The sequence below is a fragment of the Manacus candei genome, unplaced genomic scaffold, assembly GCF_025592945.1.
Source record: "Manacus candei isolate 608988 ecotype Guabito, Panama unplaced genomic scaffold, ASM2559294v1 h1tg000028l, whole genome shotgun sequence".
Classification (NCBI taxonomy): Eukaryota; Metazoa; Chordata; class Aves; order Passeriformes; family Pipridae; genus Manacus; species Manacus candei.
The window spans coordinates 26,068,476-26,128,919 of NW_026138076.1; the positions used below are offsets into that span (position 1 = coordinate 26,068,476).

At 37.8% G+C, this 60,444-nt stretch overlaps 1 protein-coding gene across 2 annotated transcripts; it reads right to left on the reverse strand.

The window, feature by feature from the left end:
- Positions 1–11,104: 11,104 nt before the first annotated feature.
- Positions 11,105–54,384, reverse strand: GUCY1B1 (guanylate cyclase 1 soluble subunit beta 1). 2 transcript variants are annotated; one of them, XR_007904999.1, is made up of 14 exons: positions 54,291–54,384; positions 53,927–54,000; positions 38,119–38,219; positions 36,993–37,111; positions 32,346–32,543; positions 23,964–24,194; positions 22,424–22,540; positions 21,467–21,600; positions 20,484–20,681; positions 18,512–18,749; positions 17,525–17,665; positions 16,210–16,364; positions 13,522–15,894; positions 11,105–13,476 (listed from the first exon to the last, which is right to left on the reverse strand). XR_007904999.1 is itself a non-coding variant. In XM_051790620.1 (14 exons), exons 1-14 carry the CDS (start codon positions 54,291–54,293, stop codon positions 12,398–12,400), a joined length of 1,860 nt encoding a protein of 619 aa, XP_051646580.1. In that variant the 5' UTR covers positions 54,294–54,384; the 3' UTR covers positions 11,105–12,397. The 2 variants fall into 2 exon arrangements, 1 of the variants encoding a protein (XP_051646580.1); XM_051790620.1 differs by having other exon boundaries at positions 11,105–12,421; positions 15,768–15,894.
- Between the last annotated feature and the right edge of the window lie 6,060 nt (positions 54,385–60,444).

Sequence of the window (60,444 nt, forward strand, 5' to 3'; positions counted from 1 at the left end):
TGTCCTGAAGAGTAATTTGCTGGTTGCTCTTTATTTTCCAGTATCCCAGTTCAGACAAGGACTCACCTGTGTGGAGTACCTCACAAAACACAGACCCTGTTCCAAAGGTCTTTCAGCTTTAGAAAACTGCAAGGCATCTGTCTCCTTCCTCAATTCAAAGCACCTAAGTGCTTGGGAGGATGCTTTACTTCATCAGATAAGAAAGTGTGGTTAGGTAGGCAACAGCTGTTACCTTTTCTCTCATTCTTACTGCTTGCTCAGAAACATTAGATGCCTTAACATAAAACAAATGGCCTAAATAGGGAGCAGACAACAGCAACAGCACTGTCATAGGAATGGACCTGACCCTTCCTGAGTCTCCCTTCATGTTATGCACCTGAAGAAGAGGTGAGCAGCAATGGTTTCAAATTAGGTTGAACATCCAAGCTTTCTGCCACCCAGTTGTTTTGATGACATCTTTGAGTCTGCTCCAGCAAATACTCATCCACATAAGCTCTGCTGGTGACACTAGCAAATACTGCATTATGAGGTTTACATTTAAATTTGGAGACAATCTATTCATTCTTTATTGCTGATACACAACCGAATTCTCACTAGTTGGCATTGCCAGATTCTCAGATACCGTGGGAGGCTTTCAGTACAGTACGCCAATAAGAAACTTCTGGCAGAAAACTCTGTCTGGAAATCAAGAACACTATAAGCAAATTAGTATTATTCAGTTACAAAGATACATCCAAGAGGGGAAACAACCTCTTTATGGAAGAGGAAGGGGTAGTTTCCAACTGAAGAAGGGAGTATTTGGTACAGTTCATACCTCTGAGGAAAATCAGAAGGACTGAGAATCCAAACAGCTCCAAACAGGGAAATGCTAGACTTTTTCTTTCTTCTTTCTTCTTTTTTGCCTCTGTGTCTTTTATAACACCAAACTTCTTCTAAAGGCAGAAACTCCTACTGAGTTTTCATCCAGCAATGGAATTCAGCTCCATTAATTAACACTTACATGAAACACTCATTACATTCTCACAGTGTGAAGTCAACCATTATGGTTCAGAATTCAATTGTACAATTCTGTCGTTTTTCCCTTAATAAAGAATATAAACAAGTCCACAAACTGATCAGTAATTTACATGATTTCAAGACCAGATCCAGGATGCCATGCAAGGAAAATATGCAATGGCTGCTTATCAATATGAATGTCATTAACAACAAAATCCCATGCAATAGTGGTTAAAGCTAGCAAAATCAAGGACAAAATTTGACTAATTTTTATTTCAGTCTCTCTGTCTTGATTTATAAATACTACATTATCCAAACACTTTCTACCTTCAAATAACCAGCTGAAAGAGGTTGAGGGTTAGTTTTTGAGATTGCCCAGCAATCCGCTGAACAGAATGGCTCTCCTGCTGAGAAAGCTTTGAGTGGAATGGATTTATATAATGTATTCTGAATGCATGCATTTGGCTACGTATTACTAACAACAGATTAATTAAATAAAGCATATACAGGATTTGATAATTAAAATAAATGTATAGTTCACATGCATCAGTAGATTAATATTTGCCCTAAGGAGTTTAAGGACAGCAAAACAGAAAACAGATGCCGGGCATCTCTCAGATCCATAAACCAAAACAATTCCTTTGGCCATGCTTACAGAATTGTTAGTGCCCAACTTCTGTCCCTCTTTTTCCTGCTAAAAGTGAAAAAGCAGCAACATTGCTTTGTACTGTTTCTTTGGGTGCTGACAGAAGAAAGTCCTCAGCAGGGACCAGAGCTTCCAGCACCTTGCAAGCCAGTCTCCCTTGCCCAAGCCCCCTGCACCCACAGAGCCACACTGCCTCTGCTACAGGGTAAGGCAGGTGCATCCCAAATGCTGCTGCTTGTGCAAGTGTCCAAACAATGAGAGGAGTCCAAACGAGGCCTGGTGCTCAGGAAGGAACAAGTCTGTTTTCTGCAGCCTCCTGATTATCTGTTCCACCTGCCCCTGCAGGGAGGAAACAGGCATCATTGAAAAAGTCACAGCAGTGCTTAAAGGTATTGCCTGATTGAGCTGTGTATTGGTGTGTGGGAACTATTCCTTTCATAGCCTAATTTCCTGTTCAGAATTCTATTCCCCTGATTGCTACTACATTTTTTTGCACCAAGCTGTGCACTGATAGAATTCACCCACTTGCTTATCAGCCATGAGAAAGCTGCTTTTGTTTTTCCATGGGCAGAGAGCCTTCCAGCATATGAGGAGAAGATGTTCCAACCTGACCTAGTGACTGTGGTTAGTAACTCCAATGACCTATGGATATTTTCAAGTACAGTGAGCAAGTAAAATGGTCCTGATAAATACAACCCAAAGTGGAAATCCACATTACTGAGATGCACAGAAGGGAAAGGCAATTGTTACAGAAATAGATGAGGGAAAGAAGCAAGGACTCTTTAACATCAGTCCCTCCAGTTCATCCACATTCTCACAATTAAAGATTGTGCAGTAGCTTGAAGACTCTAGAACTGCAGAACAGAACAGAAGCATCAGATCCAGGGACTTTAGGTATACAGCAGGTATGAGCAGTCTGTAAACAGTCCGGAAAAAAATATATTAGTTTTTTCTTTTTTGCAAGTATTTTCCATTCCAGTATTCAATTCAGCGACACTTTCAGCAACATTTGTCTTACTAGAACTTTTCTTTTTGTATATTTACCAGAGGGCTATATTAGAAATGAACATAAGGTACAGAAATAGATGTGTAAAATGGACTACATTGCATTGGGAGTGATAGTGTTGATCAGTCGAAACTGGAACTCCTAGCAGAGAACTAAGCACTCTATAACAGAAGCCACTCCTAAAGTGCTGAGATGTCTTTCAAACAACTATTTCCACTAACAGACTAGATAAATGCATCATGGTAATGCCCTAATATAACATTGTCTTGCAGCAATGTTACAGTTGCCACAAGTCTCCAGGTTCATGGGGACAATAAAATTGGCTGCTATGCAAGAGGAAACGACCCAAAAATCCTTGTATGAGAAACTGTCCATGAATTATGAATTTAAATATTTAGAAAGATATGTTTTGTAATTCTTAAATAATTAAAACAATTATCTCAAATAGGATTTACATTGTAACAAATTTTGGTTACTTTAGAATGCTTTTCCTCTAAGAGCTTCCTCTAAAGGTAGCTACAGGAATACTGTGTGCTGCTTGGGTAGAGTTTAACTCATTACCTTGAATTGAAGTAACAACACCATTGTTTTAACTCATTACCTTGAATTGAAGTTACAACACCATTGTTACATAGTCATTACCAAAATGTTACCAAAGATCTATGGCACTGTATCAATTTCTTATGTAGATATTGGAATGTTTGATCTTCATTTAAAATGGGAGCTTATGTTACATCCGTTTACACAACAGGTGTTACAATACAAAGTATTGACACATTCATCAGAGGCAAAACATCTGTTTGTTTTCTGTTGTATTCCTGAATTAAAATGTAATGATGCATGGTTTTTAAATAACATCAATATCACCAGTATTAGATAAAACAGCCACAGACATTACACTGATGTCTGAAGTCCAAAGCAGAATTAGAAGAAGTCAAGAAGGGAAAGGCTTGTGATTTTCTTCAGGGTGCCAGGGGCAGTCAAGGGCAAGGTGAGAATTCAACACTTAGTGAAAACAAAACCAGTGAACCAAAAGGATGGACAGTGTCCCTTGAGAGGTATGCAGCATGGTTTATAAAATTAGGTTCAAGTGAAAATTGAGGTTGAGCCTCTCACAGAGGTAGAGATCTGGTCATTAAACCAGCACTTTTGTCCAGATAGCCTCTCTTTTCAGCCTTATAAAATGAACAGTGGAAGTAAACAATTGCTTTCAAAACTAAATACTTACCTGTATAAATAGAATTGACCTTCCTTTTATTCCAGTGACCAAAGCAAAGCAGCAGTTTACTTCCATGGTCTTCCTTAGGAGGAGAATAGAGTACCTCAGGAAAGCAAGTTCTTCCAACAGCTGCTGACTTAGATTTTGCAGTCTGTGCCACTCTTGCTACTCTATGCAAGAGTGTGCAGTGCACAAACATGTGCACAGTTCAAGATGCCTGTTTGGTCAGAGATTAATTTCTCATCTTTTAAACAGGAGTGCTGCAGGCACAGCAGAGAGTGAACTGCCTGCTAGTCAGGAGAAAGCCAGCAACAACTAGCAAGGTGACCCTGTATTCCTTCCCTTGCAAATACGTCAAGATCCTGCTGCCTTCAACCAAAAGCAAGCCTCCAGCACTCAAGGTAAGCCCATTTGCCTCCAGGCTGATGGCCAGCTGCTTCTCTGTACCCTTTTGCCAGGATGGTGACAGCAGGGGTAGTTGACAAGACTCTGGAGGTGCATAGTCCTGCAGCCACAGCGACCTCTCTGCCCGTTCCCTATCTGGCAGCAGACTCAGCCTTGGGATTGAAGACCAGACTTATCATAGAATATCCTGAGCTGGAAGGGAGCCACAAGGATCATCAAAGTCCAACTCCTGGCCCAGCACAGCCCCAAGAATCCCACTCTGCACCTGAGAGCATTGTCCAAACCCTCCTCTAAATGCTCCTTGAACTCTGATTCTATGATTCCTCCTCATTCCTGCAAAACATCTGCAGTCTTACGAATTTCCTTCAGCCATAGTCCATGTCTTTGTTTAATCCAGAATTTACTATCTGCCTCTACTGAGTTTTGCCTGGGTATTAGTTGTAAACTCTTCACCCTGCAATAACATGGCTGATGGGATGGCAGTCTCTGCTCTCTGCAGAGGTGACAGGCCAGTGAAAAGCAAGTCAGCCAGAAGGGCACAGAAAGACAACCTTCACTCTGCAGGAACACCATGCAAAGTGTTTGTGTTCATGTTGCAGCCTAACAAACATAAAGTAACTCAGTGCCAACCACACAAGTTCCTTTTCTCCAGGGAAAGTTTTATCTTCTACTTGTATATAAACAGATAATAAACATTAAAACACAGTAAGGTAAAACTATCCAGTTCACGGTACCTTCTCCTACAGACTTCAGTTTAAAAATCCCAAACAAAACAGACACATTTCTTTTTCAGGCAGCTCCTGTTCCACCCCTGGGTGACCTGTTGGATTCTATTAAAGTCTTTTTTGCTGGGGTCAGGACAAAACAAGGCCCTACTGTTACTTTTTGCCATTTTTTTATAGCCTGGGATACTTTAACCAGTTTTGAGTTGCTGCTCAAGAAAAATTACTCTTCCTGCTAAAAACTAATAAACAACAAAAGAGAAGCCAAATCTAGTTAAGCAAATGTCTTATCAGTATGTTTCTGACAATGCTGTGGAGCTTCAGTGGGGCCAGGTTGAAGTGCATCCAGCAAAGCCACCACAGGTCCAGAGCAGCTGTAGTCCCAGCCTTAGGACCACAAGCCTCATACCTTTTGCAAGACTAATACAAATTCAGCAACCCATCCCATTGCCTCCCTTTACATTCAAACTAAGAAAAGGTAGGATTTCCTTTTCTAAAGAGTGTTCCTCCATCTTGTTATGATTTTACAAAGTGATTGAAATCCATTTTTTTGGATGTAGAGTATTTAACCCAGGTGGTATTGCAGTGGGACATGAAGGTTTTGGATTTTTTCTTTTTGCAGGGCCCTGTTTTGTTATATGGAAAAAAGTATTCCTATTAATTATGGAAGGCAGAGAAGTAAGTTTTTGCTGTCACAATGGAGGACACAAACAAGGAATGTCCAAACTCTTGCACTGAAATGCTCTAACAGAGCACCTCTGACAATTTCACTGCCTTTTCCTCAGGATGGCACTCAAACTTAGGTCTGAGAGCTACAGGCAGGATTATACACCAAGCAACCATTATGGCTTTATCCTGTCAGCCTTGCAGAGCTTTCAAAGCCTGACACAATAGTCTAACCCTTTGTTAAGGAAACTTCCCTGTCCAACCGTCCAGCAGCCACTCTGGCCATACCTGAGTTGGGACTGAGGCCCCTTCACAGCTTCACACATCACACTTACCCAGTCAGACCAGGTTTCCTACCAGCTCGGTCACAGGTTTCCCATAGCAGAGCCTCAGATGTTCAGATCCTTCAAATAATTTAATCTTGCTGCCATAACTAAATAAAATAACAGCGTGAGCTGATGCCTCTGAGGAGGGACCCCAAACAAAGGAACGCCTGGGCTTTTATACCCTCAGTCTGAGCGCACCAAAGTCTGGGGGCCACTGGCTTCTGCCATGTCTCCGGGTGTTTGGTCATCTGGTTGGGTTTCAGGTTCTTGTGCCCTTTGTTGTGCAAAGGGTTGGCACCAGGTCACAGCCTCTTGCCTGGGGCTCTTGCAACCCAGGGTTCAACCTGCAGCTCTCACTGCAGATGCACGTGGAGCTACCTGCACTGAATGTATTCCTCAACACCTTTTTGTTTCCTGTTGCAACATTCCATACAGATTGCCTGGTATTACTGTAGCAACAGGGGGAAAAATATTAGCACACAGCAACACACAGCATTTAATTAGAAAACATGACATCATCTGACACAGAACAGGCTAGGCTCTTCCACTAGACAAGAAAAAACACAAAAACTGTGGACTGGTAGCTGTGCCAGTGAAGGGCTAGTAGTCGAAATGCGACATACCTGGGAATGCAAGAGACAAAAGAGATTGTCTCCAGCTGTAGTGCTGTGTTTTCCAAATGAAAATACAAGTCAACATTTACCTACAGATACCACAACAGAAAAATTAATCATGAACAATAATGAATAAGCAAAAAACCTATTCTAAGACAGGTATTTCATAACTAAAGGTTGAATTTTTCTTGACATCTCCATGATGAAAAATTTCATTATAACTTGAGAAAATACTGACATCTCCAGTTTAACAATGTATGTATACCAAACCTTAAACTCACACAGTATAAGTTGGAGATGAGAAAACAATGCTTGCTTGCAATCTGAGACACTTTTGGATCATTTTAGTTGGAACTCAAGTGTTTCCCTGCTGTCCCTATCTGTACCCTTCCCTGCCAATAACTGCACTCCCAAGATTGCTCATATGTTCCACATTAAACAGAAAGAAGGACTCTAGAGACAAGGACTAGAAGTAACTACCCAGACCCCACACAGTGCCTTCATCAATATTACTACAGTATTACTGCACATTTTGTATAGGCCTCATGAGTATCCTCTTTTCTCCTGGACACAGGTCCAAGCAGCAAGGAAAGAAAAGTGGCCTACCCAGAAGTTAAATGTGAGATATATGTATGCATCTGCACATGTGTGTGTGCGTGTGCGTGTGTGTGTGTGTGTGTATACATGCATTTATAAAACCTGAAGGGTAGGATGATGTGGGAAAGAAAGGCAGTGGGAGAAGGCATGTATCCTTATTTTGTGGGCAAGTTTCTTATCCTCTACATCATTATAAAATTTCCCACAAACACACCTACAATGTGACAGAAAGCAAGGCTTTGATTTCTTGTACAGGCAGTTGAAGCTCTGAATGATTCACTATGCCCTCTGTGGAAAAAGGATACTTACTCTTCAACCTCATTATACAGGTTTTTTTGCAAATCAGATTGTATTTGAAGACTGAATAGGTAAAACTGACATTAATTAAGTTGACTTGCACAAAATATCTGAAAATAACAGGACATAATTGGTTGTCTTTTCTTTCCAGGAATCTTAAAAAGAGTGTGTAGGACTTGTGAGAAATAGATGTGCATTTCTTCACACTTACTACATGGCATACTTCAGTGTGATTTATGAAGATGGTTTCTTTTTCACACAGTTCATTACAGCACTATGCTCATATTGACATAGGGGCTGAAGGCAGCATTACTGAACTCAGAGTTTTATTTCTTATCTGAAAACTATGGCTATGTAGTTTTTCTCGGTCTTTGTTTGTTTGTTTTTATTTTTAAACAAAGGCTCAAGGACTATTGGCGTAATTGGTCTCCAGTTCAGGATTATGTTCAACATCAACTAAGAACACTTTCAGCCTTTTGCCTGCACTCAGCTAAGTTCTGTCATTTTAAACACAAGTCAGTTGATTGACGACTAGACAAGACACCACACTTACCAAAATGTAAAATCAATTCTGAAAGACTAGAATGACCTTGAGAACCTGAAATATAAAACCCCATACAGGTTTCCTACCAGATATGTCTAACATATGAACAGATAGATCCCCATAATGCAGAATTGCTTCTCTTGAAAGTAGAGTTGTTCTGTAGCACTGAATCTGTACTAGGTGCATAATCATCTCTGAAAAAAAAAAACCAGTAGTAAAGTCAATGCCCATCTGATTGCTGGATATGGGGAATAGTCTGGAACAAAACCTTTATAAAGGAGATCACACAACTTCACCCCAGAATACTAATCACAAAATTGTTCTTACATTCCAAAGTAGTCATTATCTCCAAAACAACTGCATTGGCAAAAAGACCCGTTGATTACAATAAAAAAGAACATTAGCCTTTTCCTGCTAATAATAAAAAATGAATCAGTGGAGACAGTGTGTATTGTTGTAGTTTTTCCACAACTGTCAGCCAGAAGTCTAAAGAACAGTAATAAAAAAATAGTGCCTAGTATGTGCAGCTATAGATTGTGTAATGAAACCTCTTCCTTTTTTTTTTTTTTACAGTTACATTAACACAGCTCTGTTTACTGTCTTATTACTTGCCCCCCCTCATGGTCAGGTAGGTGTATGAAATGCCAACAGTTTCAAACTCTCTCCCCCAGGAAAGAAAGGATCTTGTTATAACAAAAAGTAAAATCCTGTTAAAATAAAACAGGACTGTAAGCCCAGTAACTTCCCTTTACTTGGAGACAATAAGCCAACACCATGACTGACAGAATTAATTTCCAATTGCCCATAAATTCCCATCTGTACCACTATGCTGACTGTCTGATGACTGTCTGGAGAACATGAATGCCAAATTCTCTTCAAGTTTTCATACTGATAGAACATGATGACCGAATTTTTTTCTCTCCCTTTTAATATATGATGGCTCTGGAAATGCACTGGATAACATTTTACAGTTCGTGACAATATATGTAAGTGTTGACCTGTCTACATGGTGAATGAAAAACACATTTTAGGATACCGATGCCTCAGGCCTTGCCCTGCCTCCATGGAGACAGATGTTATTGACAAGGCTATCAGAATTTCAGAGTACAAGAGTGTACATTACAGTGCACAGCTTGACTGCAGCACACTCAGATGTTTATTAGCTTTGGATTTTACCAGAGTTTTACTCAAAGAAAAGGTTCTGGGGCATACAGCTCCACCCAGTTTTTATTCATATCAAATGCCAGCATATCCTACTTCCTTCTTGTGCATATGATTGTCTTTCAAATGTGAGTTTGGAACTAGTCAGCTATGATTGGTACTAACAGCTACATTATACACTGTAACCAGGTCATAGAAAAAATCTCACATAACCTTATTGGCTTTGTCTTCATCTGTCCTTCCTGAAGGATGTCCTTTACATAGAATCACTGAGATTGGAAAAGACTTCTAAGACCATTGAGTCCAACCATTAACTTAGCACTGCTTTGTTCATTGCTAAACCATATTCCCAAATGCCACATCTACATGTCTTTTGAACACTTCCAGGGATGCTGATTCCACCACTTCCCTGGGCAGTCTGTTCCTAAGCCTGAATACCCTTTCAGTGAAGACATTTTTGTGATAATTCTGTAAGTAGATATCCAAATGAGCATTCCATCCATTCTTTATTGTTCTGTTAAAAAAAAAAAATCAAACATGAAGTTATGTTTCCAGAGATTGTTCCTACCAAGCACCAAATCAGCATTGTGGAAGCCAACTGCAGTACCAACTTTAAATTAGCACTAGAGTCCCAGAGTCCCCTGCATGGCCAGAGAACAAACACCATTGAAACCCAGTTTCTCCTGCCTATCCAAATTCAAAGGAAAGCATATGATCCAGAAGATTACAAACAGCCTAGCATTTCATACTTTGCAATTTCACGGCTGCTTTCCCCTTCTCCTTGCTTCAAGTTTTTTGGGGGTTTTTTTGTTGTTTGTTTGTGGGTTTGTTATTTTTTAAAAAAAATACTAAAATAAAATATGTGCATTTGTAAAGACCTTTGAAACAGACTTTGGTAATTACTCTGGCTCACGCTTCAGCTGGAGAGCTTCTATTGAAAAAGCAAATCACTGCAGTGCAATAAAAGAGGCCGTAGAGCACATATAAAAGAACTAAATACCTGCAGAAGTGTTTAACTGTTATCTGAGAACAATATTTAACCAAAGTATAATTTTAGTAGCTGAATGTGGCATTTAAGTGAAGATCAGTTTCAGTAATAGAAGTGGTTAAGTGCCTGCCTAAATCGTACTGAGATAAAAAGTTCTTATATGAACACAATACATGAGTTATCATTCTAGTGCTTTAAGAAACTGGTTATGTTACAGAGTAGCTTAAAAGGAGCTTTAATATTTTGAAGTTATTAAGAAGGTAGAATATAAAATCAGAGCATTATTTAAGTCTTCCGGCACTCCATCTTCCATCAGCTTGAAGTGTGATACAGAACTTCAGTTTCTTCAGAGCCATTTGCATGAATTATATCAATACACAACCACAGCTGTCAGAAATCCTGTGTCTTAAGGAGTCACCATTAAAGTTTTGGTAAGCTTGATCAACTTCAAGTCCAAATTGCTGCTGTGTATCTACTCGAGTGAGGGCAACCTCTGATGGTGTCCTGGGATGTACTGCTGTCCAATAATGAGATGATGGAGAAGAAAGTGCGTGGCTTCCTTTCTTCATTTCCCATTCCTAAAGCTTTGGTTGGTAATCTACATCCTGCTCAAAGTGGATGGCTAATAATTTTTGATTGTTAAATATTGTCCAAGAGTTTCAAAGGAAGGTATGCATTTTTGCAACCTTGTCTACTATTTTTGAAGCATTAATCCATTTCAAACATTACTTTAATCTGCGGATGTGATTCATTAGCCTGAATGTGTGAGACTTTTGGACATTTGCAAATATTGGAACAATGACTCAATGATTTATTTAAATTTGGACTGCAAATTATTCTATGGAGAAAATACTTGTTTTGCATCAAACAGTGAAATACCATTTTCTACCAAAAGAAAATCACAAGATTTCTATAGGTCAGTGGAAAAAATAATTTATTGCAATTTCTTTTGCACATTAACATGAAACATTTATACATATATATTCTGTGCTAATAAGGTATACTAGATATAGACAATTTTTGTACACAAAGTAATTGCACTATCCTATTTTATAATGCAAATATTCAGAAATTATCAGTCTGATAAGAACAGATATTATTCACATAAAAATGCACTGTATACTGAAGTTATGGAAGATCTATGCATCCGATACGTTGCCCACTTTTACTAACTGTATGAGCTGATAAAAGACACTATGACCCTTTCCAAGCTTTACATCCCTTAATTGTGCCATGATGCCTGGAATATTATCAGGTCCTCCCAAGAAATAAAGTAAGATCATTTCTGAAAATTTGAGAGACCAAATCAAAAGGCAACTATGGCAACCATGTCCCGAGAGCATGCCTTCAATTCCAGGGGCTCCATGAGACAAGAATCAATGCACTACAAGTGGTCTAAAATTGTCCAGTAATCTATAATTAATATGACAATTTAATTTACTTAATACAAATCAATGAGAAATACATTGCAAGTGAACAGCATTTCAGTAGAAGTATATTGGCACATGCTTCAAATGGCAGCATCAGAAAAACAACTGCCCCCTTTCAATACAGAAGATGTTTACAAAGCATCTACAAAGGGAAAATGCAGCATACTATCCAAAGAGAAACCTTTTTCTAACCAGGAATTTACAGTGCATCAAATGTTATTCACAAAATGAATGGGAAGCATGGTAATAGCAGAACTAAATCCGATAACAATATTTATACAATAATTTTCATAATGCTGCTTTAGGTATTGTTTTTAAAAATAGTTCTTTAGGTTCATTGTTCTGCCCATCAACTGAAACACCTATCTTTCCAGCAATGTCATCAATTCACATAACCACTGTACTTCAGAGATGAAGATGAAGATGTGAAGCATCAGATTGAAGTGGTTAGTTGTGGTGTGCATTCTACACAGATTCATTCAATATTATCCAGGGGTAGGAATGACTGACGTGCAAAAATGCATATCAAGAAAAGGAAAGCTTGAAATACATTCTCATAGCAGAGATATAACAATACCAAACAATAAGGACAAAAAATTAGCAAGCAAGCCTGGAGAAAAATGGTGAGTATGATTTCAGGAGGAGGGCGAAAGACAATGGCACTGCATGTGGCAATGGGATATAATGTGAAATAACATCCATAACTCAACCTTACTGCCAGGCACCCTATTTGGAGACAGTATTGCACCCTATCCAGCGTCCTCTTCCTCTTCCCTCAGTTCAGAAAGCGTCTTGCTTTGTTTCCTTGAATGCATGCAAGTAGAATTCAAGAAGTAAGGGATTTTCTTTGAAGCAACAACATGGTGGGTTAATGCAGTGACAAAATACGTTTTACAACTTGCAACCAATATCAGTAAATAAAAAGAAATAAAACAAAGCATAGGTAGGGCATGTATTTCTTTTGTATGTATTGTATGTAGGAATGTAACAATTCTTACATTCCCTGATGAACTACCAGCTATGAGATACTTTATTTTGTTCCCATCAGTAATGTGGGAACAGGGCAGAAGAGAAAGATATTTCAAAGCGGGGAGGGAGGAAACTTGCAGTCAGACATCTGAGGCTCTCTGCAAGATTTATTTTTTGCAACAAATCTGCTTCTCAAGAGAGAAGCTTCAGCTGAACCACTGTTAAAATAATAAAGATGGTAATAATTAATCTTAAAACATGCAAACAAGTAGATGCAAAATGAGTAATTGGTCACTGTTGCTTTTGTTCTACGTGTATTTTTGATGCAATTCTATTTTTTGCTGTATTGGTATCATGGAAGCGATATCTTAAATGGGAAAAAAGTAAAGGAACAGCACTCCAAACCACACTTTTTCTTGTAAATTAGGTCTTCCTCAGAAGTAACTGCTGCTCATGGCAACTGATATCAGAGCTGTCAAGTTAGGAACCAAGTTTGAGGCGTGCTGAACTGTTTCAACTCTATCATTTTCTACAGGCCTAGCAGAGCAAGAGCATATTTTAAGAACTGCTTTCACATCTCTACAGCAGCTGTAAGTATTTTGTCCTCTTTCCTTACCATGTATTTACTAGTGGTCTTCAGGGTAAAATATTATGCTGACAGATTTGCAAATGCTGAGCTAATAGCTCTCTAATGGATATAATGAAAAGGAAAATATATCACTAATGTGCATCTATCATAGATTAAAGATATTGGAGGTAGAAAACTTCAAAGTAAAAGCCTAATCATCAAAAATATCTTCTGGATGATTCAAGAATTATTTTCATGTTTACTTCTACAAGCCACTTCTTGCAATATTCTGGACCTTTCTGTACAGAAACTATATGGTAAACTACTTTCAGGAAGTTTACCATATAGTTTCTGAATATATGTTAACATGCTATATTTATTATTATGAACAGTCCCCCTGAAATTGGTGGCACCGCACACAATGATACATTTGCATTCTGAAAAATTTCTGAAAAGAAAACCAATACTACATCCTTGCATAAAGCAATGTGATTACTTTGAAGTAATCAAACATAAAAAGTTGGTTATCTAATTTCTGCTTTTGGATTACAACTATTATGTACAGCCTATAAAGTGACAGAAAAAAAAACATGAAGAGTACCTTCACAGGAGAAACTGAAAACAGTTCAGAAAATCTTAAAGGAGTAAAACTCAACATATCTTTTTGTGTATGGACAGATGAAATTATGCAGGGAGTGAAAAAGAATTAAAAGATTAGAGGAGTATATTCTTTCACTTTTCAAAATCACCTCTGACAAAATGATTATCAGTTCACATCACCACATCAAGGTATCTTTCTAATCTCTTATTCTCTGAAACTTAGTACAATTTAGAAGAGATACCTATGATGGGAGAAGTCCTTCTGACTGTAAGAATTACATCTATATCTTAATTTCAGAATTAACAAAAACTATCAAAATTAGAAAGACTTTTTGAATGTACTTAAACTGTGAGTCTTAAGTGCTCCTGAAAATCAGGCTCACAGTATGTTTCTGTCAGGTTTATTCCTGCCCCCAAGTCTCCCTCTATAAAGTTCAATTACTAGGTTAATAGTATTAACAAGTATCTCTCAGGACTGTTGTGAGGATTAACAAAACTACATGTCATACAAGATCTCTGAAAAGAAATTGCAACATTTAAAATCCTAAACTATCTGAACCTGATATTCATATTAAACAGGTGTGAGGCTGAAAACAAGGAAAATATCCACCTGACTCAGTACCTCCCTGAAATTTACATTTAGAATTACAATGTGTCCTGCTACAAATGATAGGACATTTATAATGCAGAAAAAAGAAGTGACAGGTGTTTAAAGTATATTTTAAATACAACTATAGATTTGAAATTGTGATAGCCATGTGAAATTATAGTTAATCTTGTCGTAGAATAAGAATAGAAAAGTATTCTCAAAAGTGGCACTCAGAATATAATTAAATAATACATAGTAAAATACAGAGTTAAAATGCAGAGTTAAAGTACAGGTTCTCCCCTGAAGTTTAATACCAGGGTTTAATATTGGGAGTTACCACTAAAAATTCATTATTCATATACTTGGGTACCAGTGGTAATAAATCTGGATTAGATCTCCTAAAGAGCCTTAACAGTTTAACAACCTAAATTTCATTTTCAGAAATACATGAGTATTCAGACATATCAATAATTTCCTGTGACTTACAAGAATTATTTCAGCCAAGATAATTCATGACTTTCATTATTTTCTTCAAGTGCATTTTTAAGATTAAATACATTAGTTTAAAACTCATTCTTTTTGTATTACTTTAGGGCAAAATTCAAGCTATGTAAATTACTTTTACCCATTTTTTTCCTCCGTGTTGACAATGGGTGGAATGTATGCACTTGCTCAGCTATGGCAAAGCAGCTGGCATACTGTAACTCATAAGTTTGTAGCACACTTACAAGTCTAAATTTCGTTGGCTTTTACCGAGATTTTGGATAATACATGCCCGGAATTCTGAAATTGAGGCATAAGCTAAAAGACCACTCAGTGCTTGAAGAGCTTTACCCTACATCATTTTCAGAGGAGGACTTAGGCTCATATGTCATTAAAAGAAATAGTTTTCACCCTATATGTTTCTAAAGCAAGAGCTCTACCATGCAACAGTCTCTGAACAACCCACCAGGGGTTAACAGATCACCATACTCATCAGCTGTGAACCTGCTTGCAAGTAGTTGCTGGACTGTTGCCTAAATATTTGAAGGCACATTTATTCACTTACTGCAAGAAAACAAATAGTGAATTTTGAAGTGCTGATAACCAGACATGCCAGCTAAACAGAAATGGACATGATATTGCAAAATCTAGTACAGTGGAGAAATCTGTAAGAGGGAGATATAAATACTGAAACACTTGGCATTCCCTCAAGGACTTTTTGAAATCAAAAGTACTCTTTCAGGAACTGCACAAACTGCAAAGACAAATAATCAAGGACTTTCAAGTGCTGTCAAGATAGTAAATAGTGTTGTACAAAACTCTTCATATTTTTTTAGGGAATATTTAGTTTTGCAAATGCAAATGGATTTCAGTGGTTTAGATTAAACTTGTAATGTTTATGCCTTGTTTGAAAAAAATAATTACATTCTAGTTACTCATACCTCTGTCTCTGTACTCTTTCTGGACAAAAACCAAACCTGCATTGGTTCTTTTTTGCCCTTCATAGAAACTGGACCCCTGTACTCCAGGTGGAACTGAGGATCTGAATTTTCTGGTGTCATAAGGCACCTGAAATTGAAAGAGAAAACATGTAAATATACGCACTAAATATATGCATGCACACCACACAGTATCTAAAATATTAAACATACTACAGATATGTGAGTAAAATATCAAATATTCAAATCTATCCCTAGATCATATTTGCATACTGATAACTGTGTATCATAATGCAGTCTGCCATACAGACTGCATGAGAACTCACATACTTAAATAATGGTTGCAGAGTCCTGTCACTTTCAACTCCCAAAACACTTTGATGTTATGTTGACAAAGTGATTTCTTTTAAGAGGTCAGTACCCATAAAAGTAATACATCACTCACCTGTAAGTATATTCGGAGACATTGATCTTTCCCTTTTCTCCAGTAGTTTCTGTTCTGCTTGTTAGATTGACAGTATTTCCAAAGAGACAGTACCGTGGCATCCTTTGACCTATGACACCTGTGACTACCTCACCAGTATGGATTCCTATTGTTATCTTTAGAGAGAAAAAATAAAGTTTGAATATTCAAAATTAATGTAATTAATCTGATGCTTCTGACTAAATGCAGGTAATATGCCATTTATTTCTACTAGTTTATTTTTCTCATATGTCACTCCTACTTCTTCAAAGCCTTGCATTTTGTGGATTTTTGTCACTTTTTTTTTTTTTACTTTAGTATAGTGTCATGCCTCTGCCTTCCACATGAAAATCAAACTCCATATTTTTCCAGCATGCACCATCCTGTTATTATGTATGGTGAAATTAAAAAAAAAGGTAGGAAGAGAGGCATACTCTGCAGGTCTGTGTTTATTGAGTGCTTAGAAGCTGCAGAAATGGATGGCACAGGTCAAGAAAAAAAGATGTTTCTCAGAGGAAATATCATGGTATGTTGTGCTTAAAAGCTCATGAGATGGGACAAGGGTTTGGATAAGCTCATTCTTATAGCATATTACAGTTACTGTAAAGCCCCAAATCAAACTCTCTCACCGCTTTGCCCAGTGACAGAGTGAAGTACACAGCTCTAAGCTAGATGTCAGAACAATAACATTAATGTAAATAGAAATACGCATCACGCTCATTAACCATTTTGCTCTCACAGCCTTCTCATGAGGACAGGTCAATGTAGCCTGCCCGGTTCTGTATCAATGCCACAACATCTTCATAAAGTCCCACAACGGCTGAACTTCCACTGATATACACTGGTGTCAGTAATCATTGCTGTAACAGTCTGTGGAACTGTACTTCTCTTTTTAATGCAATATTTTTTCATGCTGACATGAAGATGTGAGGCATGACCAAAAATATCAGTTAGGGAATATTACTGTTCTGTTCACTGAATTGCAGAAGAGTCAACAGATTGTACTGGATGCACAACAGGAATTTTTTGATTAGACTGAAATGATCAGAAAACAGACATAAATGAGGCGGACCCAACTCAGTCCTTTAAAAAGTAAAGCACAATTACTACATTTTTAGACCTGGGAACTGCATGTGTCACATCTACATGTGACTTTTCATATTATTTGCATATATCAGTCTCAAAATCAAACAAAAACAAAGCTTGCATGGACTGGGACTACAGTATTATCATATTTCAAAGCATTATCACCCTACCAAAGAATGGGTTTTTCATTCAAGCCCATATGTTTACTAACCTGTACAGGCTCACCATCTACTTGAACTTGGCCTGCTATTTCCATCATATCCAAAGCCAGGTGACAGATAGATCGTGCATGATGCATGCAAGGCTCTGGTAAACCACTCACTGTCATATACTTGTCCCCAACTGTTTCCACCTATCAAGACAGATATTTTTCAATTAATTTATTATCATGGCCCTTAGAGTACTAGAATGGATGTAGTGCTTCCTTCAAGATTGCTTGCCCTTTCAAATAGTTTCCCTTCCCTTTCATTCAAATCACCCTAATTCCTGTCATCTCTGCTCGTTATTGAAGAGAATTTATTGTAAACTCATAACGTAACAAATTACAATGACACTGTGACTGTGTAAACCTGAGTCTCTCTTCTGGTGTCTTCTGAATGAAACTGAGCTCTATGTTTTGACTCATACCCTTGATTCACATGTTAGAGGACACAAAATCAATTTCTAGTAAAAGGTAGGAATGAACTTTATAAATATAAACACACAAGCATACATATGTACACCTATATGGGAGATGTATATATATATATAAAAATACATATATATACCTACCTGCTACTAACCACACTTGTGACTACACCTCATTCCTAATGAAGGAGTGGAATTCACATTGAATAACTGAATAATAAGTTATAATTTAGAATTAGAAGACCGAGGTATATGGCTGAAAAACTTAAAGCACAGTGTCAGAAGAACCACAAACGGCTTCTATAAGTTCACTTTCACTAAATGTGGAAGTAGATTTATATATCCACCCAATGGCTGATTGTAGAAATCCTACTGAGAATTAGGCCTATGTTCCTTCACACATTACCAACATAATCTTCTTTAGCTACCTAATATCAGGTAATACAGTTCAATGAGTGAGAAAATAAATATTTTTTTAAAAAGCCTAAAATCCAAAGGATGGAAAATACTGACACAATAGTAAATTATTGAAAAGTAACAAATTAGATACTTCTAAAAATCTTATGCTTACCTTATAAACAAATGGATTCCTTCGTGAATCAGTCAGAATATCAAATCTTGTGTACAGATCATTTAAAAGATTGACAATCTTCATGGCTCCCTCTCCAGAGGCATGTTTACTACAAAAGGCATTGAATCCAACAATGCCACTGAAAAGAATGGTCACATTGTCGTACCGCTTAGCTGGAACAGGACGCTTGTGTCTCAGCTCATTTGCCACTGATGGTGGTAGAACAGAGTACAGTAATCTAAACATGTAAGAAAAGAAAGGTACAAGCAAAACAGAAAGAATGTGGAGAAAGGTCTTTACAGCAGCACCCTTCAAATACTAACTTCGTATGTCCCATAGAGTTTGTATCATACTCCCATCATCAACGAGCAATATAAAATATGTTTTTTGAAGAATATGTTATTTGGGAAACAGGAATGGATCTACATCAGCATACCTAAAACCATGACATTTCAAACACACACTAGTACACCTAAACTACCAACAAAATGAGACATACATTGCTAATTATTCTGACATGATCTGTTAATAGTGTCTTGGATCATTTTTACTCATTTCTGCCATTTCCTCAGCTCATATAATCTGATTTTTCCCACAGAACCATAAAAACTGCAAAAAAGACCATGAAGAGATCAAACAGTTTTCCACCTCTGACCAATTAATCAATTTCTAAACGCTTCCTCTTCTGTTGAGCATGCTGTTTTTAGGATTTATAGTATGCTTTTATAATTAATAGTCTATATGACTATTATATGAACACTTGTTCATATAATAAATTATGCAAATGAAATCCAAATCACACATACAGAGCTTCACCCTACCCTCTCCAACTTTCTATCTGCCATCTTAAGGTCTATTTCCTTCCTGACACAGCTAAGTGGACAAGCTGAAGATCTCCAACCATTTCTCAAATCTTGAACATCATTTTGTACACAGCCTCCTGCACAAACCCTCATTAGTTGCATTTTTGGCAAGCTCACTACTGCATGAGCTATAATTAGTGAATACCTTGGGCAGTGATATAGTAACTGACACTGTCTGTTCCAGCAGCTGCTAAGAAGGCTAGAATTCCTGAAGATAAAATGACTTTATAAAGCAAGCCAACAGGACTGAGCAGAGAAAATACTTTTTGGGTTTCTTTTATCTCTGATTCTTCTGTCCATCCCTTTCAAGTATTTTTAAAATAATTTCCATTACTCACTACAGAAAAAGAACGTATCTGTCAATGGAATTCATACAGAGATGGGGACTATGTTTTATAAACAAGAGTCAATCATCAATGCCAGGCTATTTTTCCCGCAAGCTTTTGTTTATCTGCCAGTCATCACTGAGCTGAGATGCCACAGACTAATGGTATGAATTTGACTTTGTAGCTATCTGTAGAAATGGATTTGGGCATATACTGTATATATACATGCACATATAATGCATATAGTGTATTATTGTTATGTACTTATATCTAGATAGCCCCAAATTTGTTTCTACAGGTAACTATAAAATCAAATTCATACCACTAGCCTATTGCAAAACTTCAGCTTTACACAGACGATTTTCAAGGTTTATAAGATACATTTTTCTGTTCTACTCACCTGTGAGTATGTCAGTCCAGAAAGACAAAGTTGGTTTACAGAACTCTGTCAAATAGCAGCATTTGGACATTCATCAAATTAACCTTGGCTACAAGGACTGCATATAGGAAAGTTTCCAAAACTATTTTAAGTAATTCACAAATCAAGAAGAATTGTCAGTTCACTTCTTATAACTTTCCTTATCAGAGAGGGAGCCATCAAAACACCTGTGCCTAGACTGTGGGTGACATCTGACAAATAAAATGTTCTTTCTTGACTCCAAAATTACCAGCCATGATTCTGTCTTATATTCCTTCCAAGTTTCTGTTATTTTTTGAAGAAGGTAGCTATGAATAATATATTGCTCTGAGTGTTTCAGCTCAAAATTGGGATTTGGTTCTTACGTGTCTGTCTTTTTCTTTTCATCTTCCAGCGCCCGCAGTGTGTGCTGCAGTCTGTCAGTGAGGATCTCAAGCTCTTGAGTCAGTTTATATTCCTCTCTGAACTGCTCTCCCAAAAGAACCAGATCACGGGTAGCATCATGCAATGGAATATCACTCAGATATAAACCTCTTCTGGTTAAATCATCCAAGTTCATCACACTGCAATGTGGAGAAATATATAAAAATATGGGTACAATTAAACTTGCCAAAGGGAGCATTTAAAACTCAAATGAAATCAGAGGCTGCTGAATAACAGAAAAAAAGACTACAGTTCTGAACCTGTGATGAGCTGTACAACATATCCTTTCTACAGAATACCTTATTTGTGATCATTCATGTCAACCCATGGCTCTTGATTTTCGCATTTAAAAACAGAATTCTCATTGATGAGTTCCATGAACATATCAAATGTACATCCTTCACTACACAGATAAAAGTGAGATTATGTTAAGGTAACCTCTTCCCTTTGTTGTCATCCACTCTCTCCCTTTTACAGAGGAGATTACCTGTGTAATCGAATGTGATAGTTTAACATGCTCTTAGCTAAATAATCCTTCCATTCAATCCCCCATTCCAACCACTTCTTTATCACTGCTCTATTACATTAAAACTACTGCAAAAATATATGAATCCACATAGGAAATAAAATCGTAATATTTCTTAGCACTCTCCGACTAAGAAACACAGGATAAAACTTGCAAAAAATGGAATCATGAGGAATTAACATTTGTACAAACTGGGCCAATATTTATATTGAGTTATTTAATAATCTGTCAAGTTTTAATTTTGAAATGCTCCTTCCTCTTCTAGTATAAACACATCAAACCCAGTTAAATCAATACTTGAACCAATTAATTTCTGTGGTACTACTCTCATAAGAATTCTTAAAATGAGCCATTGTAAATTGAAGATCAGTATTACAGAATTCTTTAAGTTTAAAGTACCTTGGTGAACAAAGAAATAGAATGCTGTCAGCTTCAGGCAAGTAGATCATTTGCCCTTTCAGGCGTAAGCAGCTGATTTCTGTGCCAGTCAGTTCATCTTCACACTCCAGCTTTTCCACATCCAACAGCCCCTCCTGGTGATGAAAGTCACAATTGTATAAGGGCAACAGTGTGTTATGCACTGGGCCAAGTGTGTAAGTGCATTCACTATGAAGGCAGTCAGAACATTTGGAATAGACTTTAAGCCTACATTAAAACTCATCTAATTTCTCACTGGAACACCATATACTATCTATACTTTAATACTGTGATTTGCTACCTCAAAGACACAAAGCATGGTATCTTTCTTATGTTATTTTCATAACTTCTTATTTTCTTCTACGTTGTTTCTTAGCAATAGTTTGACAAAAGTACTGCCTATTCCATGAAGTTCTATCTGTGCCTGGGAACATCTCCAAGAAATCTTGTTGGTTTCTCTCAGGCAGAGTTTTCTATAAATAAACAGGCTCCTTGATGTAGGAAGTGCTACTCTACATGATTCATTTGTTCAGATCACCTGCCTCATCTCCTGCCCTCTCTAGAGAAAAGGAAAAAAACTTGTGTGTGAATGTAGGGATCCAAGCAAGGACACATTTCATATTTGTCTCTTACATCATTATGAAGCAAAAGTAAATGTAATTAGCTTTCTACATTTTCTTTGGTACAATGACATATAATGGATTGGCCCCTTGCAAAGAAAGAATCAGACATGAAGTATATTTAATTCACCATTCCTATAAAGCATTCTATGTAACAACTGCACACATATTCATACCTGTGACTTTCTCTTGGCTCAAGACTAAAAAGGGTCTGAGCAGAGAGAATTTTCTCTGAAGACTTCTGAGTTTTTGGCACTTCTTCTTATCTCTTCAAAGCATACTTACTGAAAGAAAAGCCAGGAAAATATTCTCTAGTTACCTTAGTCCTCAGTACAAAGACTGTATTGATATGTGAGAGGATTCCATGGAAACTAATATCAATATGAGGCCGGACCAAGGAGAAAACTGACAACAAACTGCAATTTCCTGGCTGCAACTAGAATATTAAAAAAAAAAAAAAAAAGACAAAAAGGATTATTATGTTTTATAATAAAAATATACATGGAGTAATTATACTCAATTTGCTTAGATGACAAAACTGAACGGAACAGAATATACACTTTATGCATTTCTCCATTAAATCACAACATGTTTAAGTCATGGATTTTACACTGGAAATATCCTAACTTCAAAGTGCAATTCCAGTCTGCAAGATGACTTTGTAATATTGTGTTAAACTATTACACTTGTTATTCGTTAAACTTTTCCCATTCTACAGTAAAAACACTTTCCAGTGTTTTCATCCTAAGTGACCTCCCTCATACTCCCTTTTCAATGAGCCATGGTATGTAAAGCATCAGCTCTGATAATAAGGATTCTGACTGCCATCCTCAGTAGTCTGAATAGGTATAGCTGTTCAGTGAATGCCCTCGGGAAAAAGCTGGCAGAGCTACCTACAAAGCTCTTTTTTTCGAATCTTTCTGGAAAATTCTGAGAGAAATCACCAAAAAACAAATTCAGGAAAAAGCTAACAACGTAAAAATGCATTTTAAAACTACATCAATGATTCAGAAACAACACAGTATATGCAGCATTAGTCTTTACATCGTTGCAAAGAAAATCTGATGGTTTGTCATCTTCTCTTTTGCTTTTCTCCTTTTACTGCTTTTACCTGTTGCTTATTTTTAGAAGCACTGTCAGCTCTCAGAAGCCAGAACTGAGGTATCCACATACATACAGAATATAAAATATTAAATGAACCTCTGAGTACCCTTTTACTGTAAATAACTAGAGGAAATTGCAGCAGCTGCATTCAGTTCAGAACACACATACACATATCACAGACTTTGTTTGGCTCATCTTAGTTAATACTGATGCTTTTGACACACAAGCTAAGAAAGTATGACACAATTTCTGTTATTCTGCTCTTTAGTTATCGTGCATCTGATATCTTAAGTATTTGAAGGCATTACTGTCAAGTAATACATATAGAATCTGTACCTGCTGCTAAATTATATAGCAGAATGGGCACGACCATTATCCTGAACCCCAGGCCAAGTTACACCATCTCACATCAACTTTAAAGAGCTATCTGCCACTTTCATAGCATATGTAGCTTGGAGTGAGTTAAGAGAAAGAATCAGTTGAATTGTGGGGATGGTCAGATTTTCTCTGCTCAAGCTTATTCTCTTACTGCATATGGACACAATCATAAAGAACAGAGTTGTTGTAGAATCAGGGCTATTTTCACAGTCCTTTATCAAACAAGAGAAACACAATGCAGTAAATATTATATGCTTACATGGGAATTCTGTTCAGACAGAGAATTCTAAATCTATTTTATTAATCTTTATAATTAATCTGTGAAGCATCCAGCATTATGAATCTCTATGACTATCCATGCATGCGAATCATCTAACCTGTGGAAGGACTCTGTATATAGCATTGCCACACTGCGTGACCACCAGATCTCTGTCAAATATTATGTGGAAAGGAAAGGCCTTGCAGAAAGTATAGGGACTGATGCGAGACTCTTGGGTACCGTTCTCTTCAAATCTGTCAAGGTCTTCATAGTAGTCCTCTTCTTTAGACTCTTTCTCTTCAATTAAAAATTGAATGTGGTCACACTCCTCATTTCTCTGTTGAATAACCTGGAAAAATGAAATTTTTGATTTTAGAATCTTTATAATTCCAAGTGAATAAGTATGTCTTTGCTTAGCCACAGTTGCTCTCTGCAAGAACAAGATACTGAAGATCACCCAAATACAATGTATTAAGCCAGAGAGAAATGCACATTCTGAAATCAGGAGTCAAAGCTCAGGTTATGCTTGCTCTTGGCACTTGCCAGAAAACAGGATGCTCCCCTCCCCTTGACCCTGTGGTGAGTCTTGAATTACACAGATCACTTGAATTCTTATTTTGATCAAAGCTGTTTGCAAGGTTTGTAACACAACAGCAAACAGTGCTGACCAGAGGATGGGCATTTCACTGACAGCAAAAAGAAAGGTAGATAGAACAGATGTTTGAATATACAGTCCTTACATATTCCAGCACACAGTAAGTTCAAAGCCAAAACACAAAACTAAAAGCAAGCACAATCTTCTCTGGGATTTATTCCATATTAACTGAAATCATAGCAAAACTAGAGTCATCTACTTTGGTGGAATATTGAAAAGGTGTCTTCAATACAGCATTTCTCACTTCAGTAATTTTACTCAAAGTTAGTAAAAAATATGAAATTAATAGGGATTATTTTGTTTGGAGTGAGAGTCATGTATTGCAGTATAATTAAAGCTAATAACTAATAGAATAACATAATTTACCTTGAGAGGCCAAATTCACTTCTTTTCACGTTTAATTAGATTTAATGACTGGAACAGAACAATTCTATTTACACAGTATTGTTTAGCAGCAACTTTCTGGAACATGTTGCACTTGATTCTACTTTCAAGTAGAGTCTGATCTAAAGCCACTGAGGCAAAAAAAAAATTTCCTCAAAATCCCTAACGTATCCTGATTCTGCCCTTTAAATGTAGTCTTGACCAAAGAGATTAACAGTTATAATATGAAAACAGAATGGATATACAAAAACACTAAAATGTTTAGTTTATTAAATATTTCTCCTCCAAAAATGTCAGAAACACTAATTGATGGGTTGGGGAACCTTTATGTGGTCCTATACAAACAGAGGAGTGTAAACAACAAAATAATATTTTATTATGAAATTATGCCTAATTTAAGATGGAAGTCTTCTTTGTTCTCCTATTTGACTACTCATTTGAAGGAAAAAGATGCTTTTCCAGAGGACAGTTCAGAGCAGAGGCCTGATTTAGGTGCTCTATAGCCCTGTGCTGCATTAGTCTTCTCGTTCTATTGCACATGTAAGTAACTCAGAGAAAGATCAGCTACTAAATTTTCCGGGTCATCACAGAATCAAACAATCAGAGAATATACCAAGTTGGAAGGGACACACAAGGATCATCGAGTCCCTTAGCCCTGCACAGGACCATCTCCAAGAGTCACACCATGTGCCTGAGATTATCATCCAAATGTTTCTTGAACTCTGCCAGGCTTGGTGCTGTGACCACTTCCCTGAGGAGCCTGTTCCAGTGCCCAACCACCCTCTGGGTGAAGAAGCTTTTCCTAATATCCAACCTAAACCTTCCCTGACACAACTTCAGGCCATTCCCTCAGGTCCTGTCACTGGTCACCACAGAGAAGAGATCAGTGCCTGCCTGTCCTCTTCTACCTCATGAGGAAGTTGTAGACTGCAATGACATTTCCCCTCAGTCGCTTCTTCTCCAGGTTGAACACACCAAGTGACCTCAGCCACTTCTCATACAGCTTCCCCTCAAGGCCCTTCACCATCTTTGTTGCCCCCCTTTGAACGCTCTCCAATAGTTTAATATCTTTCTTACATTGTGATGCCCAAAACTGCACACAATATTCAAGGTGAGGCCGCCTCAGTGCAGAGCAGAGCAGGACAATCCCCTCCCTCAGCAGGCTGGTGATGCTTTGCCTGGTGCCCCCCAGGACACGGTTGGCCATCCTGGCTGCCAGAGCACAATGATTCATATTCAACTTGCCATCAAAGGGTCCAGGACCCCCATGTCCCTTTCCATGGCACTGCTTTCCAGCACCTCATTCCCCAGTCTGTACAAACATCCAGGGTTGCCCCATCCCAGGTGCAGAATCCAGCACTTCCCCTTGTTGAACTTCATATGATTGGTGATTGCAAAGAAGTCTGCTTTCTTTACTACTTCTTTTTTATCCTGTTTGTAGACAGGTGTTTTAAGTGCTTTGCTATTCTCCGGTTATGGCATGGTTTTCCATGTGTTCCTCTTCCTTTAAATCATTATCCTTGAAATTGTGAGAGACAATGGCCATACTGAGGATTAACAGAATGCAGTTAGAGTCTTAATTTTTACTTACTGTCACTCGTGCACAGTCCCACAGCTTTTATTTTAATACTACTGTTATTGTAGCCAGGGATGGCTGAGATCATACATAGAAACTTTTTTCAAATTGTGTAGAATTATCTCTAGAACTGATCTATGCTTCCAGGTAATTTCCAGTCCTGGATCTTACTTCAAAGTGTTGCTTTATGAACTATCTAATCTTCTATCTCGTGATTTCATCCACTTTGTCAGCAAATTTAAAATAAGCACTTCTGGCCTTTAACGTAATATGTTAAATTCTGTCTCTTCACCTTTGTACCTATAAACCCGACCTAACCGGTCAGATATTTGTCTGGCATAAAGATCTGCATTGGACACTCTGCTAAGCTTAACTAGAATAGAGCTTACCTATTGTTCCATTCTGCAAGCAAAGGTTGCAAGCCACAAAATTTCAGTATCATTTAAATACTGTTGAAGAAGCCTTTGATAAATGCTTGACAAATGAAAGTTCAGTGACAGAAGCAACAAAGCCAGCAATCAAGTCTAATTCTTCCTCCCCCGCAGACTTAGCTGGTGAAGTGACATCAGTTCACCACATCTAAGAGCTCAATCACCATAGTAACTGCAGTTAAAACTGAAGGGAGAAATCACTCCTGGTTTCAAAGAGAATATATAACATCAAACTGCTAACCTGCCTGTGCTTTCCAAAAGATGAATCTTCAGAGTTTGTCCTTGGTTAATCAAGTGAAAAGTCACACTGATATTTCAGGGAAGGGCAATACAAAGAAAAGTTATTTTAAAGTGACTGTCATTTAATGTATTTGGTGAGCTACACACAAGATATTAAATCTGCAGTATCACTGCGATACAGTATGTATAATGAACACATGCTATCTGTTAAACTGTCACTGATGTGTCTATAAGACAAGACTCAGTTCTGTGGATCTGAGTATAACCCCAGGACACACTCATATCTCATCATGGAAGGACAGAATGTCCTTCGACAGGGGTCTTTTTACATGAAATTGTGAAGATTAATACAAAATCAGGGAGGTTTTGCCATTTAAAGGTCAATATAGGACAAAATTCTTCATCTCTTCTTATCAAAATTGACTGTGCAATGCTACTTGACAAATTTCACTGCAGTTGTTTCAGAATGATCCTGAGGCAAAGTAGTTCACTGTGGAAATGGCACCACTCTTAGTTTTGCATATCCAGAGTTAAAACTGAGGATGTCTTCACATGGCAGCTGGTTTCAGTGCAGACTGTCTCACTGCACCAAACCCCCAAGTCTGGAGACAGTGGAGTTTCCAGCTGCACTTGTGTCAGAATTAGAGGCTGATCATGCTCCACGATTGACTTATTGTCATACACATATTTTAATGTGGATCAGTACTGCTTGTCCTCCATGACAAGTACCCAAGTAGTTGTGAGGTCAGTGCTCCAGCTGGTCACATCTTGGCTTTGTTTCTTACATTGCCATTACTAATAAGACAGTCTGAAATTACCATCTTGTCAAGACTTCCCCTGATCTTTTCTCATTTTATATTGTAAAATATCTTCCCTGTGTAAAAGAAAGATTTTAATAGTCTGCTCTCAGATAATAACAAAACTGCAGAAGTCTGTTTTCCCAACAGATATTCGGACTTTGTTGGATTACGTACAACGCTCTTTTCTGATCCATACCATTAGTAGCTTTGAGGAAATCTCTGTTCTAACTTCACCTCCACAGGTCACCCTCATTTACATACAAACAACCTCTCACAAGTGAAGCAAGAGAACGCATAGCCAGTAGGCTGCTAACAGAGATCTCATGACAAAGTTCGTCACCAGCATCATGATGATTTTTTAGTTATCATACCGAGACTAGCGGAACATGAATATTCTTAGTGTGTTCTCAAAGTCAACAATTCTTGAGACAATACCTGCTACAAAAATTATACAGTCTTATCTCTATTTGTCTAAAAATGGATTACCATATCAGGGAAGACAAGGTAAATTGGATTTGAATCAAATAATCAATTAATGTCAACTTGGGCTTTTCTGAACTATTCAACTGCAATTTTGAATGCAAGTTCAAACCAAATTGCTTTCTTTTCCATGCTAACAAAGTTTAACAGAGACAAACTGACACCTTTTTTTTCCTTGACTTCAGCACACATATACCCAAGGTGTTAAAAGGCACATTTCCTGGAAAAAGGAAGCCCTAATGTATTTTAGAAGAACACATACCTCTGTGTGTGTGTGTGTGCGTGTATGTATAAATATGTGTATATATATATATGTGTATATACAAAATTGTTCTGTGTGAAACTGAAGAAAGGTGATACATTTTCTATTTAGCTATTTCTCCACCTAAAAAAACAATTTGGGACAAAACAAAAACAAAACATTTTTCTCCATATTTATTTTTTCCTCTTGTGATCATTATGATTCCTTAAGTTTTCACTGCAGGTTGAGGTAGGTGATCCTCACACCTGGAGTGCTGTGTCCAATTGTGGGCTCCTCAGTGCAAAAGAGAAACGAAGGTACCACAGGGGGTCCACTCTCTCCAGCAAGGGCCACTAAGACAATCAAGGCACTGAAGCATCTCTCAGAAGAGGAAGGGCTGAAGAGCTGGTACTGTCCAGGCTGGAGAAGAGAAGGCTTGGGAGGAGCTCAGCCATGTGCACTAACACCTGAAGGGAGGGGACACAGAGGACTGAGCCAGGCTCTCTTCAGTGGTGCCCAGTGCCAGGACAAGAGGCAATGGGCCCAAACTGAAACAGAGGACGTGCTGTCTGAACACCAGGAAACACACTTCTACAGTGAGATGGACTGAGCGCTGGCACATGTTGTCCAAAGATATTGCAGAGTCTTCATGCCTAGAGATAGCTGAAAGCTGTCTGAACATGGCCCAGAACAAATGGCTCTAGGCAGCCGTGCTTGAGCAGATGGGATTGAACAAAATGACCTCCAGAGGTCCCTTCCAACCCCAGCCAGTCTGTGATTCTGTCTAACCCATGAAACAAAATCTAACCACTTAATGAAACAAAACCACTATTATTGGAAACAATTAAGGTCTTCTGCCACCTTCACAGAGCCTTGTAAATATATTAGACAAATTCAAACAACATTTCTTGAATATATAGACTTAAAAGCATGTATTCTCTCAAGGAGATTTATGTAAGCATTTGCTCTAAACAGACAGAGAAGAAAAGTGGATAATAAAGTATTAACTATCAAATTGCAGATATCAATTTCACACTAATATAAAGAGAACTGCAGAACTTATTGTGTTGATGTAAATGCTTTGGATAAAAAGATTTGGAAGGACAACTCAGGACTTAAAAGTCAGAAGATGACTTCCACAATAACATCAGAAACTTTGGGTTAGGCACTGAGTTTTTTATCATTTCAAAAAAAACCCCAATTCTTCCTTAGGCAAAATTCTAATTTAAGTCCAACACAAAAATTTTACAGAAGAGGCATTGATCGGTCCACAAAAACTGAGGGGATGAAAAGCAACTCCATTGTTTTCCTGTGCTGTGCTATTTCAAGCAATGGGTTACTAACAGACTAAAACACAAAAGCATTAATTTACTGAATTATGAGGGAAAGCATAGAGATGAAAGAAGTCTGTCAATTTTCTTCTCCTGTTTTCATTTTTTTGAACAATAAAACTACCCAGTTTTCACACTGGAGTTTAAAACCTTCACTCCATACCATTACTGATTAATAGGTGACCTGTAAAGTAATGGTGGTAGACTTTCATTGTCTGTGTGGCTAAGTTGCAAATTTTGGCACTCTCACCTTACAGAATCAAGTAGCTGATTAGTCTCTGCTTATCTACCACTGATGTTTCTGACTACTCATGGAGTACAGCGCTATTTAATGTCTTAAAAGGTGTCAAAAGCTAGACTTTATTAAGTAGCAGAGACAAAAAAAGTTCAGAGTGGAGGGCATGTGACTTTGTAATAGGGAAAAAATTAAAAACAGGATAACAGACAAAATAAAACACAGACAATATGCACTTTCTTCAATTTAGAGGTAATACTATTTTTAGGCACCTATGTGCTTTTGGCTCTGACAGTCTGGAAGAACAGCATGGATTTAAATTAAATTTTGTGTTCGCTTACAACAGGTTTGACTAATAGTATTAAATTTCTATTTATTTACAGTACAACAATAAAATTTCAATAAAAGCCTAAAAAAGTCAAATGAAAATAAAAAGCAAATATGTAATAAACATTTAAACCTTGTTGGAATATGTTATTTGTGAGAAGTCCTAGATAGATATCGATACAATCTTCTCAGCAAATAACATTCAGACTGAGGACACAGTTGTCAAAAATTTGTTCTGGAAGCTGCTGTGGACAACCCAGATTTCTCCTGTGCTCCATGGATCACTTTTGTCTCTGCAGGACCCCTCAACTACACTGGCAGAACTCTGACAGAACACTGAACCACATAAAGGAACAGATGTAGGTAAAAATAACCCAGTTCATTTCCTCAGTCAAGTTTATTTTATAACTTGACACCAGCTGGAGAGACATGGCTGAAGAAGCTGCTGTAGGACAAGCTTGAGCACTAAGAGAAAGATGACTGCTTAAGCTGCCTGTGCTACCAAAAGAAATTCTTGTCAAGCAGCAGGTTCAGCGCTTTTGCAGCCAATTTTCCATCATGGTCTGCCTTGTCTTTCTCAACACTTCAAATAAACAGGTATCTAAGAAGAGGATTGTTTTGATTCTGTTGCATCCTTCTGTATCTGATTACTAACACCTGCTGCAAAAGTTTGAAATACGGTTTTCTACAAAACAGGATCTTAACATGGACACAAGTATATACATGGACACCACAGTATATACAACTAGACATTTACTATAAACCTGTGCTAGCTTATAACAGGAAAGCTAAAAGGCAAATACTCTGATACAGCAGTACAAACATCTTTGTCATTGTACTGCTTGTAAATTTCTTATCTGAGTAAGATCATGTTTTTGCAATAAACTCACAAAACTGGAAAGGATTTTCTGAGCAAGCATACAGTGAAACTCCACTAGAAATATAATATGATTAGGGAATAGTTTAAAAAAAAGGAATTCTTCCTGTACCTGCTTAGATGCTTTTCTACTTGATGAAAAGTATTTTATATCAGTTGCAATATTTCTAACAGCAAAAAGTTTTCATTTTTTTGTTTCCCCCCCCACATATATCTGCACCTTGGATCAAGCTCTGATTTTATACCATTCCATATGCAAGGCCCGATCAATTAAATCTTTCCATTGCTCTGTATGGACATAAAGCAGAAGCCTCCTTCCCATTTCACAAGTGACTTTAGCACACATGACATGTCAGCTCTGTGACTGAGGAACAGTTTTTCATTTCTGGGGCTGTAGGTCCATATCCAGTCACACTCCCACACAATGACAATATGAAACCCACAAACATACCTTGTTTCTGGGAAGGACCTGGCATGCAGTCTGGGAGCAAAACACTGCTCGCCAGCCAGACCTCACCAATGCACATCATCCTCACAATTTGTACACAGAAGAATCTGGGACACAAAGACAAAATGTCCATGTTCCCACAGAACACAGTAGACAATGAGAAATATATGCCAAATATAAAATATATGCCAAATAAGGCATACATGTCATCTCCTTCTTTGAATAAGAGCATATTGTGCTGAACTGCTCTTGATTGGGTTCGCTTGCAAATCAGTGCTGGCTTTCTCAGCACATGGTTGATGTGTCCTCAAAGCAACACAAATTATGATGTCTCTTCCTGAGCCAGTACTGATGGCACTGCTTCACAGAAGACAGCAACAATGCAAATTACTGTTTGGCACCACTTTACTTTGGCTTTTCTTGATCTCGTCCTAATGACATAAATTTTCAGTGTTTACATCACTTCAGACATTACCTTCATGTCTATTTCTGTACCATGGATCTGTTGAGCTACTGTTTTAATGATTCCAATGACAATATCCTGAAGACCTTCTCTTTCTGAATAGTAATGCAGAATGAGTCCCTTCCCCTTCTCTGCATCAGTGCATCTAAAGGAAGGTGCTCGCATACCCGGGTAAATAGTAGCAAGGTGATCGTGCAGAGCATCCAGGTTCTAGAAGAAGAAATTAAAAACATGATTATAAGGTAATCACTTAGTATTTCTGAAGAAAGCAAGTACATATTTTGTCTAGTCTGAACATCCCCTTTCTCTTACTGCTCATTCTTTCTGTGCATTTGCCTTATTATTTGGAGAAGTGCCATCATAGCAGGCTTTTCAGGTGGGTCGCAACGTTCTTTCTATCTACCATGGCAATATTTGGACAATGAATGGCATAAAAATTAGAACTATTAATAATTACTCCAGATAGTAAGAATTCATGCTTTACCATGCTGTATTTTGAAACATTCTTAGGACTAAAGACCTTGTGTGTGATTCTCAATCCAGTACCTCATTCATTTTCATCCTTTCCAATTCTAGTCTCTATAATCTCCTCTTCAGATACTAATTTAGGAGTCAAATACAAATAAGTATCTCTGAATATACATAAATCTTTCTCCTTATTATCCATGAAAAAGCCTAGTTCTGACATCATAACAGTCAGCCCAAGTTTACAGGGCCTGACTAAGTTTCAAACTTTAAAGTAAAGATTTAAATGCTTGAAAGACCAAGCACAAATATGTATTTTCGTTGAGAATAATTGAAAAAATCCACAGAATAAACTGAACATATCACAGTTGCCATAATAATGTTTCAGAGGAAGTTTTTCAGGAAAGGGAAAAGATCTATTTTTCCAGCTAATATCCTTGACATCTTATGTATATAACTTTAAATCTTGACCAGACATATTGTGATCTGGAGAGGAAAGCTAAATTATAAATTGATAGGCATACCTAATAAGAACATTAAAGAGAACAATGAGATCAAAATCACACTTAAAACATAACAGTGCTCCAACTTTGATTGTGAAGCAATTGTCAAGACTCCGGTTTGCTATTTATTGTATATTTAACGTATATTTAACAGAAAGAACAAGCTACTTTGTGGGATAGTGTTGCAACCCACATAATGCTTTACTTTTGTTGTAAAATTTACGCAACTTATTTACAGCTTAAGTCCTGAACATTACTGCACATTTTAAATGTTGTTCTCTCACCGCCCTGCAAGTAACTGCTACCACAAGGCTTTGCATATTGTTTTCTGCCAGCACAGGAAGTGAGGCGAAAATATTTTGCACTGTGGTGTCTGGGCCATTCTCCACCTTTCACATGCATCTGTCAATCATCAAATTTGTGGAAGAATACTGAACTTAATTTCACGTGAGCTGTGAAATGCTTGAACAGTTGCCTCTTCTGGAGGCCTCCAGAGGAAATGAGACTCCTAGAAATGAATTCCGTGGGATGCACTCAGCCTGAAACTTCCTCCTTCAGTTTTTTAGCATGTTTCAAATCCATGGTTTTGTTGCTATATCAACATCTCCAAATTAGAACTTTGAGAGGCAACAATCCAGGAGTCAATTCATTCCAGCTGTTAGTGGGCATTCAACAGCAAAAACCATAATGCTTAAAGGCAAATTCTGTAAGATCTTTGCAGGGTTCAAAACAATGAAATTGGAAGAGATTGCTTTGAAAGAGTGTGAATGAGAAAAGAGAAAAAGAGATGACTGGCTCTGAGAGATTGCCCCATGATCTCCTTAACAGTGCAGAATTTCGGTTTCAATATATGTGCCTCAGAAACAGCCAGGATACACTGACCTTTTGGAAAAAACCTCTTAAGGAGACACATGGGAAAAGACAATAATCTTCCAGTTACACAGTCATCAACACCAAAAGAAATTCAAAAGGAGTTTGTTATGGGAAATGGTCAATGACAAGGATAGAATTTTTATCAGATGGTTTTCTTAATTATTAATACAAATCTGGCACAAGTGTGGCTAACAACTGGCAATAGTCCCATTCTGCAAAACTACTTTTCTACTCTTCTACCCCGTTACTGATGACTTTGTCCAAGCAGTGTCACAGGTGAGTGCATGTGATATGCCTTTCAGTTTTTGCTCTCTAATCATCCCGAGTGGGAGGCTTGTAGCTTATTTTATTCAAAACCTCACTCCAACACATAGTCAAGAAGCAGTAGACATCTTCTTCCAAATCAAGGAGCTGAAATCACTCACAATTAAATATTGTCATTGCTACTCCTATATTTTGTTGTGTTTGATCCATTCTAAATTGATATTGCAGCTTTTGGAAAAACAAATGTGTATTTTTTCCTAGTATGTTCAGCTGCTGTGAGCCAGAGGTGCGGTTGGGTACAGATAACAATAGGTTAAGTTCTCTCACTGAATTCTTGTCTCCTAGACTGCCCAGATGTATGCTAGAGCTTGTGCTGGGACAGAGACACTAATTCTAGAGCTTTGTGGAACAGTGATCAGCTCCATGGTGAAACACTAAGGGATTTCCAAGCAAGAACAACCAGTGATACTAAATCAGGCACGATCCTGGCCCATGTAAAAATGAGAGTTGTGATTGGCATCTGAATTACAAAGATATGCTGTTCAGTGCTGTGTGGTACAGAGCATCTGGAAACTTATCTAAAAGAGGAATTAGTCCCCTGAATTTTGTTACACTGTAATAATGAATAACTAAGTAGCTATGTAAATGATTCACTACATGAGAGAACTAACAACTACTCCAGTGTTTGATTTTCATTCAGTAGAAAGCTATTGAACTTAATATAAAAGCCCACTCTGGGTTCCTCAGGAGGTACCTCTTTTCACCACTGCTTCTCTTTGATGCAGTGTCTTTCAACATGATTTGCAAAATTTTCACACCCGTGTTATTCTTAGGAAGTAAAAATATTCTATTTAATTGCCCTTTTTATTTTCCACTTTCACGAAGCTTGAAGTACTTGTGTTTCAACTATGAATAAACTAAATTTTCTGGAGATGTCAAAGGAAACAAATATAAATACAAGATTTATTTTCACATACTTAAAAAACCTTCAATCCTCAATTATTTCATATATCCTGGACTCAGTACAGATTTCAAGAAGAGCCTTTTGGAACTCTATTATGTATTTTAAGAATCTGACAAAAGTTCAGGACATTAAACTATATCTGCACTTATTTTTATAACAGGTACATAAAGTAGTTTCCTGACCTAATCTGACTGCTGGAATATGCAAAAGCAATAAATCACAGATGACACTGATTTTCTATCATAATAAAAAGCTTAAAAGTACACTTTTGGCACAGCTACTTGTACATTAGTCCTCTTAACATTTACAGAAGTATATAACAGCCAATATCCTGTGTTAATACTGATATTCAAACAAAGCAGCTTAAAATACTGGCATTACAAGAATATAAATGTAAGCTGTTCCTACTTTTATAGATGTTTGGTATGTTTATCAAATGTGTCCAATCTTTCTATCATCACACAGTAAGGAATGAAAAGAGAAGTATACTATATGGAAAAGAGCATAAGTGAAAGGAATAGGGAAGGACTGGCCCATATATAAGAAACCAAAGTGATGAAGCAATGGGCCAACTAGACTTTCTTTTTCCTCCTCCCCTATTTTTGCTCAACCCTAACTGCGACTTCATTACATAAGTTACCTTTAAAAATTACATTTATCTGAAGGTTGGCTTTAAGGGCAGCATGTGAATGAAGCTATGAAATATACAGGACGTCACATCCCACAGACAGACAGTGGTTTACAGATCACACATGATATGGACACGTTGGAACATACACATATCCTGTCTGTCCAGCAACTACAATTCATGGGATTTTTACAACAAGTCTAGGTTGACTCCATCCAGGATGCTCTGGAATGATGCAGGTTTTGGGGCAGGCAGTTAGACACAGAATATTCTAGTAACCCAGCAAACCATGCATTCTGCTTATTCACATATTGCTGGGGAGATTTTAAAGGTACAGATGACAAGAGGCTGCTAAATTTTCAGCGAAAATCAATAGAGATTTGACACTCAGCTTTTGGGCAATCTCCAGTTCAGTGCTCTTAAACTCATTACAGTACACAGTTCTCTCCAAGAGTGATATAGATGACAAATCTTAAATCCAAAGTGCTTTTAGAAGTGAACAATTTTCAGGTGACAAAAAAGGGAAGGCCATTTTTTTCTACATTTAAAAATAACACTTCAGAGAAGTCCCTACATTTCTACATTTCTTCTATGCTATTGAAAAATCATTTTCGTTTTGTTTTGGTTTATAGTGCAGTATCACACTGTTCTGTAATTAGGAGAGCACAAAACTGACTTAAACACTGCTGCGTTATCTCACCCTCAGTTGATGTATGAAAGATAATGTCTTAGAGATAAGCTGTGTATGAGCCTTAGCTTTGTACATAACATACAATTAGAAATAACCATTATCTATAATTAGTCAGAGATAACTTAGAAGAAATACCCTACAAATCTGAAGACCACATTTGCTGTTAGTATAAACGAGGTAAGTCCTTTCACTTAACACCCCTCCCCAATTTGCTGCATATGAAAACTCCTGTTCTTCTGTTAACTGAAATAATTTGGCACCAAATTCTTACCTGCAAAAACTCTCTGACATTTGAGCCCAAGACACGTAGAATTGTATCATAACCAGATTCTTGACAAAACACAAAAAACATCTTCCCAAACATCTGAAGAATTTCCCCAGCATTTAGATCTAGTTAAGACAGGAAAATATGATTCAGTTCGAACACTGTATTTCACACACTTCTCTTATTACTTTACCCTTGTATTCACAAACAAGAAAGACAGTACCTAAACTCTACCCAGATCCAGAGGTCTCCAGTAAAAGAATAGCAAGATTCAGGATTCGTATGGCAAATAACGAGTATTCAATACAGGAATTTTGTTAGGATTTATCAATTACCATTATTACTTCACCACATTGTGCATTTCATGCATGTATAGTATTTTAGATTTTGATACAGACAATAAATCACTACTTGAAATGAAAGGAACTCAGTTGTCAGTAGTGCTCACCTCAGCAGAGTTAATTCTGATTTACAATAGCATGAAACCACATCAGCTGCTCCAGTTCAACATTACTACAGCCATCACAGTCTTAGAGGTTCTTGGCTAACTAGTGATGCAGAATGATTTCATATCACACTTGGGTCTGCAGAAGAATAATGCTGATGGGCAAAATTCTACCTTTCAAATTCTAGACCAGAGCTCCAATGACTGAAAATGAATGCAACCCAAATCAGTGGCTGATATGAAATGTGCCCATGTCACAAATGTTTCTGTAGCTCAGCATGCTTGCTCAGCAGAGATCAAGGATTAATTCAGTCATTCATTCACTCACTGCTCTTGCAGTAGTGATTGAAACCTGGGCATATTGGCAAAGTACATGCAGCAGTACATTGTTGCTTCATAGCTGCTCGTAACACTGCCCATCCTCTGTGGATGAGGTATATTACTTCACTTTAAGATGGAATACTTTGGAAGTAATAAAAATAATTTCAAGGAATAAAAGGAATAAAAATATCTTAAGAGAAATAAAAAAAACACAATCCTTTCTTCTTAGATGTTAAAAAAAAAAATCTCTCCTTTACTAATACTCTGCTTTCACTTCCTCTTTAACTACAGAACACAGATTTGGCAGGGAGGAGAGGTATTACCTTTTTTGTGATGAGGGGGCAAGAAGATATCTGTATTACTTACTAAGGACCTTGCTTGCAGCTGCAACCAGGTCATAGGTTTTGGAATCATCATAAATTATTCTGACCAGAAACTGTCCTTCTTCATCCAGCTGTGCCTCCTTCCTGAAGAAAACAGAATAAAATCTTTTCACCTGGGGGAGAAGCACCATATTGAAAAAGGTCTTTTAAATAAAATAAGTTTTTAGGGTTACTAAAGATAGAAAATTAGAAATAAATTTGTTCCATATCTCAGTCATTAGTGTACAATACAAATATCTAAGACCACAACTGTTCTGAAAATAATAATTAGCTATAGTAAAATAAAAAGAATTTTTCAGTACAGAGCCTCAGAAAGAAGTTGCTCAACTGATAAAGACACAATTTGCATTTTAAGAGAGGGGAATATCCAATAATGCAGACCAAGACAGGCTCTTCAAACACTTCTTAAGCTTTTCATTCCATCCAATTTTAATTACACTTTATTTACAATAGGTATGGGATGGTTTTAACAACCATTTGCACATATTTTCAAAGAGGAATTTAAAACACAGATATAGGTACCAAATCAATTATCTTTTTTCAGAATTCTGCACATGCCCACTGAACAGGAAAAAAAAGATGGCAAGATTTTGCAAGGCCTTGTTCTCACAATGCGCATCAATTCTCATGAGTAAAGTATCACCACTTAGGTATATCACAATAAAAATACACCTTTCTTCACTAAAGGAAACAAGCCCCAATCCCAGGTTCAATACAAGACTCATGCATATGTCCTGTGCACAGTTACTACTGAAACTAAGTCAAAAAAAGCAAAACAAAATGACTTCTTAGTTTTTCAGGATCAGTTAGTATTCTTTTCAACTTGAACACGGAGTCAGCAGCTTGTCCAAAAGGCAGCACAACTCTGTAGGCGAACTTGTTTCATGAGAAAAACAAGTTGATCCCCCTAGGCAACAAACTGTTGTGCCTTCCAAGCCTTGCATTTGACACAAGGGAGTTTCTAGGGAGGGTCCACAAATGCCTTTCCCCCTGTTTTACCCCACCTGCTTAGCACAGGAGCCAGGCCACTGGTGCTGCAGCAGTGGCTGAGTCCCAGCTCTTGGGAGGACAGGGAGCACCTTCCTGGGCAGGCAGATCCCAGGACCCTGAAGAGCCAGGTGCCCCCTGTGGTTGGTCCCACCATGCATAGGGCATGCCCACGGATACGGCCCTGACTCTGCCCAGCTTCAAGTCAAGTCATATTCTGCATTTGCTCTTTTTTCCCTTGCATGTTCTCCTTCAGCAAAGAGAGGCAGATGTGTAGGAGGACACAGTGTGGTCTCTGATGAAGTCATGCCCTGTTTGTTGAAGTCCTCTGGCAAATGAGCACAGCCTCCTTTTTCAGTATATTTTTTAAAGTAAGTGTTCATCTTCTGTGGTTTTGCCACAGAATGGGTCTCGATAGAGACATTGTGCTTTGTAGAAATAGTAACAAAAGAGAAGCCATCTGTAGGCACTCACACTGTAATTTATGTACCAGAATGAATTAGCAAAACTAATATGATCATGGATGGCATCACTAGTATATTTGCAGGTGGAGGGTCACAGCTACCTCATTAAAAAGAAATTATACTCTTAATCTAAATGCATCTCTATGCTGCAGAACACTTCTGAAGTCAAAAACATCAAAGAGAGAGGAAAGTTTACAAGTGATTTACTGAATCACACCTTCTTATATCAAACACAAAAAAAATTAGTACCGGAAGTTGTTCTTCAGAAAAAGCTTTAGAATTAGAAAAACTATAACAAAGGTAGATTATGAGGTAGGTTTTATAAAAAACTAAGCACATGGGATGCAAATTGAGACATTCATCAACTTGGTACTAGAATAATTATTTTTCTAATGTACAAATGAAAGAGAATCATGAGTAAACAATTATTTACTGTACCACGGTGATGAAGGGCTTTTACCAAAGTAGGGTAGAAATGCTTCCTTAGATAATGTTCAAACCTCCAGCTTAAGAGCCAATATTTCTAATTGCTCTGAATTTTTCTTGGTCATCAGAGGAAATATAAGCATACAAAACATAGATTCTAAACCTAGTTTGTAAAATTCTGCATCCCATTTTACATCAAACTCTCTCCATCATCATAACATGATCAACCATTAATTAAAATCAAAGACTTTGACAGAAACTCAGATTTTATTTTTCTAAAGTGGGCATAATTTATTTTAAAAATTAAATAATACAAACTGGGCATAATTTATTTTAAAAATTAAATAATACAAACTAATAATGCCTGAAAACAATTCGTTTACAGACGTAATGGAATTATTCATCCATACAAACAGAAATATTTTCTGTGATACTCAAGGAGAGGTCTGAAAATTAAGTACTCTTGTTCATCTTAAAACTGCTAGATGGCAAACTGTACTGCTGAGAAGGCCTGATTCCAATCTCATATGGCAGTATTCTATTGACCTAAATAAAATGACTCATCATTTAACCCTCCAATTAGTAATCATCAGTCTTTGATAATCTGTTCATTTATCGATGGATGTCTGGATTTCTTTTTCCTCTTCATCTTCCTTTAATCTTGCTCCCACTGACCAAAAATTATACATTGTTTTTATATTTTAAAAATATACTTAATTTTGTTATTAATTAATGAAGTACTGTAACTGTTACTTGAAATAAACATTTTATACTCACTCTAAGAATGATGACCTAAAAATAAGCTAAGCAGTTTTCCTAAAGGACTATGACAGGGCTAGAGGGGAGGTGAGACTAAATATCCTACACAATTCTACATAAAAGGAACATCATTCTCTATCCAATGACACAAAAAATATTATAATAAACTCAATGGGGGGGTCTTTATTTTCATGCTCCAAAATATTTTCATATTCCAAAATAGTACTTCTGGTCCTCTTTCCCCACCATTCTCTGAAAACTTCAGATCAGCCTCCAGGATACCAAGTCCCACAGATTCCTGAAAACAAATCCCATGCCACATATTCCTTCTTTTACTAAGCAGAAGGAGAGCTGGAGTTGTTAGTGGGAAATGATGTCTTGAAACAGATGAGGTAGTCAGGGACAAGAAGGTAGAGTTTACATTTCCTAAGAATGGAACTGAAATGAATATAAGAAGAGAAAACCATCTTGATTCTTTGATTCTCTTAACATGGTATGTAACTGCAAGTCAGCTACAATTTGGAGGAAAGTTTGCAAAGGGTGAACAAACTTTCCCACATCCCTGATACATGCTGTGCTTTTGTTTAATCTCTCTGATCTCAGCCAAACCACAAAGGGTAACATGCACATCTGGAAAAGCAATGAACATCCTCAAAAATACTGCATACTTGAACAATTCAGTAGACAGAGATTCTGTGTGTGAGAATTCTCTCTAAGAAAAATTGACCCAGATTGATGATGCTGGTATCTCTTGTTTCAAAACTACTTACATTTCTTTCCAATTATATTGACTGGAACTCTTCCTGTTTGCTTCTCTGTGCCAAGTCATGTTTTTTTTCTTATTTTCTTTGTCCAAGTTTTTTTTCAGTGTCTGCAATTTCCCTGAGCCACCACTCTTTAAAATTACCACTTGTAATTTCAATGTCTATTCCATTTAATTATTTTAACTATTTTGTTTTTCTCCAGTTTACTCAAGATCCTTTGGATCACTCAATAGCCATCTTCTCTGTAACCTTAATGATGTATTTCCCTTTTTTGATAAAGGTAAACAAAATTTTCTACAAAATTTGTCAATGGAAATATTTATTCCTGCAGGAGATTACACTCCTCAGTGACCCAGGCAAGTATCTTTGTTTGTCCTACAAATATGGCAAACACCATGACACTGTCTAATCTAAACCTGTGTCAAAAGATAAACTGCCTTTTTAAAGCCCCTGTTCGAAAATTATTAAATTCCAGAACTTTTCTCTACCTTTTCAGGTCCATTCCTTCTCCATACCTCTAAGATCTCCTGTGTAGGTACATACCAACAATTTAGCTAGATGCTGAGCTGAAATATAATTCAGTTAGATATTTGTTTTTCTGTATTATTTTTCTGCTAGATGAATTTCCCGGCCTGCTTCATCCCGATTGCTGTGCACACAGAACATGTGGCCAGACAGAGTGACTGAGGACAGGACAGGAGGTTCAGTGAAGTCAGATGAAGGGAAATCAGTGAATTCCCCTGCCTCTGGTGAGCTGGGTCTGCAGCTTCTGAAGCCCTTCTTCCTCCCTCAGTAATCTGACAGCAGTGAGAACTTCCAAAAGTCTTTCTATCTGAAATATTAGTTTTAAGACTATATGTGAAGGGGACATGCTGCCGAAAGCTTATCCAAAATGGCCACTGCAATGTGAAAACACTCCTATTTTTACAGAGGCACTTGTCTTTCAGTAAGTCTACAAAATAGCAGGTCCTCTAATAAACTTGTTTCAGAGACCACCACAGCTATCAGCACCAGAGAGGTTGACCACAACATGCCCACCAGCAGCCTAGGAAACAGGAATGGGCAATACATAAATGGTTTCCTCATGGCTGCACTTTTCTCTCCTAAGTACCTGACCCCTGTGAAAACTCTTATAAGTAATACTGAAAGTGTGGCTGCTTTGTCATCTTCGCAGAGCTGATGTGGTTGGCTGTCCATTAACAGTAATTCCTACAATGTTACATAGCTGTATTTAACTCCATAACCTGAGTACCACATATGAAAACAAAATTGCCTATGTGGAACAAGGGATGGCTACAAACCCAAATATGAGAACTTTAAAAGACCAGAAGGCTGCAACTGTTCCCATCTGAACAGCTTCCCTCTCCTGGCTGACAGATGGATCATGAGCCAGGATTAGAACTGCAATATAAAAAGGCATCCTTAGACGCAAAAAAATTTACATTTGGCTGACCACATTTCACAGAAAACTTCATAATCCATAGCTTTACAAAAAAACTGTGGCACTTCTCTGGAAATGTTTTGCTGCAGTCTTTAATCACAGTTTTTGATAAGATAAAGTTATGGGAGGAATTAACATAGTTCTGCTGTTTTCTGCAGACTGCAGTGTTTGATCACAAAGACATTAACAGCAATAACAAGTTGTTGGTTTCTTAAGGACTTGACTGGAAACAAGCCAAAAGCAACAAGCTCTGGCAAATTCCCAAGCCCTGGTTAATTCTTTAGTGAAGTAGCCGCATTACAGTAGCAAACTTTTAACTTTTGTGTGGCCTTTCTTTAAAAATAACTTCCAAGTCAAATAGAACAGAATTTACAACTAATTTCTCATTTACATTTCTAGAGACAAAAGAAGCATGGGGTTTGCTCCCCTGTAAGTTTCTGTTCAAAACCTTCAAAAATCCCAGGATTCTAATGCTTTTGCCCAAGTTGACTCCTGTCACATGAGATGTGATATTTCATGGTTCAAAACTTACATCCTATGACATTCCTGTCCTAACTGCTATGGTCTGGCAGCCCGTTTTATTTACTCTGGACTAATTTTGAATGATTACACAGAGCTACTTGAATTGTGGGAAACAAAGATTCCAGCCCAGACTTTTCTAAAATGCTTTTGTTTTCCTCCAGAATGTTTGTATTATCCAGGTTAATGTGAGGCATTTTACTTGGGAAAGAAAAGGACCTTAATCATTGCACCACGGAAAATAACACAGCTATACAGAGGCCATTTTTCACATACAGATTTGACCTTGACATCACTGGAGAAATTCCTATGGAGTAGATCAAAGAAGGATCAAGGCTTAAAGTAGTCTTTCCTCCATCAGCCATGCTAACACCCCCCCCCAAACTGCTGTTGATCTACCAGCACAGGACAGTGTAACAAGTGATACAATGTGTGTACAATGGTCCCTTTGAAAATCTTTCCCGTTGTGCAACTAGTTCAGTATTTGCAAACACACCGCTAAAGTTTAAGGTAATGTTAATAATTCACAGAAATGGATGAAATGTTACGTGTGGACAAGCATTCCAACAAAAACTATTCTTAAAATCAGAACAGATCCTGCACTTCAGATTTTTAAACCACAGATTGCACACATTTTTATTTCTCACAGAGGAAATATTTTCTCTATTTTGATGTAGTTAGGATTTCTTTTGCCATCTTTTGAGGTTTTATAGGCAACACAGACAGACAAGATGTTATGTCAGGTTGGTCTTACTTTTATAGCCCATTCTGCACAAGGTGAATTTTAATATAGTTTTTCAGTCAGACTGTAGCATTTAAAGGGAATTTGAATAAACCATAATAAAGAAGAAGATTGCTGCTGTCGAACCTTTTTTATTCCTGTGAAGTAGGACTTGCTACTCCTACCCCCGTAGTCAATCAAAAAGCTCTAATTTTAAAAAATTCTTACAGAAAAAGAACTCTTTCCATTTGCATGCAGTAAATATAGAGGAAAAAAAACCAGTACAAGACTGCACTGCTTTGCATCCTGAAGATGCACAAGCGTCTCTGTGCTACAACATTACTGTTTAGAAGCTGTTGCTGTCACTTTAACAGATCATCCAGAGTCCCAAAGGCACAACTGTATCTCCTCCTACCAAAACTCCAGTCCAAAGTGCATGCACTGGGTGTGTCACCTGGAACACACCACAACAGAACCTAGTCCCAAGACCACCTCTAGGACTTCTTCCATGATAGGTATTGTTTTCTGTTGGGACTTTTGCCACCATTGTGCTTCATTATTCCTGGTGTACCAAGGATGGAAAAAGTGCTCGTTAAATTGAAGAGATCAGTCAAAACAATGACAAAATAACACTACTGCACTTAGAAACACAGCATGGTTCTGATCTCACTGATAGGCAAAGTCAAGTTTAATTCCGTTCCAAGAGCAGCACTATTAAATGGGATTACATGTGTCAGAACTAAAGATGGTATCTGTGAAACCAGAATCATAGTTTTTGCATCTCATTTACATTAAAATGGCAAACTCGCTGCTTACTATATTACTTCACAGATGGTTGGTGTTTCCAAAATGTTTCTCATCTTTTTTTCATGTATTTCACAAAGATTATTTACTAAAAACTATTAAAAATATTGAACCACTCTTCCCAAAAGGAAAAAAAGAAAATAGACTTGTACATGTTTTGGATGGTCCAGATATATTTTAAAACACCCAGCTGGGGAAAACATAAATTATATTAAGTTACAAGATTAAATAAAAATGGGAATCTGTCCAGGAAAATGACATTCTGGGTAAAGTAAATAGGTGTATTTATAGAATTCAGAGTTCTGAGCTATTTCCCAGCTTTACAGGTTGGATATGAGAGTGTTTAATGTAGGATTTCAAAACAAGATAATCCTAGAAGATACAGTTAAGAAAAGTACAAGTTCTTTGCTACTACTACAAATATTAAAAATATTATTAAAAATATAGAGCTAGTATTATTTTCCTTCCTTTTACGTAAGTGGACTAAAAGGAATGCTATTTACAAAACACTCTTTCAAGTATTTAATTTGCAAGAGCAAGCAATATGTTTATAACAACTGTTATCCTGACAGGTCTAAAAGCACTTAATTCTAGGAAAACAGCAAAGTATCTGAAAGATACTGCAAGAACACTCACACAGTCTTTCATAACATGCCACTATTTCCTCTTAGCCAGCTTTTTCCCAGACAAATTAAAGAATTTGGCATCCACTCAGTTTAAACTCCTGACCTCCGAGCAGGTCCTTCCGGTGTGAGGAACTGAAGGAGCAGGCAGTATAGTGTCCTGACCCTAAAAATCCTGTAAATAATAACCTCCAGACCCATGAAGAATCATTTCTTTAGCATCAGTTTAAAAAAAAAAAATCAACTTATAAAATACTGCTTAGAGCTTTGGAAGAGTATGAAATAAGGACTTAGAAACATGAACAATAAATGTTCCTACTTAACACCGCTTTCTGGACAAAAACTCATTAATGTTAAAAGCGTATGAATTTAAAAAAATATCTATTGCCCCTTCACCACTGATGGTTTTCCAAAGTCTCTTTCCGACATCTATTTAAGTAATCTGTATTTTTTTCAAAATTGTCACAAGACTGATTGAACAGAACACTCTGTCTTCAGCACTGGGTAAACTCTCATGGTGCTAAGGGACTAGCAAAAACTCAATTTTCATGTTTTTTCACAGATCACTGCAATTAATTACAACTGAGTCATACATGACCCAAAATAAGAATGGACATACAATCTAAAACTCTAGTGAATAGTCTATTTTTTTCATCAATGTTTTTTGTGAGAGGACAATTAAAATAATTAACATGGTATGTCTGCAACATTACCAAGCATGAAAGAATCAGTAATTTAGGTAAACTGTAAAGTAAGCATTCTTTAAAATAAATTAGTTGTGGACTGGGAAGGGGAAATACCGATCAAGCTCAGAGCAGTTCAACCAAGCAGGAGAGGAATCACACAGGACTGACAGCACCAACACCACTGCAATATACAGGTATACATGTCTATGTGGCAAAATCCATAACCAATTTGTTTACCACCTGGACTTCTTCTACAGCTCCTTGGAGAAGTACATAGGAAAGGAATAGCAAAGCCAGAATTTTGATGGTAGAAATCCCAAAGGCACTAATAGGATAAAATAAAATTGAAGTCCTAGACACACATGAACCTACACTTAGATATTTAAAAGGAGTTTGGCATCAAGATTCTCTTGCAAATCAGCCCTTGATGAGAAATACCAAAAATCACTGGAAGGCTTTTCACTCGCTTCAGCTTCGCATGATTATTAACTGAAGTGACACACCTCACATTTTTTACACTTATTTGATTCTTATGTCCTGTTTAGTTTGCATGTTTATTGAGAGGCCACACTGTGGTTAAATAGACATAATATGCATGCACACATACATATACACATGTACAGCAGTGTTTATATGCTTATGCAGCTACATATACAAATACAGTTTCTCCAAAAATATAATATTTCTAAGCTGATGATTATCCATCTTCTCTGCTAGCAGAAGTGATGCTGTTAAGACTGTAGACAGATTGGTTTAGACTATGGTACTGTTTTATAAGCTTTTTAAAGGGCTGCCCCATACACAGAACTACAGTCAGCTGCAAACTTAAGAAACACTTTCTAGAACTATTATGAAGAAATAAAATGCCTCATAAAGAGCCATAAGCATCTGATGAGCTTTCTTTGGTTTAGTGAAAGCAGGAAAGATGGACTCAGGTCCACTCAGAGCAACATTAGTCTAGTTTGCTCCAAGCCACATTTCCCTGCCTCTCTCTAAGCCTGTATGACACAACCCACCAGTCACACCCATGAGCCCACAGAACCTGGAGGCTACCAGTTCTTTCAGTACTGAGGCTAGATCCCTCTTCATTAATGCACAACTATTCTGTATTTTACTTTATCTCATTCAACAATAAATAACCACAGGCTTGATTTACAGCAGTGTTCAAATCCAGCTCTGAAGACAGAATTATTCCTTTCTAACAAGTCTTCACGTGGAATTGATCCCTATACTATCTGTATGCACAAGTATTAACTGCCTTTCAAACAATCTCGTGAAGCCAATTATACCATTTCCACTTTAAATAGGCAAGAACAACATGGACAAAAAGGTTTCACTACTTTTAGGTGCCCAGTATGGGACAGGTGGTCCTGTTTTTTTCAAGGTACTGAGCACTTTTTATACTCAAAACACCATTTTCATGGACTTTACAGGCCACCAGCATCAGACCTACAAGTTACCTAAATTCCAACACTTCTTAAGAGCTTACTGCTGCAACTTATAACAACACTTTCATTAGAGCTTTTGTACATATTTTCCTATGTTTCTAAAAGGCAAACTATACTATCTTATGAACTGTTACTACATCTAAACATTGTGCTAAATAATAGTAGTAAGTCAAAATCTTGATTTTTTAAACATCAAAAAACATAAATTGTTTTGATATATTAGTAAAAAGAAAAAAACATCATTGACAAGGTGACATTCTGAACACAGTATACAAACACAATAAATCAAGCTAGTGCTTTTATTCTGCAGTTAAGAAAATTTTTTTATTTGCTTTAAAGAGCAAAAAATGGATAGTTTTTGCAATGTCAGAAATTCCAAGGAAACAATGTGTTTAAAAAAATCCAAGTCTGTCCCCTATAAAAAATATCAAATATATTCTTAAAGGTGTTTCATATTTATTTAATATTGTTTATTTATATTATTTACTGTTTTGGAATATAACTAAAAATATAATTAATCAGAATATCACATCCTGTTAATGAAAGTCAGTGGAGGACATTTTTTACATGCATAAATTCATAAAAGCATTTCCCTCTCCTGACGTAAGCAGCCAACCTGCACAACACTGATATACCTAACTGCTAGGAATGCATTTGAAAATGTACCCAATATACATGTATTCTTAAAACACCTACATTTTACTGCAAAAGCCACACTGAGTCACTAAAGTCTATGCTAACCTTCGCCAATAGGATGCAGAAGTTTCTGTGTCTGTTTAGTTTTCTAAAGGCAAATGACAGCCCTGCAGTTTATCTCACTCTCCCAGATTGTAGAGTTTTCTACCACTTCAGTTGAACCCAATTTTAAACTGAGCAGAGAAGCTTTTCACTTTCTTTTTCCACATTTCACCAGGATAATTTCTCAATCCTCAGTGTTTCACCACTTTAACCTTAACAGAAGACTTACAGGAAAAAAAAAACTTCAAAGAGACAACTAGCCTGGAGCCTTGGTAGGTTGTAATCTGTGAAACTTGGGGGAGAACAAAAATTTCCTTCCTCATAGGACAATCAATTTTTCTCTTCCTTCATGTGTGCTTCAAGATCATTGGGTCCATGTAAAGTTTGTGTCACTCAGCAGCTTCTCCAGACCTGGAGTCTTGGCAAGTGTAGACACCATACGCCAGCCTAACCTTCAAAAGGAGTATAAAACAAGGCAAAGGCAGGATGATGCCTTAACTCTACCTTAAGCACTGAGCACCAGGAAAATGAGACTGTTTTGTGGGGACTTGTACCATAAAGACAGAAGGAAGATGAAGACTGCAGCTGACAAGTTGTGCCATTTCATTTCCTAAATCTAGACATTTCATGTACCTGTGTGGGAATACTAATTTACTCTACAGGATTGTGATGAAGCATTTTAATGCATTTCTTAATAAGATATTTGAGTTCCCATTCATTTTCTTGGCAATATGTTTGAACGTGTCACAGTTTGAGCATCTAACCTGGCCTCAATTCAGATTTAGGGGCCCATGGGAAAATTCTGTATTCATTTAATCAGACACAGAAGGATAGTGTTGGGAAACACAGGATAGATGACTGTGTACATATTCCTTACTGACAATGCTCTAGCTCCCACATATCGACCCGGAGCTGTTTCAAGAAGCCACCCCTGTTAATGTTTGTTACACAATTAAATCTTTAGACTCGCTGAATGGAGTGTTCAGAATTTCACATATACAGCTGTTCGGCTCAGCCATATGTGATACCTGTTGCAGAAGAGCTCAGATTTTATCATGATAGAGACCCCTTTTAAAAATGTGTTACCATATACCATAAAAATATGCCCAACGCAAAAACATACTAGTGAAGACAACTTCTTGAGCCTTGGAAACTTTTATTTATTTTTAAAATGTGAGTAATCTCTCTGTGTTGTCTGGGACAGGTACATAGACAGTAATTCCATAAACACTAATTAGGATCAAGTTCACATGCTACCCTTATCACCCAGCAGTACAAATTTGACCTTAAACAGACATGAGTACAGAACTGCACGTATGCGGGAATGGTCAAGCCTGACAACTTCCAGTTTATGTCAGCCAGCGTTTATGCTGGCTGCAGAGGACTTGAAGATATCTAATGCCAAAGGAATCTTGAGAACCACCCTTTCAAGCCATTGCAACCATGGCCACACAATCTGAAACAGTCCTCTGGATGTAACAGTGACAAAATAAGGGATTTGACAGAGGTTTTCTCTTAAGCAGGGAAGGAACAAATGCAAAGTGTCTTCTCAGCAAAAATGTGCCTAACAGCTCTAAGGAACAGTTTATTTACTAATAACTCTTTGCAGAGCTAGTGAGTGCTGATCAAAGAAGTCTGTTTCCATGTATTCTGGGTCCTAAGTCTCCCCTTCCAAGGCCTGAAGAAGTGAATAACAATGAGCAACGTACAGGCAGCTTACAAGTGCCAGTAAGCACAAGAAATTACTATGCTGAATCACCTTCACTTCCCACTAAGAAAAATCTGCTACTGCAGAATTCAGCAACTACAGGACTTTCCTCTTGTTCCCTCTCGCTCATCCAGCTTTGTTAAATCCCTCTAATGCTTCCAGGGCTTCATCACAAAAAAACTGTCTGCAAGTTCAAATTCTCAATTCTATGAGTGGTAGCCAGAGAAAAAGCAAGGAGAAAAAAATTTTTGAGACTTTCCTGTTGAGAAAAGGCTCCACAAATCAAAATTAACTTTCACTGCTTATATGCCAGGTTTCTTCATGTTATTTTGAATTCAGTCTATTCGGGATCCAGAAAGTTGGTTCAAAAATAAAGGGCTTTGAATCATTCTGTGTTTCAAGCATTTTAATTCTAGTTCTTTAGCAAAACCAAGCCATATATCAAAGTATATACTGCAATATTTCCCCCGAGCTTCATTGTAAAGGCTGCATGATGTGTAAAAAAAGTCTGTTATCTAGTTATGATTTGTTTTTAAAGTGGACGAAAAAAAAACATGGAGCCTAACTTTCCCAAGAATTCCACTCTGGGGAATTTAAAAACAAAATCAGTATGTATCTTTTTTTGACAGATCATAGTTTCCTAAGAACATGGAAAAATTAATGAAAAAGCAGAAACAGAGACTTGAAGTCATCATTCTGATTCAGATAACACCACTAAGTGATGGCAATGAAAACACCACTCTTAAGAGCATCAAATTCAACTGTTTGGACTTCCAAATTCTATATGTAAGAACTTCATCCAATGTCACTTTTGACCGAAGAAGTTACAGAAGTGTTTTCATGCTTCAGATGGAGCATACCCTTTCAATTCAGTATTTAACTTTTTTGAATGTATTTTTGTTGAAGAATGACCTGTTTTCATTACTCCAATTTATTTAGTTCTATGTTTTCTTTTACCTTCTATCAATATTAAGTAAAAATTCACCCACTGGCATTCGAGAATCACTCAGCAATCACAACCCACCACTCTGCTGATTCACATCTCTGGAGTGACTTCAGAGAGAACAAAATAGCAATATGTGATCAGATCAAAAAAAAGCTTAGATAAATTTTGTGCTGAACTACCCAGAGGCCTTTCTGCTTCACAAAAATGCTGTTGTATTGCAAATTCAACTACACTAATAGTGCAAAGTTCCTCTCAATTTTTTTAAACAGCCAAAGACTGTTGACTTCAACAATTACTTCTGCAGTCATGAGTGATTCAACTGATTCCACTCAGCATGCCACAACACTGGTCTATATCTTCCTGTTGTTTTCTAAATGATTGACAATTCTAACAAAGCCTTTGCAAGAAGTTTGTATTTACCTATAAAAGATTAAACACCCAAACTCTTCCATAACATCTCTGTAAGTGCACTACAGGAACCAAAAGTACCTAAAAATTTAGTGGCTATGAGTTGACCCTGTACCATTCCCTAAATCAGCACCAACTATAATCTGTTACAGTGAAATATACAGGGGTTAGTTTACTGGTTTCTAAACTCAAGGATACATTACTTTTTAAAATAAACCCTGCTGAATAAATATCCTATTGTGAATGCCTTTTCCATAAGGAACTATGGCAGCTGTTGCATATACGTCAGCTCCTTCTTGCAGCTCACGTTCCATTTGTCTGTTTGGGTGGTGTCATGCTACAGTTTCCTTTCAGAAAGCCATCTTCTCTGTGAGCTAATGGCAGAGCCTACCTGCTGGGCTGCTACAGGACACAAATGTTTCTCACATGAAGAACAGAAACAGGACATACCAGCTTCCCAAATTTTCATAGCTGACCTTAGAAAAGTATTTTGTATCTTTCTAGTAAATTTGTCCAAAACGTTAAATGAGTAACACTCCTCATAGGGTTTAGTTATCCTCAGTGTTCTTTTAGTTGTTTGTAAAATCTTAAGAGATAGGATGCATCAGGAATAATAGCTGGGTTTTGAGAGTCTGACAGTCTTCTTGCATTAGAAGATGAAACTTTGTACCCTCTCTGATGGATTGATCTTAAATACAAATTCTTAGCAGCGGGTAATCTGGAAAAAAAGTAACTTAAAGGCATCTTGGTAAGGGATGACATGCCAAGAAAGAGCGAATATTTATTATTGTATTTTATACATGTTATAATTTTCATGGAAAATTATGCATATGTCACTATTTTATTTTATTGTCCCATAGCTTACATGTCATTTAAAAAAATCAAATTATAAGAATTCAAAATAGACCAGTGTGTTTAGATAAGGTATGTAAGAAAAATAAATACCTCACTTGCAGCACAAAACTGTGTGGCATTCACTTAACACTCACCTATGTTATCCACAGAACTGCATTTGCAAACAGTAATTTATAGACTGTCAGGGATCACTAGAACAATGAACACCTGCTGAACCACAACTGTGGACTCACCTTTGGTGATTTTAAAGACTCAGCTAGACAAAAGTCATAGCTGAGCCCCAGTCTAGTCCCAGTAACCATGCAGGCTGGAACAGAAACTGGACAAGATGACCTCCAGAGATGCCTTCCAAAGAGCATGTCTATAATTCTCTGATTTCATGGTAGTGTGTAAGATTACCACATTCCTAAGGAACAGTTTTATGAAAAGAATGTGTCACGGTAATAAAAATCTTTAACTCTGAAAATTGTATTAGGACAACAGCAATATATTATAACATTGACATCGACACTGACATATTAAAATTGGCCCAAAATAAATGGGAAAGAGGGATACAGAAGGTGGCATCCAGCTGAAAGAAGACCACTTTCTCCAAGTTGGATAATCGACTTTTCCCTTAAACATATAATATCAAGAGATCATATTAAACACTTTCTTCTGACTACATAGTTACCTAAAGCCTTATGAAGTAAGTTTACAACTTTGTAAGCTTTTAGGTCTTTTTAAAAATATTTCTTGTGGTTTTGCCCAATTATCAATATTACCATATTTATGGTAAATAGAATTTTGTTTACATTACTTATTTCAAACTTTTTGTGCAATCTCACAATTCATCAGAGGTTTAAAGTCAAGGCAGTCAGTTCCCTAGAAAAACATTATACTACCAGAAAAGCCAGGGTTGAACATAACAAATCAGGTTCAAGCCAAAAATCATACTTATACTTACATTCTTATACATATTTCTCTGTATAATCAGTGACTTTTTTTAATTTCAAGTGAGGACATTACCAAAATCTCACACTGGTTTTAGACCGCGTTTATTAGCTAAACGCTGTATTTCAGCTCCTTCAGAGATGCGAAGGGATGCAACTGTTGCGTGGTTCACCTGGTGGCCGGATGCAAGGACGGGCATATCCGTGGCTTCAGGGCGTTTTGCCCGCACATTATTTCTGCCACTTAGTCCGCACAACCCAGGGAACCGCGGGGATCAACGCCATCCCCGCTGCGGCTCCTGGAGACCGGGAAAGGTGGAACCAGACGGGTCTTGGCGGCGTTAGGAGAGGCCGAGGGGGGACGAGGCGCGGCAGGAGCCGCTCTGGTCCTGTCACGGCTGCGGGACAAGCCGCATCCTGGGCACCGCTGCCGGCCCGCTGCCCCGCCCGGACTCGCGGACAACAGACAGACAGGCAGACACACAAGAACAGACACACATACACGCACAGACACACACGCACAGACACAGACACAGACAGACAGACACACACACACACTTACTTGATGTCCTCCCAGACGGCGGGGCCGTAGTTGCGGATGACGAGCAGCTCCAGGGCGTGATTGACGAAGCCGTACTGCGGGCAGGGCGAGGCGGCGGCACGGTCAGGCACCGGGCGGCAGAAGAGCCCCTTCTCGCGCCCCGCAGCATCCCATCCCACCCTTCCCACCGCCCCGGTGGGAAGCGATCCCACCACGGGAAACATCACCCCCATCTCCCCCCGAAACAAAGGGCTGGGGCCCGGCTTCCCGCTTCCCAAGTGGATTCAGCCTCTTCCCTCCCACCATGGGCCCAGGCCTGGGTAGGGCGGACGCCCACCAGCAGCCCCAGTGTCCCGGGCCGGGAGTGTGGCCGGGCGGAGCTCACCATGGTGCCGGTGCCGGTGCCGGTGCCGCTGCCGGTGCCAGTGGCGCTGCCGCCGCCGCGAAGCAGAGCCCTGGCCCCGCCGCCTCACCGCCACCCCCAGCGCCGCCGCCGCGAGCGGCACCGCCGGCAGCCAATGGAGAGCGTGGCCGCTGTTCTAGGAGCCAATGACGAGAGCGGCCTCTGCGCTCTCTCCCAATCAAGAGAAGGGGCGGGACTGCGGGAGGCGGTGGGGGCGGGCGCGGGCCGGGGGCTGGGGGCCGGCACCGCCCGGAGCGGAGCGGGCAGTGCTGCCGGCGGCTATCGCGGGGCCGGGGCGTCATCCAGGTAATCCAGTGCCTGGGTGTCATCCAGGTAATCCAGGTGCCCGGCACCTTCCCGGTGGTTGGGTAGGTACCCAAGGTGTGCTCGCTCTGGTGTCACTGCTCTTTGCAGTGGATGCCTTCGCAGGAACAGAAACGCTTCCTCAGTTGTTTCATATACCAATGCAACTACTCAACTTTTAGGAAGATAAATGCCTCCTAAAAAGTGAAGAATCCGAGGGACAAAATGACCGCAGATATTTCTGCCCTGCACGTTCATTTTTCAAAAGATGCTGAAGTTGAAAGCATAATAATGAGTGGTCTCAGTAATGGGGATTTTCTTGTGTATTATTGAGTCCCTGTCAGTAGCCACTGTGAATAAACACTGCATTGTATCAGTAACCTGCTGCAGATGGATTCCTAAAGGGTTCTCTGAGTAAGGTATGATCCTTACAACAGGATTCTTTGAGTAGAGGATTACTGACAATATGCCAAGGACAGTTCAGAAATAACATAATGTCATCATATCATATCCTATACATGGAACACAAAAAGATAGTGCAGCACTTGAAAAACCCATATAGTTTAAAGCCCTTTGTACCATCAAAAGACCTGGCCTCAGTGTATGAAATAAAAATTCTAAAGAGACTACTGATTTTTATTTTCTTGGCTTGTTTAAAAAGAATAAAAATATATTAAAGAGATAATTAGTTTATCTAGGACGATTATAGGATGAGTACCTGGTGGCCTACTACTGTAGCAGCTCTTGGGCAGAGACCTTGCTACATGAAAGCACTAAGCCACAGACACCAACCAATCCAAATGTATTCTAGATGTAAGTAAAATTACAGAAGTTCAGACCTTAGTAAGATAAAGTAAGTTTAAATTTTGAACTGTTCACATACTTCTTGGGAAAAAAATGAAGTATGTATGTTGGAAATTCCATGTAAGTAAGTTAAAAAATGACACCATATAAAATCTTTTGAAAATTCATCTATTGCCTGGTAAACTTTTGAATCTGTGTTAATGTCTATTAAAAATTCTTCTAAGTGAGATAGACATTAGAAACTTGGCAAAGTGATCTCAGTAGACATTGCAAGAAAGCAGAGGGAAACCCTGCTGTTAGGTCATGTAGGCACAATAATGAATTCTACTTAGTTTAATACATTCCAAATCTACTGGGAAAACCAATTTTAGATTTTTTAAAAGAATGACCAAGCACAAAAACTTCTGTATAATCTGTTAAAAATCATAGAAGTAATATGGTTATTTTGTAGGGAGGAAAGGAAATATTTAGATAAATTAACCAAACTACTGGTTAAATATATCTGTGTAGAAAACCAAACAAAAATTGAATAGATGCAAATCTCTAAAAATCTCTTCAATTTCCAAGAAACTGGCAACAGAGATAATGTCATAAATCATGGTGCTGAAACCAAACCAAAGGCTATATTTTCCTATAGCTGAGGAGTGGTCAACTTTCACCAATTAACTAAGATTTGAGTACATCAGGTCATTATCTACTTTTTCTATTTGGTAGAAAGTAAATTTTGGGAAAATAGGAAAACATGCCCTACAATACAAAGTTGTAGTTCTCTACTGAGAATCAGTGTAAAACCCATCCTCATTCTTCACAGGTTTCAAGGGAATCCACTTGCTCGGTCTGTTTATGGGGTGAGCCCTTGTGCTCATAAAATATTAGAGAGATTACATGAAATTCTTTTTGATTATGGTTTTCAGAAACTAGATTATCCTGTCAATTTTGTGTACCTGAGTGACATTTTTTCAAAAGTGCTACAAAGGTCAAAATTATCTTAGACAAGTATGAAATTGCCTTTCTTCTTCGGAGTTTGGTAGCTTGCATTTGCAAGCTGTTCTTGTGATTAACCGATTGTAATACAAATGGAAGTTCTAGTCAAGGTGAGATTTGTAAAATGTGAAGTGACAACAGCATGGGAGGAGTTAAAGTAGATAGTGATTGATTTAGTTTTCTAAAACAGGGATGCCCTTTCAAAAGTTTTGAAGATGCTGAATTAAAGAATTCAATGAAGTGATTTGCTGAGAGGGACAAGCTTCCATTCCCGGTGCCTGCTGAATCAAGACTATCTGGTAGGTCTTGGGGCAAGATTTGGTTTCAACTAAAGGAAAGGCTCCAAGTCAATAAGATAAAATACATATCAGATTAAGCTGTTAGTACTGAGCTGTGTTTTCAAGGCCCAACCCTGTCAGTACCAGGACTGTTAGGTCACATGCATTATGCACATCACACAACCATTTGGACTGTATCTGATGCACTTCCATAAAGCCTGAAGCTTATTCCGCTGTAGCACACATATTCCCATTTGGGGACCCTCATGCACTAGGTACTGCTCAAGACCTACTGCCTAGCTGCTTTTTGGTATTCAGGAGTGAGAGAGTAGCTGTGGCACTAGATACAACTGGGACGTGCATGGGATGGAATGCTGATGAGAAAAGAGCCTTTGAGGCAGTGTTTTTTGTAACAGAATTCCTACCAGACAAATTTGCCTCTTTGTGTTCCCCTGAACATATTTCTCAGGAAGAGCCTCCTGCACTGGCCATCAAAAAGGCAAGAGTTGCAGTCAGTGATTACAGCTGAAAAACAACTGCTATACATTTTAAGTGGTGTTTTATTTTAACATGTTTCTTCCTGATTTGAGATGCTGACTTGATCTGGCAATTCCTGGTGAGATCCATGAAAGCAAAAAGTAACATAGGATCCTTTATGCTGTGTGAAAGGGCAGTTGATGAGACAATAACTTTGGGAAACCACTAGCTGGCCAAGAACATCTGCATTCAGCTTAATATGGTTTGTGTTAATACACAAGCACTATAAAACAAAGGAAGCATTTTAATAAGTTGCATTTTTTACTTTGGACTTTGCTTTTACAGTTCATTTTGTTACTGTAATCCTGAATAAAAACGCTACCTTATATGGTATTGCTGGATTCCACTTACTGAAGAGGGAGTTACTTTGTTGACATTGGATTGAATTATGGGTATTTTCTAATTAAATTTCAAATCATAATGGTCTGAGACTTGACATCTGGAATTGTCATAATACTACTTACCAGATGCAGAAATACACTCTTAAGATCACTTCAGCAAGATTCATTATTTTTAATGTACCACTATACACTGATTTACTATACCATCACATTTATTTTTCAATACTGGTATTGTCAAGCTAGGAATGAAACAGCCCTCAATATGTCCATGCTGTTCTGTAATGCAGTAACATGTATATTTGAGAAACTGAGCACTCTGTTGCATCCTCCTGTAAGAGGAATGTAATCTTAGCCATGTGGAGCAAACTAATAATATATCCAAATCTTCCCTAACATCATCTGCAATCAGTGGAAAGACTCCTATTCATTTTTACATGCTTGTATTCCAAAGCCCCTGGTAACGCTTGATATTTCTTTGGCAGGTTTTGTTCGGGCTGAAAAATCAGGAGAGAGGAAATGTATCTATGACTTAATCTACCTCTTTTCATATCCTTGGGATGTTACTGCATGCATTCTCTCAGTTACTTCCCATTATGTGCTGTGTGTGCAGGATGTGCATGTAAACATGGTGTTTGTGTGCTGTAGTGGCGCAAAAATTTGTAACTTTGTACTGCTCAAAAGATGAGAAACAATTTTAGCACAGATCTTCAAAGGATGCCTTATAATGGGACTGCAAAGCAATGTGCTCATTTACATTTGTATTAGGAAACCGCTGGTTCGACTTTGCTTTCAGCATCAAAAGTCTGCTGAAGCAGATGAGACACACAACTTTATAAGGTTGTTTACTTTGTTTCAGATTCTTTCACAGTTTATTATTTCTTTGACTGGCTCTCCAGCTTCATGTTCCAGCCTAACTGCATATTTAACATTCAGATCCTTCTGTTTGTGCTCAGGAGAGTATGTATCTTTCAATGGTTGCATCTAGATGTAGCAAAGGTTTCAGAACCATCGATTATTTCCCATCTTTTATTTGTGCCTCAGTATCAGAGCAATGCTGAGTAATATAAGACAGTGACTTTTACTCTCCCTCTGTGCTCTGCAGAAAAGGTCTGCCAGTGAACTCATGCAAATGGATTGGGAAGTTAAAAAAAAAATAAGCTTATATCTGAGTATTTCCTTCCTATGCAGTTGTGAGCAGCCATACCATCAGAGTGGTTCTAGAGGTCTCTAAAGACTGTTGTGGTACACATCTTGCAGATTTTAGAGGTAGAAAAGAAAGTCCTAGCTCTCATTTCAGAAATAGCCTCAGTTAAATTTGGTCCCTGCCAAGCTGGCTTATGATAAACTGGAGCAGGACTTTGAAAGCAACTCAGTACGTTGTACACCATATGGCAAATAGCCACAGAAGTTATTGCTTTTGCAGGAAACGAATCTCCCACTGCTTTTGCAGAACAATGAGCAGGCATTAAAAAAAACGGTAGAAGCTAGAGTAGCCTGGTAGGTTGTAGGATGGGTGGGGTTTGAAAAAGGGTTTCCTAGCCAAGATTCAAGAGCAATTCCCCTTAATTCTGACGGCTTTCGGTTGGAAATACTGATTTTTGCCTCCTGTATTGTTTGTTGCAGCTGTTTCTGAAAAGATTGTGAAATAAAATTATGGGAGAAATAAACTGGGTTTGGAGGAGGTCTGAATTCTTCCTTCATAAGATTTCCTAGGAAAAAGTAGATCTGTCCCAGGGGCTCAATTATCTGTGCACTTCACTGTTTTGTTAGCTTGTGTGAGTTTGTTTGCTTTGGTTTTGCACAGCAGTTCAGTGAGAAAGAAAATATCACCTCCACGCTAATTGTACTTCCTCTGATACCAGCAGTGTGAATGTTTTTTTCAACATCTTCCTGGAATCTTACAGGTCATGCCTGAATGAAATCAAATTAGTTGAATTCTTTTGCTCTAGCTTTCTCTTTAGCTACATCACTGTTAAGATTCAAAGGACCCACTTTTTATTTATTTCAAGGGCCATTTACACCTCTTCAGCAAAGAAATTGCAGCGTAATAAAAATGTATCTTCCATCACAGTGTAAATGTGAATGGAAATCAGTCCCACAGAATCTTCATGAACTAATAAAATAAAATTTCAGATATAAAAAAACTGTTTCTGGACATAATACTACGGTATTTGTATATTTATGTAAATAACATTGCATAGTCTCTGAAGATTTCCACAATATAACACACTATAATACAAGATATCAACTTACAAACAACTCTTTTATTTTCTTGCAAAATATCCCAGTATTGCATGGGTTGAATTGCCTTCCTTTTGTTTATCTCAACAATTTGCTTATTGGCTTTCTGATTCCTTTTTTCTTTTTCAACTGGATTTAAGTGAAAAGATTAGTTAAAAACTGAAAGGAATATTTTAGATCTAAGTGAAAAGATCAGTTAAAATAATTGTCCCTTATTAAATAAATATTTATTCAGCAAAAAAACTTAAACAGAAGAACAGCTTCAGTGAAATCGAAATTCTTAAATTATGCTTAATATAAACAGACTTGTGGCTTTTTTGCAGAACTAGTCTGAACACAAGTACATTTTAAAGCACTTTCGTGAATTACTGTCTTAAATACGTGTCTAAATCCTATTTACTTCACTGAGATTCAGGCACGTTGCTTTCTGTGTACACCTTACCAGAATTCTTCTCTGAAGGTTGACACCACTTAGGAAGGTGTCAGGAACTGCCATGATAAACATCCTATTTAATGACAGATTTATACAGAATTTGGCCTTGAGCATGGCCATCGTCTAGTCCACCAACAGTTCTTTTCTAGGGACAAAAGAAAATTCCCTCCTAAGCATCCCTCCTATTCAGTAGATCTGGGGAAAGAAATCCTTTT

Coding starts and splice junctions, on each gene's coding strand:
- GUCY1B1 (XM_051790620.1), bottom strand. Junction 20,682..21,466: donor CTATTTCTTTGTTCACCAAG/GTACTTTAAACT, acceptor TCCACATTGCAG/TGTGATGAACTTGGATGATT. Junction 15,895..16,209: donor GTCTCCGAATATACTTACAG/GTGAGTGATGTA, acceptor TTTCAATTTCAG/GTGCCTTATGACACCAGAAA.